Source organism: Papaver somniferum, chromosome 1, assembly GCF_003573695.1.
Source record: "Papaver somniferum cultivar HN1 chromosome 1, ASM357369v1, whole genome shotgun sequence".
NCBI lineage: Eukaryota > Viridiplantae > Streptophyta > Magnoliopsida > Ranunculales > Papaveraceae > Papaver > Papaver somniferum.
The window spans coordinates 40,707,436-40,779,524 of NC_039358.1; the positions used below are offsets into that span (position 1 = coordinate 40,707,436).

Sequence of the window (72,089 nt, forward strand, 5' to 3'; positions counted from 1 at the left end):
CTTGAGATCGATGGAGCAGTCTATTTCCTTGATTATGTGTCCGCGGGGAAGCTGAAGTTATGGGTTTTGAAGGAGGATAAGGAGAAGAAGAATAATCAACATCGAGAATATGAATGGGTAGAGAAATACAATGTTGATGATGCGCCTAGTTTAAGTGGTGTGGAGCGACCCTCATCCATCTTTGGTTACCAACCGGTCCCATCTGCTCGTTATTATGCAATTGTTACAACTCCTACAGTTAAAATCATATTTAGGGCCTGCCATATACCTGATGAGGCACACAGGGAGGGCTTGAAGGAGTTTTGTAGTTACGATATTCAGTTAAGAAGGTCAGCTTCCATCTTTAAGATTAGGGGTACACCTTACCAGTGGCATCTCAACTGCCTAGCCAACTTCTAATCAAACTATGCTGGTATGTATTAAGACCTCCAGTTTCTCAGAAAGTTCTTATGTACACTTAAGGTTTTCCTTTATTTTCCTTGTTTTGTTGGATGATAATTATCGTGATTGTTTAGGTTTGATTTCTGATAGGTGTGTCTGCTCTAGGCTCAAAACAAAGTTTCTACAACAGTTACATACGATAAGCAGTGATGCACAGATTGAACATGTGTAAATTGTATAGACGCTGTGAACTAAATTAGCAGAAGAGTGAATACCTAGCTGAACTTGTGAAGGTACCAGCAAAGCTAAGGCGTGTGGACAATATTTTCACAAATTTATCATTTTTGATGCCAGAATGCATATACAGAACAATGTAGGATCACATTCTGCTTGGATTTCATGTGTTTTTCATGCTAGTAAAGGCAATTACACGCTTTCTTTGTTTGAGTTTTATTTGCCTCAAGGAGTATTTGTACCATCTAATATCTAAAATTAGCTTTGCCTTGGGAAATAAAGGATTTCTTGTTTAGGATTTCAACTTTCAATCTTTTGAGCCACATAGTAGCTTCGTAGACTACGATTTGTTTTCATGTGGGTTGGAATCCATGTGGAGAACATGAGAATGCCCCTGTAGTTATGTGAACATACATATTTGTATAGTACATTCATTAACCAAGAAGTAAATTCATGAGCGACTCCCCCCTCCTTTCTCAATGTTGCAGCAAACACTTGTTCATCCAGTATGTTTTCTACATATATTCATCATGCTGTATGTTTTCTCCATTTAATCTCCATGCATTTTGTTTATAACGAGTGTTGCAAAGTTGGTGTCCACGCTCCCTTTAAGTTTGGAAATCGAAATGCTGGCGTTGGAGTTTTAATAATTGACTTTGTAGGTTGCGTTCTCATAACGATGAGTGTTACCAGGGTCCTATTGCATGCTCCTTTTTAAGTTTGGAAATCGGAACGCTGGTATTGGAATACTAATGATCGACTTTGCAGGTTATGCAGTTGCAGTGTGCAGGCAGTACTATTAGGTTTGATCACTGCAACGCTACGTTATCAAAATCTGGGCGCCTGGAGGTATATAGTGTTAGCAAATACAGGGGACTTGTGAGTCAAGTATCCCAACTATTTCTTTGTTAATCGGTACCTGCTAACTTAGTAAATGAACTTTCAGTTGGAATTTTAGATACATGACTGTAAAATGATCCTAAGATAAATTAGGAGGCTTATCTACTGGCGAAGGAATGTATTAAAAAAGATCTTATGATCCTGTGATTTTGCAGACGAACCTTGCTTGATATTTTTAGTTTGATTATGATTCTGCCCTGTGAGTTTATAGGAGTGATCTACAACATACTGTTGTGAGTTTTAGAGAAACATTTCAACCAGGCAGTAATCTACTTTTTTTTTTGCGTACAAACGCAAATGCACAAACACTATCTGCCACAGGGGCAATCCAGATAGGCAATCCAAAGCTGTCTTACAAAGGCTGAATAACTTGACCAATCGACAACAAAATGGGTTTTCAAGTTTCTGATCAAAACAAAAAAAAAATGAGTTTTTAAGTTTGGTAGAATCTTACGTAGAGGATCGTCACACTCTAAAACTACCTAACTTTGTGCGTAGTTGTATTAAACAAGTGAAAAACTAATTGAAAATTGAATAATTAGATTAGTGACTACTTTATGTTAAGATTAACATAATTAATTGGAAATTAGTGCTCCATAAATCATACTCCATTACATACCCCATCATCATACAACTAGCAATTTTTATATACAAAAGGCCTTCTTATTTCCACCCAAATGGTTACATTTCTAGTTGATAGGCTTGATGCCTCGATTGATCATTGTATACTTGGAATTTGCACTAGTTTGAATGCGATCATATTTCAAATAATACAAGAATCAATTTTTGTACCTCGTCTGGATACAAATGCAGTCCACCAAGAATTTATTTTTGCACGAGTTTAAATTTTTGGGCGGAAATATCCATTTCGTACGCTATAAAAGCAGTTGATCAGCAAGGTAATAGCTTCTTCTTTGAGTGCTTCGTTTAGCACTTCATCATCATCAGTGTGGTTTGTGCTCACTTTATAATGTCTGTCACGACTCATGATCATTCCTATTATTAAGGTTTGATCCCCTTCCCTTGATTGGCCGCAACCGTACGAGGTTTCATGCTCGAACGGCCGAGGTCATATGTTGCAAAGAAGCTATTGATGAATTCAGCTATGGGAAGAAATTTATATGCGTTAGCGATTGATCAATTCAGTTATTAGGCTTCATGAGTAAGAAAACTGTCTTCATATATACATATATGTGTAAACTTTAATCTTTATATCTTGCAAGTTTATGTAAATGACTGATCTATGATTGTTTTTCAGTTATGTTTTCTTTTGTAATTTTAAAGTTTTTGTTTTCTTTTGTAATTGTGAATGGAATATAATAAAGTTTCTGATTATATACTAGTTGAATCATTGTTGACCAAGAAACTGAGCCGGCGACGGGGAAGAGACACTCAAAGTTGTTCCTTTTTGTCAAATTGGCCTTTGGGGACGCAGACGAACCACTTTGATTTTAAAATTGTAGTAGTATCATATTTTTCGATTTGTTTTAGGTGCAAATGGCAATGATTTGGGATAATAAAAAGTGTAACGAGGTTAGGTCCAACAAAAAGACATGGGCGAACCATTAGCGTGCTGCAAAATTATAGATGAGCCGACTGAGTGAAAAAAATCCAGGGAAAAAAATGGTTGTTCAACTGGCTCGGCTCACCAGGCTGAGTTGGAACTGTGGCACATCAACTCGTGATCCTTCCACTGTCGAAAGAGGGAGGTGTTCGTTGCTCTGTGAAACCAGCCTGACGCGGTGCCCTCCGCTATAGTGATCACAGAACCCAAGCCTACGCCCGGACAATGCGATCAACTCCCAACTTGGAGCGGGCGAGTCAATAGTGTGCGCAACAGTGCCTACCAAGTGAAACCCGACCAGTGTTCAACCATCTTAATGTCCCCACTCGGGTTACAAGCTCGCGCGACCAAGCTCGACGTTCATTTCTCAAATCTTGAGATCTAAATATCAAGTATAGTTATCGCTTTTGAGAGATGTGGGACTAAATCCTTCTCCTTTGCACGTTCTTCTTACAGCGCTGGAAAACATCACGCACTATAATGGGCTAATATATTTCAGAGGTTAAGGAAGCCCAACCTAAACAAAAAACAAAAAAAAAGAAAAAGAAAATTAAGAAGAAAAAGAAGATTACATGACCCTTGCTTTCTCATAAATAAAAATCTTCCTTCTGTGAATCCTCCTCTGCAACAGAGCTTGGAGTGAACACTACGAACTCGCTGGATGGCATAGTACTGATTCATGGAATTAACAGTAAAACAGACATCCTGGTATTAGCAGCATTGAGCGGACTGTATGATTAAAAGCCTCCAAATTGCCAACAAAATCTGACTCAGTTTTGAATCCAAGTACCCGTTTTACTTGAAGATGGGTGGAACTTTAATGCCTTGAAACCGAGTTGAACGCTGTTCAGTCTGTAGAGAATTTATATGACCGTAGCTAGGGTTTAGAAACCTTATAAACATAACAGACTTTTCTTGACACACAATTCCCGGTACTTCCATATATATAACAGCTTAGATCGCAGAGACCCAACACGGCATGTTACTTAATCGCCGAAAGCCGAAGTGGTCGGAACTCACTGTTATAGCCTAATTCCGTGCAGTTATAGTAGTCTGCGATGGCAAGGGCCTTCTCTGTATTTCTTACCGGTTTCTCTGAGATATAGTCATAGAGAGATTCCAAAGCCTTGTGGCACCTGAGAGGGATGACACCACATTTTATGTATATGTGACACGTAGCGATCTAAAACCATGTTACAACGAAAGCAAAGAACCGACCTGAAAAGGACTACCCGATATAGACCATTGGATTAACACCGTCTGATAGATAGATGGAGATGGTGGATTCAAGCTTAGATTCAGACGAGATGAGGAGAGGAACCGAAAGTGGACCGGTTCATGAATACGGGGAAATGACTCGAACACCACCCCAACCAGCCGATAAATCACCCATCATCAATGTATACCAACGGTACTAGATTGTTTTAAGCTATTATTAATTGATAATTAATTGATAAATGATTTCAGGTGAATTTTTCTGTTGTGGTTAAAAGCTGAATCAAGTTCTCTTCTTAGAGTTCATGGCTCCACCACAGAGTATTTCCACCAATAAGAATCTTAGGTTTTTCCCACCATTAGGTTTTGGTATTTTCGACCCCACCGGTAGGGAATCTTGAGTTTCTGGCCCCACTCGAGGGCCCAACAACTTTTTTTTTTAATTGGAAATCGAAATTGATTAAGACTTTAAACTGCTACATGACTTATATCCCTTTCCAGTTTTCTTATTAGAAAGTCTGGTGGATGATCATCACATAAAGAACTATTGTTTGTTCTTGACTTTTTAGTTAGAGAGTCAGCTACTTCATCTGCTTCTCTCTTAACATAGCTACAAGACCAACTAGGACAAGTTCTGAGAATAGAAATGCAATCTTGAACCACACTATTTGTGGTCCAATTTATTGAACCAATAACACCATTAATAGCGTTTATTACATTGAGGCAGTCTCCTTCAAGCACCAGATGTTGAATGTCTTCCCTTTAGCCCATCGCAGTGCCTCTAAAGCTGCTACAGTTTCTGCCTACTCTTCATCTATGGCTTTACCGATCCCTCCTTTGGCTTCGACGAAGGAACCTGTAGCAGCACGAATAAGTAGACCAAATCCCATTAGTTATACAACCGAAATGAAGGAAGCATCAAAATTCAGTTTCAAAACAGATTCTTCTGGTGGATGCCATGTAATAGTACCATGTTCTGCAACAACCCTTATTACTGGTAGGATAACAGTTTCACAATCATTAATAAAATCTTTCACAGTATGAATGAAATTGGTGGGATTAAACTGCATTTTGTCAAACACAATTGTACATCTATGTTTCCATATCCACCATAGTACACAACAAATATACCTTATCCTTACCTGCATTGTATTGTCCTAAAAATTATTCGCATTGAATAAATCAGCTAACCATTCTGTAAGGTTAGTATTTGATCTTAAACCTATTAAAGAGTGACCAAGAACAAACCATAACCTTTGAGATATATGACAATCTAATAACAAGTGCTGACAAGTTTCATCATTGGACTTATACATGGGGCAGAGAGGGTCAATGTTATTAACCACCTTATGAAGTTTATCTCTAGTTGCAACACAATTATGTAAGATTCTCCAAATAAAGTGAAGAACTTTAGGAGGTAGTTGAACCTTCCGTAGTTTCTTCCATGGAAATTGTGGCACACCAACAATTTGAATATTTTGAATATAATGAGATTCATGCAATAAAATATTATAAGCAGATTTCACAGTAAACTTACCATCTCTTGTGCCTAACCATCTGAGTTGATCTCTGCCTTGCATGGGAATTCTAATTTTCAAAATTTGATCTACAACATCATTAGTAAACAAGGCTCCTAACATGTTAAAGTTCCAACTTCTAGTATCTTTATCTATAAGTTGAGAAACTTTAGAGATTAAACTAGAAGACATATCACTAGGAACTTTCTTTGCTAAACTAGGAACCCACACATCCTTCCAAATATTGATATAATAGTTCGCTAACCATAAGGCTTGTTCATGAGTCAGGGTATTGCGGTCCGTGAACCAGGTTCGCCAACCCTACTAGACTTGGAACTCAGTTGACCACACTTCATGAACTGGGTTCGCCAATTTATCCAACTCATAAAAATCAGTTCACCACGGTTTGCCAACCGGGTTCGTGAACTGTTCCCAACTGAACTTATGGTTTACGAACTGGGAAAAGGCAGGGGTCTAACAACCACACCCAATATTTCGGTTAGCAATCTATATGGACTAACTCCAATATACTTTTCAAGAGAATCAACAAGACAGTCAGACTCAATCAAGGAAAAGTATATCCAAGAGTTATATTTCTGTTTCTTAATATAATCAGCAAATCAAATAGATAAAAATCCGTGAACCTGATTAATATAACAATTGCCATGTCAAACCAAAATTTAAACGAATAATTTAGGTACCAATTTTAATCTAATCACTCCTTTGCTCTTAAGAAAATAAAAACTGGCACATCTTTGTCTTTGGCTCAATTGATTTTTAGCGCAAATATGATGAGGTCACACATTACAGTGCACATCAACAAAATAAGCATCATAATAATTTAGCATGAGATCAAATCAAAAACTAGGTACTCATTCCTAAAAATATAAGTATTGCACATGTATTCATTCATATATCCAATCAGATTACACAAGGATGTAAGTATGGTATATCAGATGTCTTGGTTGTGTCTTCTTTTCTTGATCTACAAGCTCTGTAGCAGCAACATAATCCCACTGCTAAAAAAACCAATGAACCCATCAAACTTAAGCAGATGATGATAGTTTCCATTCTTCTTTCAATTCAGTTTGTGTGATTTTTTCTTCTCTTTGCATTTCAATAAACTTTGCTGTCTCGACCTTGTATTCTAATCTGGTCTCCTTATGTAACATAAATAACAAACCAAGTTTAATCATATATAGAATAACAAAAGACTTCTAGGAGACTAGGGTTTCAGAGTGTTTTATGAATGTAATTCTGTTTCCGATAATTATTAGGAAACTAGGTATATGATGATGCAGATATGAATTGCTAGCCGCGATGGCTATTTGGAGGGATTGGGACCCGAGTCTATTTTGATAGGAAGTAGCCCAGCGAGAAATGCAGGGTATATAATACGTAAAGCACGTTTCCCGTCCCTGAAGCCTTGGCCTTGCATCTAATATGGGAAATGAGATGTTCATCCCTTTGTGGCCAACTATTGCATGCTGCGGAATCAACATGAAGGCATTCAAAAGACTCGGCTCACCAGGCTGAGTTGGAAATAGGGCAAATAAACTCGTGATCCGTGGGCGAGTCAACGTAGTGTGCGCACCAGTGCCTAACCAGGTGAAACGTCCAACTATCTTAATGTCCCCCACTCGGGTTACATGCTCGCGCGACCGAGCTCGACGTTCATTTCTCAAATCTTAAAGTCTAAATATCAAGTATAGTTTGCATTTTTGAGAGATGTGGGACTAAATTCTTCTCCTCTACACTTGACAGGACTGGAGAACATAACGCTTTGTAATGGGATATATGTGTCGGAGTTAAGAAGCCCAACGCCCCAACCTAAACAAAGGAGAAGGATAACGAAAAACCAAAAAGAAGAAGAAATAGATTACATGACCCTTGCTTGCGTACTTCTCTCTGCAACAGAGCTTGGAGTGAACTCACGACACAGTGTTGTTTCATGGAATAAACAGACATCTTGGAATTATCAGCGGATGCACGCACAGTATTGATTATTATCCGAAAAAGCCTCCAAAGATTTGCCAACAAAATCTGAATTAAACATAATTATACAAGATGCATTACCCGCTTTACTTGAAGGTGGGGTGGACTTCACTGCTTTGAAATCCAATTGACTTATGCTTCATGAATGTGATAGAAAGTTAGGAACCAGTCTGTATTAGTATTGAGAATTTATATATGTTATAGCACAGAAACGTTAAACACAACATACTTTTCTTGACACACAATTCTCGGTATTTCCATATATAACAGCTTAGCTCGCAAGACACAACGTTCCTTAATCGGCGAAATCAGAAGTGGTCGGAACTCACCTGATTTTCGTACAGTTGTAGTAGTCTTTCTGCTAATGGTTCATGAGTATGGCAGTGTATATGTGATGGGTTAGATATTAGCAAAAAGCATGCTTGCTGGGAAGTGGGTGATGGGAATCTTATATATAAACGGAAAAATAGATAGATACCTAGTATACCAAACACTGTTGATAGTCATTTTTCTTCAACCAATATGAAACATGTGGTTCAGCTGATAGATAGTGATAATAACACTTGGAATGTTGATATGCTTCACAGTCTTTTTGATGAGGACACTGTTAACAAGATAATAAATATTACTATATTATGATTCCTATGCATGGTAGTTACCAAATTAGATGGCAACCTATCTCGAATGGAGAGTTTAGTGTTAAAAGTGCTTACAAAGCAATCTTGAATGATACCAATGCTGAGAATGGTTTCATTCCTAATACTTTAGTGAACTGGAAGGTGTTTTGGAAAACAAAACTTCCACAATCTATTCCACATTTTCTGTGGAAATCGATTAGCAACTGTCTACCCTCTAATGATAGGTTGGCTAGATTTTGTCTTAACTTGAGCACACAATGCCCTCACTGTAACAATTTTGATGAATCAATGCAACCGTTATTCGTTGACTGCGAATTTGCCAAAGTTGTTTGGTCTATTGTTAATGTTGATTTTCTTCATGAAATTGCAAATGTAAATGTGCAGGAATGGGTTCCAAATATATTCAAGGTAAGTACTTATCAACATATTAATGCATCTATGTTAAATTGGTATGGGTTTTTTTTTATGGAACATTTGGAAATCCAGGTGTAAAAAAGATTTTGATAATGTTCAGTTGACATACTCACAAGTTGCTCATAATATCCAGATAAATTTTTTCACTTGTTTCAGAATAAACATTACCCACAGTGAGATTGTTACAGATTCAAATGGGAATGCCAAGAAATGGAAAAATCCTGAAATTCACTTTGTTAAAGTTAACTTTGATGCTTTATTTATAGAGTTAATTAAGGATGTTGGAATACGACTGATACTGCGTGATTTTACAGGTGACTGTAATGGATGTAGATGCTGGCACTCAAAAGTTATAGACCCGGAACAAGATGAATCTTTCGTACTCATGGGGGCGATAAATTTGACACAAAGTAAAGGAGTCAGAAAGCTTCATTTAGAAGGAGACTACTCTAATGTTATTAGAGCTATTAATGGTAGTTTGGATTCAACAAAGTGGACAACCAGAAACATTATTTTGGATTGTTTAGAATTATTAGTTGAATTTGAGGATTGGCTTTGCACTTATGTGCATAGAGATGCAAATGTTGCATATTCTCTAACAAAATATGCTAGAAATCTTTCTAGTGAGGAGGAATGGAGTGATCACTTTCCTTCTTGGATTTTTTTACGTCTTCAAGAAGATAAACAATTGTAATTACCTTCTATTCAATATAATTTCCTTTCGTATTAAAAAAAAAGATAAAAAAACACCATCACCTCTTATCCTCCCTTTTTTGATAATGACATTACTACTCTTACATAATTAATGTTAATGATTATGATTAGTATTAATGATAGTCATTATTTAGTAATGTTAATGATTGACTAAGTTAAGTTGTTAGTGTTACGTTAGTTGAAAATAACAGAGTTTTGTGAGAGAGTTGGGGTTTTTGAGAGAGGAAGAACAAGTGAAAAAATACTAGGTTTTTAAGATTTAAGGGATTTTTGTGATTCAAAATGGATGACTTAAATGATCCGGGAGAATCTTCATCTCATAAAGACAATAAAATACACATCAACTATAACAATGATCCAAATTTGGCTTATTTTTTGGGTTATGAGAATGTTTTACTCAAACCCCAACTCAACCTCAACCTGAAACTCAAGATGATGGTTTTTATAAGCCAAATCTAGAGGATGAATACATTGATGGAGAACCTCATGCTAATAATATACAGGTATACTCGTATACGATGTTTAATTTATTTATTTTTAGCTTCAATTCTCCAATAATTTGAATTTTTACAGATTATTTCGGAGTTCAGTTTTGGTTAGGCAGTTCTATGAGAGCCGAACTTTGCGGGGGAAGAACGGTCGGCCAATATATTTAAAGCCGAACTCAAGTGTTTTGAAAATGTCCTAATGGTTCGGCTTATTCGAACTCTTTCAATGGATAGTCGAACTTGTTGTTTATTTTGTGTTATTCTTGTTCGACTTACAGTGTAATGTTTGACTAACATGTTTTCATCCGAATTTGTGGTGTAACTTCAATAAAAACCTAAGTTAGAAGTTCGGCCGTAAATATTCATTCAAAATATTGGTCGAACTACGAAATGCTTAAGGTTCGACTTAAAACATACATTTCGTATGAGACGAACCTAGCTTTACACTAAGACTTTCCAAGGTCCGGCTCTGGTTCCAAATTTTCGAATTAGACGAACCTTCTATTTTTTCTTGTTTTGTTCGTTTGAGTTATCTAACCATGCCGTATTCTTGTAGATCGTAATTGTTGAACTTCTACCAATGCACGATTTAACACTATTTATGAAGAAAATAGAGATCACTTCCAAAATGACTAAGTATGTAACAAATTGAGTGATGTCTTACTCTACATGTTCAAAGTATATATTCCAAAAGTTTACTAAGTATATATGTGACTTTGCATTCCTGTAGATATGGGAAAGTAAACCAGAAGCACAGGATTGGGCTTATGCACATGGATTAGAAATGTTTTTGGTTTTGGGATTTTAGCCGCGTTGAATGTATCGAAACAAAAAACAACAACAATATCTATGTTATAAACGACAGTTTATTTGGTAGATGCCCATTTTAGTGGGACCCCATTACTTGGACACCAAGTATGTAAACTTTATAAATAGAGTCTCAAACCTTTTTAAACATGCACATATGAATAAGAATTCTCTCTCTCTTCCTCTCTATTTTATGTCTTTTGTTCTCCGTCTTCTATATCACAAGACGTTATCACGCACATTGCTCTACCGACTGCACGCTTTAATCACCGAGAAATTATTACGATCGATTTTTCTTTTCGTTTTTATATTTTTTTTTTTAAAATATAATTGATTGTTTTCTTATTTTTGTAAACCCTAATTTTTCCTAATTAAGTTTTAATTTGTTTTTGTTTTTTTTTTCCCGGTGTGGAAGGCATACATATATTTTGTTATTTTGTCTCCTGCTTATAAATAACATGGCTATGATTGCCATCTATGCTGTTGTTACTCTTCATCGTATGATGCATATATATGTTAGATGGATATAGATAATGTGTTTACGTGTTCATGAGTTCTAGTTGGTTCTTATTCTACCACTCATGGCTATTCTCTTCTGTACGCAGCTTAAATATGGGATTGACCCAAAACGGTGTTATAAATCCAACGATCCATTCCGGTTGGACTTAAACTACCTCAGTATACAGACATGAACCTAAAGGTACCAGAAGGATAAGCGATTGAAAGGGGCAGCAGTCAATTATAATACAGTAAAATCTCTAACAGTTTTAGTTGTTGATAGTTTAATTTGAATTTTTCAATCGTTTTATAAATTAAGTTGTGTTTCGCACGGGTGATAAATTTTTATCGAATTTTTTTGATTTCCTTTCTTTTCTAATATTTTCATAGTGAAAGAAAAGAAAAAAGATCGATCGGAAGATGGTTTACAGTTTCTATTCCCCCTAATGAAACTGTAATCACCAAAATCTGGTGTTACCACAATTTATTGTTTTTATGGCAGATACTCACGTGCATGGTTGAAAAATCTACGACCAATTAAATTTGATATCATTGTCCTCCATACAAGGTGTTGGGGTATATATTTAAAAACATAGTTTTGTGATATTATGCCAAAGTTAGAGAGATAGTGCGGTGGTATTATTTTGAGCTCCCACACTATAGGCATGGGTTCAAATCCCACCCCATACATTTCCACTAGGGTATAAATATTATATACTATATACTTATATTACATTAGTCCGGGAGCGGGGTCTTGGGAGGTCTGCTGATCCAGAAACTTATTTTTTGCCGGCATGGGTTCAAATCCCACCCCATACATTTCCACTAGGGTATAAATATTATATACTATATACTTATATTACATTAGTCCGGGAGCGGGGTCTTGGGAGGTCTGCTGATCCAGAAACTTATTTTTTGCCGTTTTTAACTTAAATTTTCAAAATGTATTTTAAGTAATTACTTTATCAATTAATTTTGTTAATTAAGTAATTATATTCTGACCATTTTCTTTGTAACTGGTAAGATAATTTTTTGTGTGCATTAAAGCCTGATTTATTCTCATTAAAAACGTATTGATAATTTTCTGAGTTATAAAAAACAGTTTTTGGAGAAGATGAAAAAATATTGTTTTTGATCTATTGAGTTCTGAGCAAGTGTTAGAAAGAGTAAGAGTTGGTTCGATTTCTCAAGGTGCAGAGAAATCGAACAAGAGAGTTATCAACTATTTTATCCCTGTTGATGGTGGTTTTTGAACAAAGGGTAAAACCGTAAAACCTCACGTATATCATGACGTCACCAGTGGCACTAGCACATTTATTAGAAAATTTAATACGCTTATGTAAAAATCACCAGGGTACCCTTTTTCAAATACTAAATTAGGGTTTCGATGCGCGAAACCCTAAATTCACACATACCGCGCAACCATTACGCAAAAAGCATGGCAAACATGCCAAATGCACGCACCGTGCAATCATCGCGCAGAACATAGCAATTGCACGTATCGTGCAATCACTGCGCAAAAGCATGGCGATCATGCCATTCACACATGTCACGCAACATGCCAAATGCACGTACTGTGCAAACATCGTGCAAAACATAACAATTGCACGTACCGTGCAATCATTTGGAAAACATGCCAAATGCACGCAGCGTGCACTCATCGCACAAAACATAGCAATTGCATGTACCATGCAATCATTGTGCAAAATATGGCAACCATGCCAAAACTACAAATAACGCGCAACCGTTGCACTAAATATGGCAACCACGCCAAACCGCAAAGAAACGCGCAATCATCACGTTAACCATGCCAAAAATCCAAAACGCACCGCCATTGGCACATGACGTGCAACCCTAGCAACCTGGCATGCCAAGTCGTGCAACTTAGGGCCAAAGCCGCCACATGTGCCATTGGCACATGTCGTGCAACCCTTGCAACCTGGCATACCAAGCTGTGCAACCTAGGGCCAAAGCCGCCACACGCGCCATTGGCACATGCCGTGCAACCTGGCATGCCAAGCCGTGCAACCTAGGGCCAAAGCCGCCACGTGCGCCATTGGCACATGCCGTGCAACCCTTGCAACTTGACATGCCAAGACGTGCAACCTAGGGCCAAGGCATACCACACATGCCATTGGCACATGTCGTGCAACACTTGCACTTTGGCATTACCACTTGCACCTGACATGCAACCCAGGGCCAAGGAATATCACACATGCCATGTGCAAATGTCGAGCAACACTTGCACTTTGGCACTTCCACTTGCACCCGACGTGCTACCCAGGACCAAGGCATGCCACACATGCCATTGGCACATGCAGTGCAACTCTTGCACTTTGGCATGCCGCGCCTACATCAAAGGCCATGATTCCTCTTATACAAAATCTCGACCGTCGAAGGTCGCCACTGAGCCGGCAAGTCTCTCAAGCTCAACTTATCAAACACCAGCGACATGCTACATGTTTTCCACGAAAACACTCGAGACATCAAAACGTATGTCACAAACTGGGGGATGCTCATTAGGGTTTTGGTTTGGCGGTCTACAGCGTGCGGCATACATGCCTGTTACAATTAAGTGTAATAAGAATAAAACGGTTAGTAAATGCAGGAAGTAATGGTGAAACACTCTTTCATTATGGAACATCAATTCCATCAAATTCCATCAATACCAGGCGTTACCACCTCTTCCCATTTAACTCATTCGTTTCTTTTCTTACGGGGCCAGAGTACGTTTCACTTGGACTTGTATAAATAGGTTTTACCTATTTACACCAAGACACAAGTTTTTGGTCAGGGAGAAATACAACACTCAAAAAAACAACTCTTGCTAGATTTCTCAAAGATTTCATCTTCTGATACAAGTCAAGTACTACTCTTCGAGAACTGCTCTGGTCTCAACACTCTCTTCGCTTCCCTCCCTAAACCAGCCCTTCTCCTCCTCTTTGTGACCGAAGAAAATCCGGAACGACCATTTCTTGGTTTAGGCCAGATTTGTATAGATTGATCTCTTGAATCTAAAGTACTCATGTGCAATACATTTGTTTAGGGTTTAGATTTTTTTCTCACCCACTCACTGAAATTACCAAAATCAGCAGATACGATTTTCACCCGTAAACAATTGGCGACCACAGTGGGAGATCAATCTCTCAGTTGCAAAGTTGACTTGCGGTTTCCAGCATTTCCTTTCTAGTTCTATTCTTTCAGCGTGGTAGAGCTAAGGTCTGGATCCGCGACAAACTCTGAAAGCACCAATATGGAAACTGCTCCTGGCGCTGATGGTTCTTCCAACGGCACTGCTATATCACTTGCTGAACTTGGCAACACGGAAGGCGCCCCTTCAAGCGTTACACCACCAGTCACCAGAGCCAGGGCCGCCTCCACTCTGAATGCTCCTACGCAATCCTCTAACCAAAGCGGTACGGAAGGTGCTCCTTCAAGCATTACACCACCAGTCACTAGAGCTCGAGTCGCCGCTACTGTCCCTAACGCTTCATCAAGCACGTCACCTCCAACTTCCGTCCGAACAACGTCTACTCCACCACCAGGGCGAGAAACCAGAGGAGGCATACCTTATGTCACCATCTCCGATCTGATGGAGAGACAAGAAGTTCTTGCTAGAGCCCAGACAGAGATGGTTTCGACCCAGAAAAAGGTGCTTGTTTTTCTCAAGGCCCTAACAGAACGGCTGCCACGAGAGTCACGCCAGCCGGGATCAATGACTGACACTCCCAACAACCCTGAGGCCAACACCTCAACACTATGGGAACTGCGCCGACCAGAGTCAATGACAGACACTCCCAATAGCCCTAGGGCCGGCACCTTAGCAGAGCGCACTGACACAGACGAAGAAATTCGTGCTGGAGCCTCGATAGCAAGAAATCATCCGTCCAATGTTGTCACACGAGAAGATTTGGAGTGGCTTCTCCAAACCCTAATAAAAAACAACGAGACGGATACACATCAGCGCCAACCTCCTTACCCAATGGATATCCAAAGAACTCCCGTCCCAAGAGGGTACTTGTCTCCTCAGTTCGCTTTGTATGATGGAACCGATAATGCACGAGAACATATCTCACTATTCCTGGAGGCCTTGGGAGAACACGAGTACAACCACGTTCTCCGCTTAAGGGAGTTTTCGAAATCGCTTACCGGAAGAGCATACACGTGGTACAACAGTATCACACCAAGAAGCATCCGCAATTGGGGTGAAATGGTTACGTCATTCTACAGGAAGTATTTCTTCGTGTCTGAACAAGTCACTCTCTCAGATCTAGGGAGGATGTTCCAACAAAATAACGAGCATCCAAATGAGTTTTTCAAGAGATTCAGGATCCAAGCATTGGACTTCCACGATCCGAATGTGACCGAACAACAATTAGTGAATTCATGCATCAATTGCATGACTCCCATCTACCGCGCCTTACTGGATAACCTACGATTCCAGACGTTCTCCGAACTCCATGAAGCTGCCAAACGATCAGCCACGACAGCTCCGACTTTATTAGAAAGAACCAGACCATCCATAGGTGAAGATATGCGCGAAGTCCGGAGAAGTGCGCGCCTCCTTAACAAGCCGTACAACACTGGGCCCTCCTCTGTAAGCGTAGTGGACGAAAGAGGGAAGAGGAAAGCCCCGATGATGGATCAGCACCCTAAACGCATAGCCCCAGCACGACGGGCAGCTCCACCGCGGAAAGCTGCGACTAAGGCTCTTGAATCTCATCATGAAACAAGAGAGGATGATCTGGACTTCCCGTTTCCAATCGAGGAAGTAATCGAACTTTTAGAAGCATGAGTTCAAGATGATGTCATCAGACTGCCGCCTCTCAGACGCCCACCAACTGAGGCCGAGATGGCAAACCCCAAATACTGCCACTACCACAGGTTCGTCCATCACCCGACTAGCGACTGCAACAAGCTGAAGCACATTTTCAAGGAAAAGGTAGAAGCAGGAGAGCTTCGGCTAGGGAACGAAGGAGTACATAGAAACCCGCTTCCCGTAAGGAATTGCGGAATCTCTGGGGACTCCGTACATGAAACCGTACAGTCCATGATGCAGCACATATGTGAAATCCTCTACTTCTCCAGGGTACAACGCCAAGACATTTTCACGGCCCTCAAGTGCATAGTGTCTGGCAAACAGCTTTTTCCTGCTACAGAAGCCGCACCAAAAGCACAAGTCTTCCCAGAGGATGCTACTGAGAAGCGCAACTGGGGACTGCTAACCACGGTCCATTTGAAGAGCACCGAATTTAGCAACACACTAATCGATGCATCCTCAGAATTGAACGTTGTTACTTTCAATACCCTGAAAGCAGCAGGAATAACAAAGGAAGAGGTTGTCCGTTCTCCATCAATTATCAGGGACCTTGAGGGAAGAAACCTAAACGCACCCGGCTACGTCAATCTCGAAACCAACATAGGAAATACTGCGACACATGGAAGGTTCCACATTGTGAAAGAATTGAGTTACGACATGGTCCTGGGACGCCCTTGGATACTCGACAACAAAACAAAACTAGGAACATCCCCTCTACCCATGACAACGCCCGAAAGGGTATCCAACAAACCAGCCAACCTGTTGTTGTGTCAACAACTTACTGACAGAACTCAATTACCTGGGGAAAGCCTGCCGACGCTGGCTCACGAACTCCGAACCCAAGTAAGTCTGACTGAACAACCCTCTATACAATCAGTCACTCCTCGTCGTAACCCGTCATGGGGACTCGGCGCGATTACCGAGAACGATGTTGTCAAGAGGTGTGAATGAAACACTGGGCCCTTCAAGCGCTTCGCCAAGGACTTGAAAGTTTCCCTCGAAGATGACGAAAGCAGAAACCGAGCAATCGTACAAAAACCAAACCCGTTCCATATCGGAGATATGGTGGTCAGGGCTACCTCATTTCAAGTCGGAAAGATGATAGTGGATATGACGGTTCGAAAGAACCCTCCTGAAGGAAAGGAAGATGAACCATATCTGGTGGCTGACATCCTTTTAGGAGGTTATTGCAAGCTCATCAACACGGACAAATTGGAAGGTGTGGTGGTTCACTCATGATGGCTCGAACCTTTCAGCACCTGAAATGTCATACTGCCTCGCCCTCCGACATCCACTCTCTGACATTTCCTCCAGAAATTTCCCTTTCCACCATTATAATTGTATTCCCCCGAGATAAATGCACCACTTGCATTTTTCCAGCAGGGTTCCAGTTTTTCTATTATTAAGCAATCTTATCTCTCCCCTCTAGTAAAATTTCCGAATCTAAATAAAAAATAAAAAAATTTACCCGTCCAAACCTAATCAGAAATCAGAACCATATCAAGAAGACCATTTTCAATCAACTGGAAGCTCCAGAAAAAATGACACAGAAAGAAAAACAATCCTTTCCGGTAGAAGCCTCCGGTTTATAAGTTTTATTCAATACAAAGCCATAAGAGGTACACTGATCATCAGAATACCAAGTTCAACATGAGTACAAGAAAAAGGGGATTTGCAAGACATCAAAACGACTAGGAAACAAGAAGAAGCAGTAAAAAGAAGAAAATTATTCGCCGGCAGAAGCTCGAGTCCCTGACGCCCCTATCAGAGCTTCTTCAAACACTTTCCCCAGCAATCCCTCGGGCAGCAAAGATTCCATAAGGAATACGTGTCAACAGCAACAACCTTCATGTCCCACCTGGACACCGTCTCAGCAGCGATGATATCCGACCTCTTCCTAGCTTCCGCTCCAGCAGTTGATCCGATGTACGCCACCATGATTCCCCCATCATTACCAGCAAAGTTTTCGCCGTACCTCCCAGAGGTTTTCTCAGCAGCCTTTTGAGGAGGGTTCCCTGACTCATCCATGTCGGAATCCATAGAAGTCTGGGCATTCGCCTGTGCCTCGCATGGGTAGATCAAAGGAATATCCTGGATGATTGCTCTGATTTCGCAAAACAGAGACCCGATCATGTCCAATGATTCCTCATGGGAAGAAGATCGGTCTTTACCAATCCCGGAACATCTCTCCAAAGATCTGGCGGTGCCACCGTTACTAGGAGACGCCATCACGATATCGGGAGAAGAACGAATATTACCTTACCTGCACCAACAAACAACTAGAAATAGGGAGATGACGCAATTTCACCAGCAGTATATATACACAAACCCTAAAAAGGGGAAAGGGAGAGTAACACGCTTTCATGGACGTAATGTTTCCAGATTTTTTTGTAAAAGGGGAAGAATTCTCTGCTAAATCCAGAAGAAAGGCAGTCGGTCCCGCAATAGCCAGCCTCGCCACTTCCAAAACGCACGCACTTTCCTTGCCAGTGCCGGCCTTACCAACGCTCAGCGCTAATCATGCAAGTCCGTGTCGTCCATGCAGTCTGCGCCAGCCACACCTTCCTTATCGGTACTGTCCTTACCAACATTCAACACTGGCCATGCCCTTCAATACCAGCGCTTCCCTTCCAGCGCCAGCATTACCAACACTCAACGCTAGCCACGCCGATACTGTGTCAGCCATGCCTCCCTTGCCAATCAACGCCCGGCCTTGCCAATCCGCGCTTTCCCTTTGCCAACGCCATGCTCTGTCAAGTGGCCCACACCCATTCCAAGCTTATTGGTGCTGACAAGTCCCTTCCATGTCAAGTCTATGCTAGCAGCTCCGCCTCGCGTTCCAAAGCCTGGCCCCAAAAACACCTAGTCATACTGGGATTTTTGCAAAGCTGCCAGATATGAGGATTGTGGATTCTTACTTACATCTCGAAAAAGGTCAGACAAACCTCTTTCACGACTTACTGTCTCAGTTCTATCATCGTCTGTCACCATCTTATGCTTACCTCGCAACAAGGCCCCTGTTCCAAGCTAAACAGGGGACTTAATGTTGATGGTGGTTTTTGAACAAAGGTTAAAACCGTAAAACCTCACGTATAGCATGACGTCACCAGTTACACTAGCAAATTTATTAGAACATTTAACGCGCTTATGTAAAAATCACCATGGTACCCTTTTTCAAATACTAAATTAGGGTTTCGATGCGCGAAACCCTGAATTCACACATACCGCGCAACCATTACGCAAAAAGCATGGAAAACATGCCAAATGCACGCATTGTGCAATCATCGCGCAGAACATAGCAATTGCACGTACCGTGCAATCACTGCACAAAAGCATGGAAATCATGCCACTCACACATGTCATGCAACATGCCAAATGCATGCACCGTGCAAACATCGCGCAAAACATAGCAATTGCACGTACCGTGTAATCATTTGGCAAACATGCCAAATGCACGCACCGTGCACTCATCACACAAAACATAGCAATTGCATGTACCATGCAATCATTGTGCAAAAAATGGAAACCATGCCAAAACTACAAATAACGCGCAACCGTTGCGCTAAATATGGCAACCACGCCAAACCGCCAAAAATCCAAAACGCACCGCCATTGGCACATGCCGTGCAACCCTTGCAACCAGGCATGCCAAGTCATGCAACCTAGGGTCAAAGCCGCCACACGTGCCATTGGCACATGCCGTGCAACCCTTGCAACATGGCATGCCAAGCCGTGCAACCTAGGGCCAAAGCCGCCACACGCGCCATTGGCACATGTCGTGGAAGTGTGCAAGCCGTGCAACCTGGCATGCCAAGCCGTGCAACCTAGGGCCAAAGCCGTCACATGCGCCATTGGCACATGCCGTGCAACCCTTGCAACCTGGCATGCAAAGCCGTGCAACCTAGGGCCAAAGCCGCCACACGCGCCATTGGCACATGTCGTGCAACCCTTGCAACCTGGCATGCCAAGCCGTGCAACCTAGGGCCAAAGCCGCCACGCGCGCCATTAGCACATGCCGTGCAACCCTTGCAACTTGGCATGCCAAGCCGTGCAACTTAGGGCCAAGGCATACCACACATGCCATTGGCACATGTCGTGCAACACTTGCACTTTGGCATTACCACTTGCACCCGACATGCAACCCAGGGCCAAGGCATACCACACATGCCCTTGGCACATGCCGAGCAACACTTGAACTTTGGCACTTCCACTTGCACCCGACATGCTACCCAGGACCAAGGCATGCCACGCATGCCGTGCAACTCTTGCACTTTGGCATGCCGCGCCTACATCAAAGGCCACGATTCCTCTTATACAAAATCTCGACCGTCGAAGGTCGCCACTGAGCCGACAAGTCTCTCAAGCTCAACTTATCAAACACCAGCGACATGCTACATGTTTTCCACGAAAACACTCGAGACATCAAAACGTGTCACAAACTGGGGGATACTCATTAGGGTTTTGGTTTGGAGGTCTACAGCGTGCGGCATACATGCCCGTTTCAAGAAAGTGTAATAAGAATAAAACAGTTAGTAAATGCAAGAAGTAATGGTGAAACGCTCTTTCATTATGGAACAACAATTCCATCAAATTCCATCAATACCAGGCGTTACCACCCCTTCCCATTTAACTCATTCGTTTCTTTTCTTACGGGGCCAGAGTACGTTTCACTTGGACTTGTATAAATAGTTTTTATCTATTTCCACCAAGACACAAGTTTTTGGTTAGGGAGAAATACAACACTCAGAAAAGCAACTCTTGCTAGCTTTCTCAAATCTTTCTTCTTCTGATACAAGTCAAGTACTACTCTTCCAGAACTGCTCTGGTCTCAACACTCTCTTCGCTTCCCTCCCTAAACCATCCCTTCTCCTCCTCTTTGTGACCGAAGCAAATATGGAATGGCCATTTCTTGGTTTAGGCCAGATTTGTATAGATTGATCTCTCGAATCTAAAGTACTCCCGTGTAGTACATTTGTTTAGGGTTTAGATTTGTTTCTCACCCACTCACCGAAATTACCAAAATCAGCAGAGACGATTTTCACCCATAAACAATCCCATAGGGTTTTCGACAAGTTTTGACTGCTAGCACAATCAAGAGGAAGAGTCGCGAAACACCTTAAATATAACGACCTAGTCCGCGACTCAGCTGTTTGAGATTTGTTTTTGTGAATTTTCTATATTGTTTCCAACACAAGGATCATGTGATTTATCTATATGGTTTCTGTTTAGAAGAAACCATTCGTTAACCACAAAGTAGATTGTTAGAGCATAGCTCGATAGACCTCGCATGCGTTGCTATATCAAGCATGTTTGCCAATGTTAGTGATCAAAACTATGAGTCTTAATTTCTATCCTATATAGCTAAGTCTCGAACTAGGATAGAAAAATGTAGTTGGGATCAAGGACTTCATGGCGATTCATCATACAACGACGAAGATCTATACAAGGAACCATGGAACTTCATCAACAAAAAGGTATGTGGAGACTTGAACTTATCTATCACTCAAAAGTCTATCTCTTCTATCTCCTACTTCTTATGAGACAAAAGTCGTATGTTATATAGACTAGATCATACACATTTGATATTCCGAGCCGAGTATATCTCGCCTATCTAATGACACTAGACACCCTCAAGATTCAAATCAGTTCATATCCATATGATCAACAATCATATCAATCAGTGTTTTCTTAAATATGTGAATTCCAATTACCTGTGGGTAAATTTTGTTCTGATATATTTAAGAAAAACAGGATTACAAGCATTTGACAAAAATTTTGATCATGAACAAAAGTGATTTGACGTCACTGTGGTGATAGCCAATCAACTAAAATAATGCCATTATCACATGATGTCGATAACTGCTAAACCTACACTTTACGGTTTGCAAATTCATGCTTGTAATAACATTATGATGATACTGAGATATAACACTCTAGTATCACTGTGGTGATAACTAAAGAGTCCCATAATAATTTTAAGTATAATCCCATAAAATTTAAAGAAAAACAATAATGCGAGAGAAACTATATCATAACGCACAAGCACACACACAAACCATATCATAATGCACACACAAATTTAATGGTGTCAAAAAATGGTTTTGATCATAAAATTTATAATGAAACTCGATAAAAAATCATGTTAGTGTTTCGATAAAGCGTAAGCGTAAGTTAATTTACAATAATTATTGGTTTCATTATTTTAAAATTAATATTGTCTTGTTATCTTAATATTAACTAACACGTATACATGCCCACAAGAAAATATTAATGTTTCCAACTTTTAGTGTCTTAATAACCATTCACGTGCTGAAAATATTATGTTTATCTTCATTTTCTTTGGAGCACTTATTAATTCATTCCATAAAGATATAATCAAACCCAATTTTATTAGATGTGAAAAGTAATGCAATTCCATAAGAACGATTATGTTCACAGAAGGGGAAAACCAAATATATCAAACCCAATTTTATTTTATTATTGCATATGATTAACGGACGATCATGAGTTCTAAACACAAGCTCTAGATGCCAACTATAAGATTTAGTTTTATAGATACTTAATTTAGGATCGTTGAACTTCATGATAATCACACGATAATTATATATAAGAATAGTTTATACGGAATACCTTTTAGCGTTAATCCGTAGTACATCCCGATGATCTCAATAGCAGCGGTAATACCTTGCGGAGGTCATGGTTTCTCCTTCTTCACCTCTTACGTTATGAATAATCAATTCTCCGAACCCAATACCGATGGCTATTGTGTTCCTGTTATAGGTAGAAGAAGGACCAAGTTCCTAGGATTTAATTAATAGCATTATATCTCGACCGTCCATCAAAGAAGAGATATTAATAAATAATCCCAGAAATAGTAACCGACATAAGTTAGCAATTTTCTATAATTAACCAAAATTATTACGTGGCCCAAGGGAATATTTCTATGTGTAGAAATATTTTTACAGTATCCTCTAACATGCGAGAAAAACTAATGTAAATGGTTATAAATGAGTAAATTCAGACCTCGTAGTTGAAGAGCCGCAACTTTTTAGTCCAGGATGCACTTAGAATGTTGGCGTATTCTCGACAGCTCCCCACATATATACCAGAGTTGAGTGAAACCAAGCTTTCGACATAGTTCTCTGCACCATGTATCCTTGCTGAACTGCTTTTCATGGTATCTTGCTTTGTGTCATATAAAACTAACTTTTTCTTGTCCTCTAATAGAAGAATCTTACCATCTCTGAAAGACCAAACTACTCTTAGTGGATTTAGACCGAAAGGTTGTCTAGCTTGAGTCTGGGGAATGATAAAGCGTTTAGTCCAGGATTCGGGAACACCATAATCTTGCATCACCCATATCTCAAGTTGATAACGAGGCTCCCAGACACCGTCAACTACACATAGGGACTCATCCAATACTCCCATCGTCCTAGCAAAACATTAAGTGCTATTTTTCATAAATGCTTTTGGCAAGTGCATTTGCTTAAACTTGTCCTCGCTGAAATCAAAAGAGATGATTGACTCCTGCTGTAGCTCCTTCTCAAGAATCCTGCATCCAGCTAACCAGTGACGAAGTCCATTGACAACCACCCCAGATACGGTATCATATGGGATATACTTTAGAATATGATAAGGCATATTGGTCCGGATGCTTCTCCATGAATCTGACAGTAACGAATATACCTCTGAAACATGAACCTCCTCCTCAGTGGGTGGCAACGTGACAGAACCATCTCGCGAGAATTCACCTTTCAGGAGCTTGTAGTCGTCATTATTACCATCATAACCAAATGAATAAATAGAAGAGGAGCGGTTTGTAAATTTAGTTTGTGAATTGGGTAATATCTTGTATTCTCTAGTTGTTGGGTTCCAGATGACAGGGACCTTCACCAACTCATCAACCATACAAGTTTGGAACATGACGCAAATCAAACCATTACAAGATCCCAACAACTGAATTGAATGAGCCAAGTCTTGGAATGGGAGATCCATCGGAACACCACCACCATTATGCTCGAAAGAAGAAGAATAGAGCGTATCATCATAACTTACGGTGCTAACTAGAGGATAATATGGCTTGGTGCCTTCTTTAATCATAAACATGAACTTAGATTGTGTTTTTCTGTTGTGGATAGTATGCTCGAGATGCTGTTCCGCAAATTTGGGGTTAGAAATTAAGGAAAACCATGTTTTGCAAACGTACCTACAATTAATGATCGATTTCGCAGGTAGCCTTACAAGGATTTCATACATCACATCTTCTGGGAAGAGGATCATGCTTGACATTGTTGTTCGCTGCCTCTCGGTGGTAATAAAATTCGTTAAAATAATAATCTTTCTAAAAAAATCGTTAAAATAATAAAAAAATTAGTCCAACTAAACTTGCAAAGGTTAAATTTTTTCTCGCTAAAATAATAATCTCTCTAAAATAATCTCGGTACCAAAACTATTATTTTAAAGAAGCTTTACTGGACCAGTACCACCCTATTTATATATCTAGAGTAGACCATAAAATATTTTTGACGAAAGCCTGAATATAATAAGAATCGGACACCAAATATAATAAGAATCGGACACCAAGTAATTACCATAAGTAAGAATTTCCAAACATAGCTTCTAACTTACACGCGGTCACACAATATTAATGAATCTGATTGATGCATTTGTAATATAACCCTTGAGCATATGTATATATCATCATACTCATCTTCTCCTTCCACCAAATTATTCAATTGAAAAGGTAAGAATCTAACTCTTTCCATTATAGGTTTGCACATGGCGATTTGAAATTACTTTAAGAGTACTTTGCTAATTAACCTTATGCTATAACAGTTGTTTGTTGTTGTTTACTCTGAAGTGAACCGGATTCAGTTTAAATAACTTGTTAAATTTGGTCACATTCAATGGGCGATACGTGAGAAAGTGGGAAAATGTTTACATGGTTTGGTCATGAGACCCATATAGGAACAACAGTCATCAGAAGGTTTGACTTCTATTGGTTTCAGCGGAAATATCCATTCAAGGTTAAAAATAAACCTGATTATCAATCTCCAATACAAAACTTCAATTTTGACAGGGAGACGGAATATTTATGATTCTGGCTGCCGGTTACAACCTTGATTAATTCCCGCAGGACCGAAGCAGCTTCTACAGTTTCAAGCACACAAAACAAAATGATACATCATGGAGGCCCAGATTTCCGAAAGACTAGCTTAAAAATGAATCCGCTAAAGAGGACCAGGAAACGTCCCATTCTCCAACTGTTCGTTCCACCTCTCAATCTGCAGGGTTTACACACAATTATAAACAAAATAGAGCATAATCGACACAGATTTATGAACATGATGTAAAAATAAATTATCCATTCAGATGGACACAGTGAACGATAATAACGAGCAAACTTGTCACACTCTGGTGCATCCTTTCCTTTGGCTCTTATGCACCTATGGTACTCGATGTAGCGAGTGTAGCAATGGCGTGTTTGGTTAGTGGTAGGAAAACGATAGTCGCAAGGAGCTGTTTTCAAGTCATCAACCTGAAGTGCCAACATGCATAAAGGCTAAATCAGATATTCATCGATATGAACGAATCGTGGAATACATGTTTAGTAGTGGTGGTGGTACTAGTAGAATACGTTGATGATGGATGAGTCATCGGGTGGTTGAGGTGGAGTTTGAGTGATTTCGCCGTATTCATGAACTGGTCTTGGAGCTTGTTGTCCTGTTGCCACTTTATTCACATCTCTTCCTCTCATCGTCTCGTGTGAATCTAAGCTTGAATCCGCCATCTCTGATCTTCCTAGTTACTAAATTTAATTCGTCTATGTGATCTATACAGTTCTATGCTAATTCAAATCTTAAACTAAAAATCTTATGTTTCATTGTAGCCGTGCAAAAGGTTTATATACATGGCAATTGTTTAGATATGTGTCACATACACTTAAATGAGGTGTCATCACTCTCAGATGCCGCATGGCTTCGGAATGATCGCCATAACTATCTCAAAAAAGCAAGAAATTCAGAGAAGGCCCTTACAACTGGAGACTACTACAACTGTACGAAAATCAGGTGAGTTCCGACCACTTCTGATTTCGCCGATTAAGGAACGTTGTGTCTTGCGAGCTAAGCTCTGTTGAATAGAGAAGTACGCAAGCAAGGGTCATGTAATCTATTTCTTCTTCTTTTTGGTTTTTCGTTATCCTTCTCCTTTGTTTAGGTTGGGGTGTTGGGCTTCCTTAACTCCGATACATATAGCCCATTACAAAGCGTTATGTTCTCCAGTCCTGTCAAGTGCAAAGGAGAAGAATTTAGTCCCACATCTCTCAAAAATGCAAACTATACTTGATATTTAGATTTCAAGATTTATCATTAATAAAAATTATTTTCACATTTAATTAATGCAACTCTTAGGTCAACTGAGCTACTAATAATACTATGACAATTCTGAATAAGTCTTTCTTTGACACGAGAGAAAAACTTATTTATAATCAATGCATCGTTTCGTAGTAAAATCTTTGGCAATAAGTCTTGCTTTATACCGTTTAAAATTGCTATTACAGTCTTATTAGGTCAGAAAGACCCAATTTCATACAACTGATTTGTGTCTTTCGAGCAATTAAACAATATCCGAGACTTGACTTCCAACCAATGATTTTTGCTCACATAGCATCAATCCATTAATCAAAATTATTACACATAATATTTGTGAACCTAAAACCGAGTCTTTGCCATTCCATATCAAAATGTAATAAATTCTTGTAAGAAAATCACTGAAACAACATGAATAACTTTCTTTCAATCTCTGTTGAGACCTTCTTAATGCTGGTTCATGTTGTTATCAAAAAATTTCTTTATTGGCATATTATGGAGTATTGGATCAGTAATTTGTAGGCTTTCATTATCTAACATTCTGATAATGAGAAGATTCACAATAACTGTAGAAATCTTAAATAAAGGGATCATTATCATGATTTCTTGAACAGATATATCCACGTACTCCCACTGATTATGCCATCATTAATAAATTTATATTTTCGATTTCAATAAATCCCATACTTCGGTTAGAATATTAAAGGTGATTTAAACTAGGTTTCCAGCCTTTTTAGTCCAAAGTGTGTCTTTGAAACTTCTCTAACGGAAATCTATTTAAATTACACAGTTACAGAAAGAACAAACATTCACAAATGTATAGCCATTATGCATGGTTCATCATGCTTCTAACCATTTTCATAAAAGTATTATTTATCCCTTTGATATACACCATTACGCCAAGGATAAGTTGGCATTGTGTATTGAGAAACAATTCCGAACTTTTGAAGATACTATGCAAAAGATTTAGGATATTATCCTGTTTTGTCATACCTTTCACAATATTCACCACATTTGTCAGACTTTATGATTTTTCACTTTATCTATAATTGCCTCTCAATTTCAATAATAAATATTCGATAAAACATCCATGGATTGAGATTCATAATGCACTCGATAGATCTACATAATAACGCGAAAAATCATTAGGTGATAAATAATTTTATCTTCCAAAAATTGGACCATTAAAAGTCTACAAATAATCATAATCTACAATTAATAAGAACAAAAGCTGAAATTTATAATAGAGATAAATGACAATTAAGCTTACAATAGTTACATACCTTCAATAAGATTCTACTGTGGGTAAAACCTTATCAAGGAACAATGTGAGACATGAAAAACATTAGTACATATTTTACCTTCTCATACACACAACATTATGTTTGTTTAATACCATAACTAGAATCACTTGTGGGAAACTCACGTCCTAAAATGTATTAACAAACTCCAATAATTCTAAATATGTTCAACCTAATATAATGTGAGTTGTAGTCACCTGTGGGTGGCTATTATTTCACATGTATATGAAACATTTAGATAACCTTAATGCTTGTTTAAATTTATGAACCAAAACTACTTGTGAGCAGCATTGTTCTAATAGTTAAATCAAACTAAGAGGACTCAAAATATACAACACTAAAAAGATAAGAATTTAGCATCACTGTGGCGATAACTAAACAAACCAGCAAATATGTAGAATTGCAAATATCACACTAGCTTTTCTTGTGACATTGCATGGTCCTAATCAACGATATGGACATCCTTGATCTGATCATAAAATTAGTCGATTATAAACAATTATGAGTAACCCTAAAACATTAATCATAAACCTTTACTTAAAGGCATGTCATCATACATAAATTGTAAAAATAATTACACCCTTTAATTTAAATGTCCAAACATAATGAACTTTTCGTAAAACAAAATCGAGCATTAATCAAGTCTATAAGTATAATTCAACAATGAAATTTTGTTGAAGAAAAATTCTTTGATGCATCGCTCATTTAAATATGGTACATACTTAAAGATCATGATAAATAACGAATATATGATGAATTAATATGAAAGGTGTTAAATAGTCATTGAATATCATTTTCATAAATATGGAGAAATTTATCAAAAATAAAACCTCAATTTCATAGAGGATGCAATAAGTTTTGGACAACATAATAAAAATATTCATGAAAATATGAAGAAAAAAAAATTCGTAATAGGTTACTCAACTCGATAATGAGTTAATTTATGTAAATTTTCTTTTATGCACTTTTAAGAAATAACGTTTAATCATATGCCAATTATTTAATTACCATAATGTATGATCAGATATTGTACACTTCAATGTTATCTTAAACATGTGAACTCAAATTACCTGTGGGTAATTGTTGTTCTAATACATTTAAGAAAAACAACATTATAAGCACTTGACATAATAACGATTATGACTGGAAAAATTATTTGACATCACTATGGTGATTGCCAAACAACTCAAAAATGCCATAATAACTACTAAACCTTTCCTTTACGGCTTGGCGTATTCGTGCTTACAATAAAATTATTACTATTGCTAAGATAAAACACTCTAGTATCATTGTGGTGATAACTAAAGAATTATGTCCTAAGAATCTTAAGCACAATAATTTTATACGTACAACTAAAATTATCATCAACATTGGGAGAAAAGTGAAACATAATGACACTAGACACCCTCACGATTCAAATCAGTTCATATCCATATGATCAACAATCATATCAATCAGTGTTTTCTTAAATATGTGAACTCCAATTTCCTGTGGGTAAATTTTGTTCTGACATATTTAAGAAAAACAGGATTACAAGCATTTGACAAAATTTTTGATCATGACCAAAAGTGATTAGACGTCACTGTGGTGATAGCCAATCAACTAAAATAATGTCATTATCACATGATGTCGATAACTGCTAAACCTACACTTTACGGTTTGCAAATTCATGCTTGTAATAACATTATGATGATACTGAGATATAACACTCTAGTATCACTGTGGTGATAACTAAAGAGTCCCATAATAATTTTAAGTATAATCCCATAAAATTTAAAGAAAAACAATAATGCGAGAGAAATTATATCATAACGCACAAGCACACACACAAACCATATCATAATGCACACACAAATTTAATGGTGTCAAAAAATGGTTTTGATCATAAAATTTATAATGAAACTCGATAAAAAATCGTGTTAGTGTTTCGATAAAGCGGAAGCGTAAGTTAATTTACAATAAAAATTGGTTTCATTATTTTTAAAATTAATATTGTCTCGTTATCTTAATATTAACTAACACGTATACATGCCCACAAGAAAATATTAATGTTTCCAATTTTTAGTGTCTTAATAACCATTCACGTGATGAAAATATTATGTTTATCTTCATTTGCTTTGGAGCACTTATTAATTCATGCCATAAAGACATAATGCCCAATAAATATTTTCTCATTTATCTCATATCTCTAATTTACCTCTTTTTCACATACAAGACAATTAGAATATATGGACTTTAGTGGAACAATTATGCATGTTTATGACTACATGATGTGGACATTCTTCCATTTCATTTATCATCATTATTACGTTCATTATTACCTCATATGCTCATTATATGCCATTATTTAAAAAATAATATTTTTTAAAATGATTTTCTTTTATTTACATGCCAAAAATAAAACAATTAGGCCAAAAATAAACTCAATAAGCAAGATATATTAACTTATTTTACATGAAATAAAGGGTAGGACATTAGTATTAAATTAAAATATATCTTCCTCCAAAATTAAGTAGGTTATTAATGTTGAAATATATTTTCTTCCAAAATTAAGAAGCTAATATAAAAGTATACAAGAAAATCATAAGTGATAATGGCCACAGGATCTTAAATTTTACAGTATACCATAATTTTTAACCGATTTGATTTTGATGAGATAATAAAAAATCAAACATGAGCATGAAGTGTGACCATGATATGGGTCGAGATAATCAGATGTGAAAAGTAATGCAATTCCATAAGAACGATTATGTTCACAGAAGGGGAAAACCAAATATATCAAACCCAATTTTATTTTATTATTGCATATGATTAACGGACGATCATGAGTTCTAAACACAAGCTCTAGATGCCAACTATATGATTTAGTTTTATAGATACTTAATTTAGGATCGTTGAACTTCATGATAATCACACGATAATTATATACAAGAATAGTTTATACTGAATACCTTTTAGCGTTAATCCGTAGTACATCCCCGATGATCTCAGTAGCAGCGGTAATACCTTGTGGAGGTCATGGTTTCTCCTTCTTCACCTCTTACGTTATGAATAATCAATTCTCCGAACCCAATACCGATGGCTATTGTGTTCCTCTTATAGGTAGAAGGAGGACCAAGTTCCTAGGATTTAATTAATAGCATTATATCTCGACCGTCCATCAAAGAAGAGATATTAATAAATAATCCCAGAAATAGTAACCGACATAAGTTAGCAATATTCTATAATTAACCAAAATTATTACGTGGCCCAAGGGAATATTTCTATGTGTAGAAATATTCTTACAGTATCCTCTAACATGCGAGAAAAACTAATGTAAATGGTTATAAATGAATAAATTCAGACCTCGTAGTTGAAGAGGCGCAACTTTTTAGTCCAGGATGCACTTAGAATGTTGGCGTATTCTCGACAGCTCCCCACATATATACCAGAGTTGAGTGAAGCCAAGCTTTCGACATAGTTCTCTGCACCATGTATCCTTGCTGAACTGCTTGTCATGGTATCTTGCTTTGTGTCATATAAAACTAACTTTTTCTTGTCCTCTAATAGAAGAATCTTACCATCTCTGAAACACCAAACTACTCTTAGTGGATTTAGACCGAAAGGCTGTCTAGCTTGAGTCTGGGGAATGATAAAACGTTTAGTCCAGGATTCGGGAACACCATAATCTTGCATCACCCATATCTCAAGTTGATAACGAGGCTCCCAGACACCGTCAACTACACATAGGCACTCATCCAATACTCCCACCGTCCTAGCAAAACAGTAAGTGCTATTTTTCATAAATTCTTTTGGCAAGTGCATTTGCTTAAACTTGTCCTCGCTGAAATCAAAAGAGATGATTGACTCCTGCTGTAGCTCCTTCTCAAGAATCATGCATCCAGCTAACCAGTGACGAAGTCCATTGATAAGCACCCCAGATACGGTATCATATGGGATATACTTTAGCATATGATAAGGCATATTGGTCCGGATGCTTCTCCATGAATCTGACAGTAACGAATATACCTCTGAAACATGAACCTCCTCCTCAGTGGGTGGCAACGTGACAGAACCATCTCGCGAGAATTCACCTTTCAGGAGCTTGTAGTCGTCATTCTTACCATCATAACCAAATGAATAAATAGAAGAGGAGAGGTTTGTAAATTTAGTTTGTGAATTGGATAATATCTTGTATTCTCTAGTTGTTGGGTTCCAGATGACAGGGACATTCACCAACTCATCAACCATACAAGTTTGGAACATGACGCAAATCAAACCATTACAAGATCCCAAAAACTGAATTGAATGAGCCAAGTCTTGGAATGGGAGATCCATCGGAACACCACCACCATTATGCTCGAAAGAAGAAGAATAGAGCGTATCATCGTAACTTACGGTGCTAACTAGAGGATAATATGGCTTGGTGCCTTCTTTAATCATAAACATGAACTTAGATTGTGTTTTTCTGTTGTGGATAGTATGCTCGAGATGCTGTTCCGCAAATCTGGGGTTAGAAATTAAGGAAAACCATGTTTTGCAAACGTACCTACAATTAAGGATCGATTTCGCAGGTAGCCTTACAAGGATTTCATACATCACATCTTCTGGGAAGAGGATCATGCTTGACATTGTTGTTCGCTGCCTCTCGGTGGTAATAAAATTAGTTAAAATAATAATCTTTCTAAAAAAAATCGTTAAAATAATAAAAAATTTTAGTCCAACTAAACTTGCAAAGGTTAAATTTTTTCTCGCTAAAATAATAATCTCTCTAAAATAATCTCGGTCCCAAAATTATTATTTTAAAGAAGCTTTACTTGACCAGTACCATCCTATTTATATATCTAGAGTAGACCATAAAATATTTTTTACGAAATCCTGAATATAATAAGAATCGGACACCAAATATAATAAGAATCGGACACCGAGTAATTACCATAAATAAGAATTTCCAAACATAGCTTCTAACTTACACGCGGTCACACAATATTAAAACACCATATCAATTTTCCTGAGCGGAATAGGAGGTGGCTTCAGACAAGACTCATGAGTGACGAGTCTACGAAAAATAACGGGAAATGTACACCCCCAGCTTGGTACAGAGGGTGCGCCATCCGGCTAAACCAAAATTCAAAATAATTGAAAGACCATATTACCCTTTTCTATCTTCATAAGTATATACTGCTCCTTTCACTTTCATTCCTCTTTCTGTTCTCTCGTCAGAACTAACTTGGATTACTCCGTCTTCAGCATCTCTCTTAAATTTTGATATGTAGATCAAATTCAAGATGGATATCATTGATGTTAGATAAATAATAAAAACAAATCAATGATAAAATAAATCAATCAAGAATAAATAAATAAATCTACATACCAAAACAATAATGAGACGATGTTTAACGTGGTTCGGTCAACTCGACCTACGTCCACAAGCAACCCCGTAGGGTGAATAATAATATTGATCATCAGAACATTCTGAGATGATTAACAATTACATTGATACTCTCTATCTATAGAGTAAGAATAATTAATATAGGATATTATATTGTTCTCTATAATATATATCCTAATTAACTAGAATATGAATAATAGGAAATTACCTAGATATTTGCCTTGTCTAGAAAACTACCTAAATTACACAAGATCTTTTTATTCTTGGAAACTTAACTGATCTCCGTCGATATTATGTGTTGTTTGATCTCTATCAATCTTCTGATAACTTGAGTCTTGATCACTTCATCTTGACTTTGACTTCAGTTTGAATATTGTATGGTCTTCACTTCACGTGCCATGTATATCACGGCCACTTGACTTAACCTTCACTTCACATGCCTGACTACACAGTTACTTGATTTAGTCTTTACTTCATCATACAGTTTCCTCGGTCCTTTTCTGCACCTCGGATACTTGTTTGTATCTACTATATATTCTAATACCCCCCCTCAAGTTGGACACGCAGAGAAACGTAGTGTGCAACTTGGACAATTGAAGAAAACTTGTGACAAAATCTGTACTTCACCTTCGAACAAGACACTTGATCTTCGGTTGCGGCGCTTGAAAATTGAAACAAACTCAGTAACACTGCAGAATATACGTTTTGACTTCTGTTGAAAATTGTCTTGACTTGGATAAGTTTGGTGAGGGTCCACGGTCCATACACTTATTTTTTTTTTTGAGAATTGGCTCGTTTGGCCACTGGATTTGGTTAGTTAATACTAACCATACGAAAGACTTCATGTTGCATCAACATTGAGAATCGGCTCGCTTGGCCAATGGATTTGGTTAGTTTAATACTAACCATACGAAAGACTTCATGTTGCATCAACATTGAGAAATATTGGTAGGCGTCTAGGAGACTTTTCAAATGAAAAAGATTCTCCTAAAGGAAAATATTGTGCAAAATCGTAATAATTATTATTACTAAAAAATATGATCGAAAATAGGAAATATTTTCGAAAATAAAAGATAAATATTTTATTGAATATCATTTCATGACATAAAGATCTCGCCAAGATTAGCAATTAAAGAAATTTACCACTCTTAGCGTCCTTAAATATAAGGAGAAATTTTACGTGGTTAAGATACAATATAATCTAAAATAAAGATAGAAATATTTTATATTGATTTTCGAAAACACATAAAATATTTTCAAGATAACCCAGAAGCGGGAGATTTTCGTCCTTAAATGTAAGGAGATATTTTTATTCCATAAAAAATACGGTGTGATGTGCAGTAATCCTAAAAATATATCACATATATGAAATTATTTTTAGATGCAATAATCATAAAATATATCGTCAATGCGGAAATACTTTTCGTGAAAGGAAGACATACTTTTGCATAATATCCAGGCAAAATATTTTGGAAAAGAAATATCATTGGATATATTATAAATGAATATCTTTAGGATAGAAAAATACTCTAGAGAGTAAATCAAAATAGGATATACAAAAATAAAATTATTTTCGAAATTGATAGTGAGTTCAGTTTTATACCTTTTGGATAAAAACCAAAACAGAAAGGGAATAGACGATCTCTGATGCGAGATGTAATAAATACACCCAAAATGTACAAAGACTCTTGTTGGGTATGAATGAGTTATCGGTCAACTAAATAAATGTTGACTTTGGAAAGAATGTGATGCAAATACATCATTATCTTTGAAAATAAATTTGAAGAATATATTTGCTCATAATTATCATAGCTAAGAATATATTTGATATACTGTGGTATATTTTAAACAGAAACTTTTCTTGAAACTAACATAAATTTCCATTTTTATATGAGATAATAAATGACAACAATGAACTTTGATATTGAAGACAAACAATCTTCCAAGAACACATGTCATAACGTTAATGAAGTTTTCATTAAGTTGATGATCATCCTCGAACAAATTAGGAATATGCAATTTTGTTTGGACGATAAAAACAAATATAACAAATTCAGAAAAGAACTTTGTTACATATAATTGATCAATTTTTTTTTAATGTTCAGTTTAAAATGAAATTATTATTGAACATTAAAATATGTTACGGAAGCGACTGGATCGAGAGCATCGCTGCTCTGATACCATCTTAAATTTTGATATGTAGATCAAATTCAAGATGGATATCATTGATGTTAGATAAATAATAAAAACAAATCAATGATAAAATAAATCAATCAAGAATAAATAAATCTACATACCAAAACAATAATGGAGACGATGTTTAACGTGGTTCGGTCAACTCGACCTACGTCCACAAGCAACCCCGTAGGGTGAATAATAATATTGATCATCAGAACATTCTGAGATGATTAACAATTACATTTAGACTCTCTATCTATAGAGTAAGAATAATTAATATAGGATATTATATTGTTCTCTATAATATATATCCTAATTAACTAGAATATGAATAATAGGAAATTACCTAGATATTTGACTTGTCTAGAAAACTACCTAAATTACACAAGATCTTTTTATTCTTGGAAACTTAACTGATCTCCGTCGATATTCTGTGTTGTTTGATCTCTATCAATCTTCTGATAACTTGAGTCTTGATCACTTCATCTTGACTTTGACTTCAGTTTGAATATTGTATGGTCTTCACTTCACGTGCCATGTATATCACGGCCACTTGACTTAACCTTCACTTCACGTGCCTGACTACACAGTTACTTGATTTAGTCTTTACTTCATCATACAGTTTCCTCGGTCCTTTTCTGCACCTCGGATACTTGTTTGTATCTACTATATATTCTAATAATCTCACATCACATCGTCGAAAACCATTGAGAGATCTCTTTTCCAGATTTCACCCATAATTTCATTGTTATCCGTCAGGAAGAATAGATCTGGCTGTAAAGGTCAATTTTAGGGTTTTCGATTGAACTTTTTTTCCTTCAATTGGTCTATTTTTTTGTAACGATTTCAAGTCAATTTCGGATTTTATTGACTAGATTCGATTATGGCACAACATCATGAGATAATTGGTCAGTTTGGAGTAACAAACAATGGCACACCAAGAAGAAGAAGAAGAAGTGGAGGAGGAGGAAGAAGAAGCAAATGGAAATGGAAATTCAAATTCAAACACAGCGTCAACAACAGAAGAAAAGAATCACTGATGAAGTTAAACCAGGTGGAGGAGCAGAAGGTTGTAATGATAGTGGTGGGAGGAATCACGAATTTGTGCAGCTGAATTTATGTGCGGAGATGATTTTTGGGCATTTATTGAAGAGTAGTAGTTAGTACGATGCGGAGAAGAAACTAGTGTGGGAGGAATCAGGAAAGTCTGTGCTGAATTTGTTGTCAAGAGGAAGATGTATACACAGGTAATCTCTCAGATTTGTTGCTTTAGCTTGTGCTAAGTTATCGTTCACCACTGTATTATCTTATCCTGCACTACTACCATCAGCTGCCCCGAATGGACTGTTGTTGGCTGCCGAAATAAATCTACCGAAATTTACTTTGGGCAGCCACCCTAATAACTTCTTTTTTAGGCGGGTGTTTCGCACTTTTGAAATATAAGGACTGATCAAACGAAATTGGTCGTTGTGCTTACTTGTTTCTTTTCTTGATCCTAGCAGAGAAAACAGTATCTCTAGGACTTCTGAAACTGCTGCTGGTTATCAAGTTATTAATTTATCTAGGTATTCCACCATTGTATTCCTACTTAGAAGACTGTTCTTGCTTCTAGCTACAACCTCCTTTAACAGAAACCATTGAAAGGTATGTATGATGATGTTTTTGCTGATAAAGATTACTGTTTTTATGATTAAATTGAATTTATCATATGATGATTAAAAGTGGGTTCATCTTATATTTGTTAAATTTTATTGAAAAATCATAGGTTCTTGAACATCTTGGGGATTCTTGGATAAAAATTCCATTCAATTTTTCAAAAACCACATGTTCTTATTTGCAGAATTGCATCTATTGCAATGTTTGTTTAAATTTACTGTTCATAATGGTTAAATTGGTTTTTTAATATGATGATTAACAGAGCCGGTCCGGAGGGGGTGCAGAGTGTGCGACCGCACAGGGCCCGGCTCTGGGGAGGGCCCTTGCATATCCAAGTATACACCACATGTGACCAACCCATTTCTCTTGTTTATTTTCTCCCCAAAAATATGTTTGCAGAGAGAATTTCAAGTCCGTGACATCTATGATCTTTTGAGCTTCCGTACACTTGTTCTTGTTCAACTTTGTATATGTTATAATGACTTATTCTAAACGGAATTAGCAAACAATATCCCAATCTTATTTTATTTTTTTCTTTTCATTATTTCATCCATCTATATTAAATCAAAAATTTTCTAAAATGTTAAATTTCTAATTTTTACCAATATTTTGTGTATCATAAAAACTACACTATCTTAATATACTAGGACATTTTAAACTTCATCGGTTCAAAAACACATTAACAACTAAAACACATTAACAAATACCAATCTTACAACACTTTCTTAATATTACGAAGAATCCACGCATTTTGTATATCATAACTACTGCACTATCTTAATATACCAGGACATTTGAAACTTCATCGGTTCAAAAACACATTAAAAAATATCAATCATACAACACTTTATTAATATTATGAAGAATCCACGCAGTGAGAGAAATTGATTTAATATATTTCGATTTTGAAAATGAAAAGTTGAGTTACAATTCACGGTTTAAATTCTACATATGGGTCATACGCTATAAGGGGAAATTGATTTAATCCTCATTGCAATAATCACTAAATATTTAGAGTTTTTCTTGCATTTTTGTTGTTCTTTTCAGTGAATATTAACCAAGAATTCCTTATTTAATCTTTGTCCTCCGTTGTTTCAAGGTTATCAGGAAAAAAAGTTGACCCTAGAGGCTTTATGATCAATTTCGCACAGGCCCTTCTAGACTCAGGATCGGCTCTGATGATTAAAGTTGATTATTGAACACAAATTGGATGAAAACCATAGTTTCTGGAAGCTTAAAGCTGATTCTTGGACGGGGTATTTTATAGTTTTCAAGATAGGAAATCTGAAATAATTAAACACAATGTAGCACATAGAACTTGATAGTAAGATTAAGTATCTCAAACTCAAAAGAGAAGAGAGAAATTTTTGTAGAGAGAAATTTTTGTCAGGAAGAGGAAAAGGAGTAAAGGGTTTGGGATAAGAGACACAGGAAGGTGTTGCGATAATATCCAGGGTATTACTAAACTAGCAATAAGAAGATTACCAAGAAGAGGTGGAGTGAAACGTATCAGTGGATTGATTTATGAAGAGACTCGTGGTGTTCTTAAGATCTTTCTTGAGAATGTGATTCGTGATGCTATTACTTACAATGAACATGCTAGGAGGAAGACATATACTGCTATGGATGTTGTTTATGCTCTCAAAAGACAAGGAAGAACCCTCTATCGATTTGGGGGTTAGGTTTTATATTATGTTTTGTAAAGAATGCAATTTAGGGTTCCAATTAGTTGATTTGGGTTTCAAATGTACTCGTAAATCCACTGTATGAATGTGAAATGTTTTGAATATTAATGAAATTTGGTAATCTACTTGTTTTTGTTTCAAAACAAAAACATTAAGTATCTCTCAAGTAACTAGTTCTTGTTTAGATTGTTAAGTTGTCTGAATTCCAGTAGAAAATTATGTCTAGTTATCATTCAGCATTACTGATATTAAATTTTTGGTACTTGTCTTGATAGGGTCTTAAATTGATAAAGAATGATGTCCGAGTCTCGATATGAGGACCCTGCAAAGTTTTGTGACCTTGTAAAGCATCCGACGAAGGCCGGAGTATGCATCATGCCTTCTTTTTGTCCATGACTCTGACATTGTGGTGGTGAGCAACGCCATTCCTAAATCTGCGTATCACATACTCGTCCTTGCAAGAGAAGAAGGTTTGCTCAGGCCTAGTGACGTTACTTGCAAACATATCCCCCTCTTAGATAAAATGCGAGAAGTTGGCACAATGATGGTGAAACGGTACTTGAAACTGGAAGGCCATAAGTCTCAAGCAATACGGATGGGTTTTCACTCTATTCCTGGTATGTTACAGCTCCACCTTCATGTCATGACTCAAGATTTTAAGGAAGCTGATTCAAATCACAACTGGAATAAGAACAATACTTCATTCTTTAAAGATGTTGACACTTGCATCAAAGAATTGGAAGAGGACAGACAACTAACGATTCCCGCTGATAAAAGGAAGTTGGAAGCTGACCCATTCTGCTACAGGTGTGAGACCTCGTATGAATCAGTCGATATAATCAGGAAGCATCAAAATATATGCCCATTCCCAGAAAATGTGAAGTCTTTTACTTGGTGAAACTTGTAACTCTACTCTCATTTCGAATCGAGAAAAGGCTGACAAGAAGTATATACCCCTTCATTTAAGGAAAGGCAGCAGGAGCAGCGGCTCGTGGTTGAAGAAGGATGAGTCAGCCAAATATCCAGAGAGCGATAAGACCATGGAATCACAATTTTGGTCCGCCACTAGCTTAGGAGGGATGAGCAGCAGCAGCGAGTCATGGTTAGACACGAAGGAGTCCGCTGCTAACCCGTTTAGGCCCGCTCGTAGCTTAAAGGAGGATAAATACTCAAAGGGAGGATTTTGGGAGGATGAGGAAGAAAAAGACAGAGATAGCAGTAACTCGTGGTTACAGGAAAAGGAGTCCGCTGCTAAACTGTTTAGACCCTCCCCTAGCTTAAAGAATGAGAAGCAGTCAAAGGGTGGATTCTGGGAAGATATCCAAGAGAAGGAGAGAGACAGGAGTAACTCGTGGTTACAGAAAAAGGAGTTTGCTGCCAAACCGGTTTGGCCCGCTCCTAGCTTGAAGGAGGAAAAGCAGTCGAAGGGTGGCTTCTGGGAGATGAGCAAGAGACAGAGAGAGATTGGTCATCTCTGTGGAAGAAGCAGGGAAACTAGATATCATTGTGGCTCCTTCCATTTCTATTTAATGTTCTTTTTATTTTCATTATTAGCTATGGTAAATATTAATCTACTATCACTGATCGGTTTTGTGTCCTTGAAACTGTAAATGTTTGTTCAATCAAGGTTATATGGTTGTCTTCATTGCTTTCAAATGGTTACCATGTTTATTTTGTACTGGTTGTGTTATGCAATTATCTACAGTATTTTCTATGCATAAACTTCACATGCTGCCAATAAACAAGTAAACCCTAACTTGGCCTCAAAAACTTCTGCAGCAGTATTGTGCATTTCAAGTTTCTATTTGTACTGTCCACTAGTGATACCCACCTTCAGTACTAGGGACTGCTTGCTGGGTTTTGAGTGACAATATCAATAGAGAATAAACTTTTTAGTCTGCATATTGTCCTGCTAATTTTCGAGACAAGGGTTATGCAAGAGGAAGGAAGTATGACTAAGGTTATGCAATCTACTACCATGCCCTCTCTGCCCCAGTTGTGAAGTCTTCACACGTGATAACCTTGGGGGAAAAAAAATCCGACCAAGTTATCAAAGAAAATTGCAGGTAGCACTAGAAAAGAGGACGTGGAAGTGTCCTACCAGAAGCTATTTTAAATTACCTGGAGAGTTTGGGGTTTTCACTATCTACCACAACTGATATGCTGACAGAATTCAGGATTTTCACTATCTACAATTCTACAACATCCAATATGTTGACAGAATTCAGAATCACATTTATGAGATTTTAACTATGAAAATGCAGGAAAGAACGATTAGCAGATAAAGACGCCAAATTATCAACAACGAGATGTCTCATACATTCAGTAATTCAGTGAAGAACATTTATCACTGCAGTAGAATCCACATACTAGTCGGGGCTCAAGGACTCCCAAAAATAAACACAATGCTTACAAGGATAAAGATGTTTTAACCCTGAACCAAAATAAGAGCACCAATCTTTTTGTGCATTCCTCTGGCACCTATACAAAAACTTTGAGAAGATTTACCCTACCAAACAGTTTTTCTAGGTAATGGATATCTCAGTTTTCTTTCTCATGCACCAGACTGTTATTGCTCACTTGTTGCAGAGCGGGCCTTTTCGCCACATCCAGCTGTTCCTGATCACACCCAAAACAAAAAAAAAAAGCAGTTCCATAAGAACCTACAATATAGCTTAGCTAACTGCCACAACAATATATATATATATATAACTTTTAAGAACCTTAGAAAGAGCTGAAGATTTGATTACCTTAACAATGGTGTTGTTAGTGTCAGCGAGATTAAGTTGTTTGGCTTTCACCATTTTTCTCAACTGCCCTAAACTTGTGGATTTCAGTTTCCTTTGAACCGTGTTTTCATGTTTGTTCTCTTTTTCTTCCAGTACTACTTTAGTTGCCACCTTAGAAGTACTTCTGATACTGAACTTGCTCATTTCATCAATCTCCTTGTTGTCATCCAAAACCTTGAAACTTCTTGAACTTGTAGCAGCCTTCTTCTTAGTAAACGACATTCGAGGGATCTGCTGAACCTGGTGTACTGATGTATTTCTTTTTATTGGAGTTGCAAGATGCACAGGAATCTGCTTCACAATCAGATCAGTTGCAACATCATCTGAAGTCTCAACCACGTCAGAACCGTCCACATTATCCTCAACTATGTCACCTGAATTTTCCTTCTCGCTCTCCTTAGCAACATCTAAATCGGCTTCTTCACCATTAGAGGTCTCAATATCAGCTGCTACATTAACACATTGGGACATGTCATAGTCCTGCTGAATCTCAAAAGTACAATTTTTGGCTTCCTTAACGTCCATTACTTCCTCCATCAAGTCTTCTTTCATTGCTTGGAAATAAAAGCAATCAGAATCCAAAGATAATTCCTCAAGTTCAGAAACATTGACATCGTATATCTTAGTCTCACATTCGAGTTTATTGGCCACTTCGCAAACATCTGTGTCTTCAAGGATTTCTGTAATCCGAACTGTTGGAGAAGATACGTTGACAGATAGTGTTTCAGCTTCAGAAAGCACAGGAGTTTGCTTCACGAGCAGATCAGTTGCAACAACATCTGAAATCTCAGAACAGTCCTCGTTCTCCTCAACAATGTCACCTGAAATGTCCTTCTCATTCTCCTCAACAATGTCAACTGAAATGTCCTTCTCATTCTCCACAACATTGTCTGAATCTGAAATCACCAATTTTACAAATGAGTCTTCGAGGTTTTCTGTATCTGCAAGTGTTGGAGAAGATCCATCAACAGATGGTGCTTCAACTTCAGAAAGCACAGGAGTCTGCTTCACAATCGGATCCGTTGCAACCACATCTGAAATCTCATCCATGTCAGAACTGTCCTCATTCTCCTCAACAATGTCACCAGAATTGTCCTTCTCATTCCCCTCAACAGCTGAAATCACCAATTTTACATATGAGTCTTCAAGATTTTCCGTATTCGCAAGTGTTGGAAGAGATCCATCAACAGAACTGCCCTCATTCTCCTCAACAGCTGAAATAACCAATTTAACATATGAGTCTTCAAGGTTTTCCGTATTAGCAAGTGTTGGAGAAGATTCATCAATAGATAGTGCTTCACCTTTAGAAATAACAGGAGTCTGCTTCACAATCTGATCAGCTGCAACATCAGAAACTTCATCCACATCACAACTGTCATCATTCTCGCCAACAGTGTCACCTGAACTGTCCTTCTCATTCTCCTCAACAGTGTCTAGCATCACCAATTCTCCTTCTGAATCGTTTTCTTTATCATAGGATGTTTCTTCGTCAGACAACCCATTAACCTGAGCACCACAAATAGCCGCGGGATCGAAATCAGTTGCTACATTAACACCTTGAAACTTGTCACAGTCATCCTCCCGCCAAATCTCCAAAGTACAATTTTCAGCTTCCTGGTTGTTCATTGTTGAGTCTTTTATAGCTTCGAAATAAAAGTGATCAGCATCAAGAGATAATTCCTCAAGTTCAGAAAGGTTAACAGCATACACATCAGTTTCGCATTCGAGTTTACTAGCCACTTCGTAAGCATCTGAGTCTTGAAGGTTTTCCAAAATCTCTGCTATTGGAGAATATTCATCAATAGATAGTACTTCAACCTCAGAAGGCATGAGATAAGTGAGCTCATCTTTATCTGTAGCCTTTGATTCCAAGCCATTCACATCCTTCTCTTCAATGACTTCATTTTCCGTAACTTGATCGTCACATTCCACGGGTTGGGGATTTAAATTCAAATTTTCAGTAGTCTTAGCTCCACTGACCCTATCTATTAGAGATGATTCACTGTAAACATTACCAATGTTTACGCTAGATTCCTCGACAGACATCATAGAAACAACACAGTCTTCGGAAATGCAGCCACCAAAAGCATGAGTACTGCTAGCCTTGCAAAGCTCACCCATCACCAAAGCAATAGAGGGATCTTCAGAAGTAACATTTGAATCACCTGTAATTTCTTCAAAATCTCCTGATTTCTCTAGCATCGACAATTCAGTGAAGACCATAACACTACTTACGTCTCCAGAAGCCACGTCATCTTGTTGTTCCTTTGAAGAATTTCCATTGATTCCTAAAAACACCATCATCATTACATCAGTACATTAAAATAAAGTTAAATATTTGATACAAAAGAAGAGAGTAACTGATCTTAGGTTTACCATCATTCTTCTGCAGAACAACTTCAGTTACTTCAGACTCTAATTTCAGCTCCTCCATGTTCACTTCCTTAGACAACATATCAGGATCCAAAGATAATTCTTCAACTTCATTAGTGTTGGCACCATATAACTCAGTCTCACATTTGCGCTTACCGTCGTCAACATCTGTGTTTTCAAGTCTATCCGTAATCTCCACTATTGGAAAAGATTCATCACCAACTAGCGCTTCACCATCAGTAACCACGACATAAGCAAGCTCATTTTCCACTTTAACCTCCAAGTCCGAAACACCCTTATCTTCATTTTTCTCAAACGGTTGATCTTCACTTTCAATACAGACCTTTGTAATTTCTATGTTCTCCTCAACTAAGTCAGTAGAAACATCAGTAATGTGAGAACTGGATTCCTCGCTACGTATAGTAAATGAAGAACAGTCTTCTGAAATGCACTCGCCTAAAGCGTGAGTAGGGCTAGCCTTGGAAAGCTCGTCTATGATCAAAGCACTAGTCGGATCTTCACAATTAACATTTGAATCAACTGTAATTTCTTTTAAATCTCCAGATCTCTCTACCATCAACAATTCAGTGGAGACCTTTGTAATTTCAGTGACTTCAATTTTTTCCATAGGCTGCTCGTCAGTATCAATGCTTACCTTTGTAGTTTCAGTATTCGCTTCTACTAGAAAGGATTCCTCTGCAGGTATCGTAAAGGCAGAATGGTTTTCTGACACACATTCTCCGAAAACATGAGTAGCACTATCTTTGGGAAGCTCACCCATCATCAATGCAGTAGAGGGTTCTTCAGAAGTAACACTTGACTCAACTGTAATATCTTCAAAATCTCTGGATTCTTCTAGCACCGAAAACTCGCTGGAGACAATGACACTACTTACGCTTCCAGAAGCCACGTCATCTTGTTCTTCCTCTGAAGAATTGCAATTAATTCTTATTAGATCAGGATATTCAAATAAAAGTTAAACATTTTAAACAAAAGAAGAGAATAACTGATAATAGGGTTACCATCATTCTTCTGCAGAACCACGTCAGTTACTTCAGACTCGGATTTCATCTCCTCAGCATTTACTTGTTCCATATCACTCTTCTTAGCTTCTACCTTCTGGACACCCTCAGATTTCTTGAGTTTAGATTTCTTGTGCAATCTGGTGGATTGCCTTGAAATATGAGTAACAACGGGAATCGCCTCCTCCTTCTCATTATCAATTTCCTTGGCCCAGGAAACACTTTTTCCAGAAGCTTCTTTTGGGGAAGTCCTTAGTGCTGAAGTTTTGGGTATAATCTCTTTCACTGAAGCAACTGACTTTTCAAGCAAAGGTGCATGTCTGGTTCTGGCAAGACGAACAGGAATTCTAGGTTCATTATCAACCAAATCAGATTGAGGCTTTATTGCAGTTAATAAGTTTCTGGTGGTTACTGTACTCTCTGGCACAGTCTCTTCAACATCGTCAATCTGATCAAATACAAACCCAGATTAGAACAGGAAAAAAGCTTACACTACTTTGGTGGTCCTTACATAAGAAATGAGAATCAATTTAGTACTGTATCACACAAGGGAACTTCAAATGATTCATATAATTTTTTAAAACATCTTCAGATTATTTAGTCGTGCTAAAGCACTTATTGCTTGGCCTGGCACCGCTGCAATCCTGAAACATAGGCCTTAACTAGCACTACTTTTCAAGAAGCCTAAATCTCCTGCTCTTAAGTAATAACTAACAAATTTGGTAATAATGGTCCTACTATACATCACCCATAAGTTAATACTAAACACTAAATTATTAACCGAAGTCTTAAAGTTAAAACTTGTTATAAGAATTTGAACTACAACTCAACCCCTGCAAGTTTCTCTTAGATACAAAACTTTCAGGTTACTCATTAAGGATGAAACTTTGATAATTATTCTAATGTAGAAAATGCAGTAATACAGATGGAAGAAGAAGAAAAAGAAGAATATTCATCTGCATCCAAATCCGAATATTTACCTATGAAAATAATTTAAATTAAAGAGACAAATTCTGTAAATAGAAGTGAATATGTGGAGACCATAACACAACTTACGTTTCCAGAAGCCAAATCATCTTGTTCATCCTTGGAAGAATTTCCATTAATTCCTGAAAGCACCGTCATTATAAGCTCAGGACATTGAAATAAAAATTAAACATTTAAAACAAAAGGGAATAACTGATAAGTAATAATAGGTTTACCTTCATTATTCAGCAGAACATCATCAGTTACTTCAGACTCTGACTTCATCTCCTCGACATTTACTTTTTCAGTCAACATATCGGCCTTCTTAGCTTCATTTGTTTCTCCTGCCTTCAAGACAGACTCAGATACCTTCAGCATAGATTTCATCTGCAATCTGGTGGATCGCTTTGCAACATGACTAACAACAGGAACCTCCTCCTCCTTCTCGTTATTATTTCCCTTGGCCTTGGAAACAAGTTTTCCTTCAGTTTTGTTTCGGCAAGCTGTTGGTGCTGCAGTTTTGGGTATAATCTCCTCTGAAGCAGATGAGTTTCCAAGCAAACGTGCACGTCTAGATCTGGCAAGACCAACAGGAATTTCAGGTTCATTAACAACCAAATCACATTGGGGTTTTCTTGCAGATAATGGTTTCCTGCTGGTTTCTGGGCTCTCTGGCATAGTTTTTTCAACAACATCAACCTGATCAAATACGAAACTCGATTAGTGCAATGACAAACAAATAGAACAGGGAAAAAAATTTAATTAGTTAAATGGTTCCTATATAATATTTATTATACATGGGAACGTCAAACTATTCATATAATTTTTTCAACACTTCCAGATTCTTTCTTTTGCACCTTGCATCCCTGACAACACAGGCCTAAACTAGCACTACTTCTCAAGAAGCATGAACCTCTGGCTCAGTAATAACTAACGAATTTGGTAATGATGCTGCTGTGTATACGTCATCATTAAGATAATAATGAACACTAAATTATAAGAAATTCTTAAAACTTGTAATAAGAATTTCAACTACAACTTTCAACCTAACTGCAAATTTCTCTTGGGCAAAAAAATTTCAGGTTACTCATACGGGATGAGATTTGATACTTGTTCTGACACAGAAAATGCAGTTGTCTATATCAATGAAGAAGAATACTATTCATCTGCACTCAAATCCAAAAATTTACCTTTGAAAATAAATTTAAAATTAAAGAGACCATATTCAGTAACTAGAAATGAATATCAGACAACCCCAGAAATTCAGTGGAGACCAGAAAAGTGAGAAAACTACTTACACTTCCAGAAGCCACATTATCTTGCGCTTCCTTTGAAGAATTGCCATCAATTCCTGAACACCATCATTATTAGATCAGAATATGCACGTAAAAGTTAAGCGTTTAAAACGAAAGGTAATAGGGTTTACCTTCATTTTTCTGCAGAACAACATCAATTACTTCATACTCTGATTTCATCTCCTCGCCATTTACTTCTTCAGACAATATATCAGTCTTCTTAGCTTCTACCTCCTGGACAGACTCAGATGTCTTGAGCTTAGACTTCTGCTGCAATCTCCGTGATCGCTTTGTAACAGGATTAACAACAACAACCTCCTCCTCCTCCTTCCCATTATTATTTCCCTTGTCCTTGACATTTACTTCTTCAGATAACATATCAGTCTTCTTAGCTTCTACCTCCTGGACAGACTCAGATGTCTTGAGCATAGATTTCTGCTGTAATCTCCGGGATCGCTTTGTAACAGGATTGGCAACAACAACAACCTCCTCCTCCTTCTCATCATTATTTCCCTTGTCCTTGACATTTACTTCTTCAGACAACATATCAGTCTTCTTAGCTTCTACCTCCTGGGCAGACTCAGATGTCTTGAGCTTAGATTTTTGTTGCAATCTCTTGGATTTCGTAACATGATTAACCACAGGAACCTCTTTCTCCATCTCATTATTATTTCCCTTGTCTTTCACATTTACTTCTTCAGACAACATAATATCAGTCTTCTTAGCTTCTACCTCCTGGGAAGACTCGGATATCTCAAGCTTAGATTTTTGTTGCAATCTCCTGGATCGCTTTGCAACATGATTAACAACAGGAACTTCCTTCTCCTCCTCCTCATTATTATTTCCCTTGTCTTTGACATTTAGTTCTTCAGACAACACACCAATCTTCTTAGCTTCTACCTCCTGGGAAGACTCAGATATCTTGAGTATAGATTCCTGGTGCAATTTTGTAGATCGCCTTGTATTGACAACAGGAACCTCCTCCTCCTTCACCTCCTCTTTATTATTCTCCTTGGCCTTGGAAACAACTTTTCCTTGAATTTTCTTTCGGCAAGCCGTCGGTGCTGATGTTTTGGCTAAAATCTCCTCAACTGACTTTTCACGCAAAGGTGCTCGTCTAGATCTAGCACCGCCAACAGGAATTCTAGGTTCACTATCATCAATCAGATCAATTTGTGGTTTTACGGGCCTCTCCGTCACAGTTTCTTCAACCTCATCAACCTAATTAAATACGAAACCTAGATTAGTGCAACTACAAACTTAAACAACAGGGGGGGAAAAGCTTTTAAGAAACACTAAATTATATTCAACCCTAACTGCAGACACAAAATTTTCAAGGTTAATCATATTGGATGAGATCTGATGCAGGGACCAAATTTTCAAAAAAAAAAAAATCAAGGTTAATCATATAGAGACTAAATTTTCAGAAGTTTTCAAGGTCAATCATGTAGAGCCCAAATTTTCAGAAGTTTTCAAGGCTGAGTGACCAATCCAGTAAGCAAAAAGGATTATCAAGTAGAGAGCCCCAGAAATTAGTCAATTAAAAACCTAACTAGAGCAGTAATTAAGCAAATAAAGGAAAAAAAAAAAACAGCCATCGTTAAGATGATAGTAACTGAAAAATAGAGCAAATATTAGGGGAAAATAACAACCAGTGTGATAATATACGTAGATCCGTCAACGTAAGAGTATATAGAACAAAATTGGAGGAGAAAATTAGAGAAACGAAAGGGGATTTTACCAAATTAAGAGCAGAAAGGGCATCCGCCATGGCTGAATTAGTCATGTTCGCTGGAATATGATGTTTCTTACAAAGAGATTGAAGTTCTTTCCTCTTCATACTGTGATAATCCATGGCATTCGGAAAAAACAGAAACAGTTTTTCTAGATCGGTTTGAAATGTTTTTCTGACAGAAAGAAATTCTTTTGGGTAAGAAGAGAAGAGTGACCGTTTGAGTGGCGCGTGGTTGAGAATATTTTTATAGATTTTTCAAAATTCAAATTCTAGATAGATCTAACTTATTATTGGGAACTGGGACCATAAATAAAGATTGTTATCCGTGTTTTTGAATTCAAGCATGAGATTCGTTGCCACGTGGTCTTAGTCAAGGATTTTTATCATTCATTTAATCGGATTGCGACCTCGTGGTCTAAATAAGGATTTCTGTCCGTGGATTCAGTAATGTTTGTCATTGAGATTTGCAGCTTTTTAGCACGGACTAGGGACTAGTGGGTGCATTCACAGCTATTATTGGGGCGCCACATTTTAATAGAGGGGCGTCACCTAATAGGGCAAAAACGGGGTATTCATAAATAATTTCAGAAATCTCTTATCTAAAATAATTTTAGAATAACTAAACAACCCTTATTTAAATAGATTAGCTAGTATTAGATAGATTGGATTAATGATATTGATTTGTAGTTAGAGATGGAAAATTGGGGTTAGTGTTTTAGGTTTTTGGAGGGAAGAAAAAATAGATTTGTTTTTTTGAAAATCCCTAGATATTGATTTACTCAAATAAAACGATTGATTTCAGTGAGAAAAAAAACGGATTTTTTTCCTTTTCATACAGGTTTACGTTGAGAAAATTGAAGAAAATTGGGAAAAATGCAGGTTGAGAAAAGACCAGCTACGGCCAGGTGATGATAAGAAAAAGCAACCGTAGATATGTTACGGCCAGATTTGGTTGTTATTAAGAAGAAAAAAAACCCAACCGTAGGTTTTTGTTACGGCCAAATTTATTTGGTTGGTGATAAAAAAAATCCAATTATATATCTATTACGGCCAGGTTTGTCCGGTTTATAACCAACGGTAGCTTTTGTTTCCCCGAACTTAAAGTTAGGTAAGTAAAATATCTCCTCCTTATCCAAAACGTGTTTAGTTAGATGATTAAAGATATGTCAGTTTATTTAGACAAAATTAGAGAATTTTTCTCACATGAACGAGTAATAAAAAAAAAAAATTTAGTTTAAGATTTATTACGGTTAGGTTTTAGGGAGTCGAATCCTACCGTAGATATATTTACGGTTTACAAACTTAACCGTAATAACTAAAATTTTAATATTTACGCTTAGGAGTTCTTAGTTTCCTAACCGTAGGGAATATGTAACCCTAATTTTTCCATATTTGAACCAATTTGATCATAATATCCTACGGTTAGGAGTTCTTGGTTGTGGTTGATTTTAGTTTATAGATTTTGATTTTAGATGGAGGGTAACTTAGACATTTTCTTATTGCATCAAGATATCCCATAACCAAATTTCTAGTCACTAGGAATCCATGTAAAGCCCCTTTATTTGAATGTGACGCCCCAATAATAGCCTTCTTTTTTTCCGTCGCTGGAAAAGATTTCATGGAAAAAAATACTAGGTTTACGGACCACGGTCCGATTAAAATCCCGCCCTAAACAATACATGTGACCCAAGACAGGGCTTACCCCTTGTTGGGATCTTTTGCGAGAGCATAAGTTGGTAGGTGCAGCACTTCTGAGTGGAGTGCGAATTCGTGCACACTCCTTAACGAGTGTGTATTTCACATTTCGATCTCTATTCTTGATTAAATTTAGGGAGTTATGTAATGAGGGTCGTGATTCTAAAAATGAAGGGTAACGAGATCATCAGTTAAATAATCAACCAATCAAAAGAATATGTGAAATATACACTCGTTAGAGGAGTATGAACAGATTTGGACTCCTTCTCAGTGTAAGGTGGATCAATGAGAAACTCGTAACAAATTCTGCAGACGATACAATAAGAATGCACATAACAGGATCATTATAACATTAAATTGGTCCATATTAACAAATTTATAACCCTTTTGATATCAGGGGAGGAACTACAACCAGGCTTGACCTGATTTGAGTCACCCTCTAAATCCCAAACCACCTTTTTCTTCATTTCAGTGGAGGTATTAAATTAGGTCTAAACTAATAGGCTTAAGCCAACCCTCTACAAATGGGCCAGCCCAAAAGCCACCCCTACATTTTTTTTGGAACTACTTAGCAGAATTTGGCTCACGAGCTCACCGGCCTTATAGTGATGCCTTTTGGGTTATCATGTTAAATTTTGGGACATGCTATAAATATTTGGTCTCATGCCATATTTATAATCACATGGAAAATTTTAGACAACAAAATAAATTTTGAATAATTTAGTGTGTTTCATATCGCATTATAGATAAAGTTATTTGTATATTTTTTTTTTATTTTTGCAAATAAAGATGGAATATAATGTCAAACCAAAGCCGAGTACGGAAAGAAATAAGAAACATAAACAAAGAGAAAAAAACGAGAATGGTGTCATGCTATCACAAGAAACAAATTATGTATTATGAGCATCAGATAACAAACTTACATTACTAATACCTATTATAGTAGCGTTGTTACTTTCATTTTTACTATTAACTTTATTTAACAAAATAACCTGATCAAAAAAAATAAGGTATGCTATCTTTCCGACTACTAAAAAGAGGTGATTTTCTTGCTTCCACAGCAGGTTTGTCAGTTACATAATTATCAGTTTTCTCAGTGAACTTAAAAGCTAAAAAGTTGTTGTAGTCTTTCAAAATCTTCACAGTTTCCTTCACTATTGTTTGATTTTGATAATCCATCATAGTAAATTATAAATCTTCACATGTTTCTTCTTCTCCTCTCTCTCTCTCTCTTTCCTATCTTTTCTCTCTGAAACTTTCCAAAACAGTGCTTGATTTCCCGAATTTCTTCATGATTTTCCTTAATTTGTTTGGTACGATCTGATATTTCAGATCTGCCAGACATATCAGAATCTTATGTAAATTATAAATAAATAAACCATCACTCTCTTAAGTGATTTAGGTTTTAGTTTGTTTCAATAATCAATCATCAATGGCATGTAGTTCTTGTCATTTAGATGTTTTCTCATCGCTAATGGTTTATATTGGCCATTTAGTTATTTTCTTATCTGTATTAACAGCGATATTTGATATATTCTGCAACAATTTGTTCAAGTGTGGTCATATATTCAAGTATATTTTAGGAGATACTTCATTCAAACATGGTGTGAATCCTTTTATACAAGATCAGTGGTTGTTGGTTGTAACTACAATTTTATGGGCGATTTTCTTCTTCCTAATGGAGAATCAGAGTTTGAAGACTCACAAGTCATGGGAGATTTTCTTCTTTTTAATAGAGAATCAGAGTTGGAAGACTCACAAATCAAAATCAAAATGGTTGAATTTAATTTCAAAAATCATTTGTCGTAATTCCAAGAGGAATTACATACAATTAGTATGTATAGTGTACTCTAGTTCCTTTGTAATAGGAATTTTCATCATCACTTGTACTAGTATTTTTTGTTTGAATCTGATGTACGAATTGTTTACAGTTTATTAATCAAAAGTTCGATTTATTTTTCCTTCAAAAAAAAAAGATAAGCCATCATAGTATATTTCGCTTAAATGAACCTCGCAATTCTTTCACAATCACCTTCCATCTAGAAATTCTTAATTTCGTTATCTCTTGCCCATCAAGCACCCTGAAGAAGAGCTAAAGCTTTTGTTGTTGTTTTATTGCACATGAATCTTTGAATATTCCTAACTTAACTCCTTTTCCATCTCCTGCATCATTTCTCAGAATTAGTCCACGGCCATCATTAAGAGTTGGAGAGATCCAAGAAGCATTATAAAAATTCATGTTAGGTGAATTCCATGGAGAGTTATGTTTCAAATTAGCCACATTACAACTTAATAGTCCGTTCGATTGGGAGAATTGGAAACCTAAGAATTCAATTATGGGGGTAATCCAATTCCAAGAATTGGATTCCAAGGAATGCAATTCAAATCCTAAAAATTCATGTTCGGTTGAGGTAATTCAATTATCTTTGTTTTTACCCCGGAATCCAATTCCATTGCACTATTGTACCCATGCAATGGAATTCTACTGTTTTGGAGGGAATTGGATTCCTATGAATCAAAATTCTTAATTACAAAAAGTCCATTTGCACCGTTTGGTTCCAGGAATTGGGTACATTCCCTAGGGATTGGATTCCCCGGAATCCAATTCCTTGAAACGGACATGCTGTAAATTCTGGTAAAAAATTTCAGAATGATTGCACCAGAAATTCAGATATCTCTAAATAGAGATAGAAATATGAATTGAAGAAGTTGACTTTTCTTGAAAATTTTCGGTGCATCTTTCCTTCTACATGAACCGGCGCTTAGTTGCACATATCTCAGCCATATTTTGAATTCTTGCATACCACAAATCATAATGTTGTTTGAAAGTAATATTGGCTATACTAATGCTAACCCCACTAGTTAAAGGTGGAAACATCCATATTGATTTAGCAAACCAACATTCAAAAAGCAAGGGATCCAAATTCAATGTTATTGTTGAAGAAATGTATTTGTTATCTATTGTAGGTATATAACACCTTAATCTGTATGATAGGAAATTCATCATTTAAACATTTCCACACAAAAAAGTTTGTTTCGTTAAGGTAATCCTGTTTCCAAAATTTATCTTTTTCTTTATCACAAGTATGGATTCCACTTAATTAATCCATCATACAAAGATTTCACAGTAAAAATATCATTCTTAGCTAACTTTCATCTAGGTTTATCATGGTCTAAGGTATCATTCAGATCTGTGAATAAGTTGATATTCAAATTGATTGAGCAATTGTATGGGCTGTCGTAGGCTCAACAAATTAATAAATATATTTCCCACTAATTAACTGGTAATATAGTGGTAGTAAGAGATCATTCTCACAGAGTTGTGTAATTGATAGGTTATTTGTATTAGCAAAATAAAGTAAATCACAAAGAGGGGGTTTTGGTTGTGAGATAAATAAAGAGACAATAAGAAAAAAGGGATGATTAAAGAATCCTTTGTCGTTACCAAGCGTTAACAGGATTAGAATACTTATCTATTGTTCATAAGAACCATTCATCACCAACCGTAGAATAACAGCTAGCTCAGTGTTATCCCGAAAACTCCTTTTACCACGGATACAGAAGATCTCCAATATCAGATTTTATTCAACCGAACCACCAAGTAGTAGCTCACTCAAGGTGTAATCCAATCAAACGCTTTAAGCTTTGTGAATTAGGTTAATCCAAGTAGTTAAACTCTTAGCTCAAGTTTTACTTGCTGGTGTTTTATTCACATACGATTGCTCCACAGAATCCCTCTGTAAGGTATCGCGATTTCTACTTGTGTAGAGAGTTAATCGACGATTACTTATCTCATAACTTCTACTAGCAATAGAACAATCAATTGACTAATCTAGTATGCATCCCAAATCAATATAAGAATCGCTCATAAACCATAGATATGGTAAAGACAAACGATGATGATTAAAACCTTAAATAGACTTGTATTATTAATAAAGCTCCAAGCTTAGAACATTGAATTGATCCTTAATCAACAAAGGTTTAGTTTCTCATGATTACACAATTACCCGGTTTCCCTCTAAAGGGGTAAACCCTAAAATATTAATGAAGAACAAAAGTATAATATGAGATGATATTCGATCATATGTGAAAGGCCTAATACCTATTTTTATAGGTTTACATTGCTTGGCCATCAAGTATTAAATTCGGTTCAAAAACCCGACCCAAAAATACGAAATAAGGGCGCAACTGTGAGTTTAGGCCTTCACAAGTATGCATACCCGTTTTTATACTTGTTAAGTATACGTGCCGGTATGCGTACCTCAAATTCCAGCAGAAATTTTCGGAACTTAAGTATGCGTACCCGTTTGCATACTTTACCGTCTTCGCTATTCGATAAAAGTTTGTTTTGGCCACAACATATTCGTCCGAATTCGGAATGACCTCATGCTTTTTGCATTCTTTTTATCTTTCAATTCTCTTCAAGATGATGATGAGAAATTCTTAATTTGAATGAGTTATGATCGGTGTTTGTCCCTTCTCTTGATTTTGAGCGTTTTGCTTCTTTTCGTCGCATTTCTTCCACTTCTCTTGGACTTGGGCACTTGGATACTTTGAATACTTCGCTTCATAGCTCTGTTCAGCACTTTGTAGCTCTTTTTTTGGATGATTCACCTATTAGAGGCAAATAAGAGAAAAATGTAATAATAATATGAAAATATGCAAGAATAATAGTTAAAGCAAGTATGGAATGGACACTAAAATCATATGAATTATGCACTTATCAGCAATAATATAAGGAAAATAAACAATGATTAAGTCTTTGTTCCACTTATTCATATATGGGTTAATCAAATCTGATACAAGTGTTAGCATGTTGTTATTTCCAGAACAAAGTTGATCTAGAGTAGTGTCTAGATCAGGTATTTGTTGGTCAATCCATATGTACATGGACTTTATACCCCCTACTTCCAAACAAATAAATTTATGAATCAACTTTACTCCCTGCAAAACAAACTTCCATATTCTTCTCTATGAATCTCATGGAGAGTTCGATCCTGGCTCAGGATGAACGCTAGCGGCATGCTTAACACATGCAAATCGGACGGGAAGTGGTGTTTCCAGTGGCGGACGGGTGAGTAACGCGTAAGAACCTTCCCTTGGGAGGGGAACAACAGCTGGAAACGACTGTTAATACCTCGCGGCTGAGGAGCAAAAGGAGGAATCCTCCCAAGGAGGTGCTCGTGTCTGATTAGCTAGTTGGTGAGGCAATAGATTACCAAGGAGATGATCAGCCACACTGGGACTGAGACACGACCCAGACTCCTACGGGAGGCAGCAGTGGGGAATTTTACGCGATGGGTGGAAGCCTGACAGAGCAATGTCGCGTGGAGGTAGAAGGCCCACGGGTCATGAACTTCTTTTCTCGGAGAAGAAGCAACGACAATATCTGGGAATAAGTATCGTTTAACTCTGTGCCAGCAGACGCGGTAAGACATAGGATGCAAGCGACATCCGAAATGATTGGGAGTAAAGCGTCTGTAGGTGGATTTTCAAGTCCGCTGTCAAATCCCAGGGCACAGCCTTGGACAGGCGGTGGAATCTACCAAGCTAAAGTACGGTAGGGGTAGAGGGAATTTCCGGTGGAGTGGTGAAATGCGTAGAGATCGGAAAAAACACCAAAGGTGAAAGCACTTTGTTGGGCCGAGACTTAAACTGAGAGACAAAATCTAGGGGAGCGAATGGGATTAGATACCCCAGTAGTCCTAGCCGTAAACGATGGATACTAGGCGTTGTGCGTATCGACCCGTCGTTAGTTTTTTTTTCCAATTTTTGAAATATTTTTCTTTAAACAGTTTCCCCACCAAGAATTAGGTTGAGCAATAATTTTCCAAGCAATTCTACCAATCATTGACTGATTTATTTTGTCATCTTTCTTAAACCCATGCCACCCATGCCTATAGGTTAGCGTAGAAATTTCCAAGATTTTTCTAAATTGAGTTAGCCTCCTTTCCCCACCATAAATCTCTCTAAATTGAATTGATTTTGCTTGTTATTTTCTTTGGGAGTGTGAATCATCACATATGCTAAACATGCAGGTACGACAGAACTGATTTGTTAAGAATCAGCTGACTAGGATGGTTGAGTGTTTTATTCCAACCTTTCACCATTTCCTCCATCTTGATGACAATAATCAAAAGCTTTCATTTTTGATTTATCATTAATAAGAGGGGCACCAAAATAAGAATCTTTAGTATCACTTTTTCTTTTTCTTTTTCTTTTTTAGCAACCTAGACATCATTTTTTTAGGTGAATTTTTTTATTAAAAAATAAATCTCTAACTTGTCAATATTGACCCGAAAACAAACCAAGTTCATGCAGAACATTCAATAAGTTTTTACGACTCTGCGGATTTGCCTTTGTAAAAATAAGGTAGTCATCCGCGAAAAAAAGGTTAGACATGTAATAGTATTTTTTACTTATTTTTATTCCTTGAAATCCTTTAGATTTTTTCTTTGCATTAACAAAGTGGATAACAAATAGATAGGGGGATAGTGGATCTCCCTATCCAATCCCTCTAGATGATTTGAAAAAATTTCATGCATTTTCACTTAACAACACAACTATAAAAGCTGTAGATATACATTGTCTAATTAGTTCACACCAATCTTTATAAAACCCAGATTTTCCATTGTCTTAATTAAAAAATCCCATCTGACCTTGTCGAAAACTTTGGACATGTTAATTTTAACTCTTAACCCCATAAAAAAATCTTATGATTCATAATATATATTAATTCATGTACCACAACGATATTATCATAACGTATCTATTAGACAAGAAAACTGGATTGAAAAGGTGAGATCAATTTATCAAGTAAAATTTTAATCTTATTTTCCAAAAGTTTTGAAATCACATTATAAAGAATGTTGCACAAACCAATTGGTCATGTATCAGATGGTGTTTTTAGATATTTGATTTTAGGTATTAAGAACATAAAATTTACATTAAAGCATGGATTCAATTTATTTGTTGACCATATATCATGTTAGAGCACTGCTCGGTCGAAATCGCAAGCATTGGTATCTCAAGCTTGTTTGTCAAGTTTAGTTGACTATAAGTCTTGATTTTTAGTCTACTTATAGCTACGTTTCGGATTAGGATAAAACGTGTAGTTGAGCTTTAGACTTCACGGCGTTCATCAATCGAAGACGAAGAACTACTAAGGGGAGTTTGTGGAACTTCATCAACAAAAGGTATGTGGAGACTTGAACTCATATATCACTCAGAAGTCTATACTATTTTGTCTCCTATTGAGATAAAGTCGCATAGCTATATAGACTTTACATTATATATACACATTTGATATTTCGAGCTGAGTTTAATTCGCTTATATTTTTCTCGAAATATGTGTTGGAAAGCTTTTTCCTTTAACCACGTTCATCATTATTCTTGACGAAATTCAAAAGATGATCATGTGAAAATCACCTGGTAACATCTTACATGATTTGTGTGAAACAATCATTTGATGTAGGTTCAGAATGTTTCGTATTGATAATTCGATCACTTAAAAATTGATTATAAGCTTATAGTTTGTGTAAGACAGCTATTGTCATCTTCTAAGAAGGTTTCAATGATTGAAATGGGAGTTAAGAGCTAAAACCCATGTCTGGATACATTACAGTTTGTGTACTTAGTGTACGAGCTGTTTTGAAGGAATTTAGGACCGGAAGTTTACATACCCGTTCGTAAACTTATCCAATTGTTTAAGTCAGGGTACTTAAGTTTGCATACCCGTTCGCAAACTGATTTAACTGTTGAAGTCCGGGAACCAAGTTTGCATACCCGTTCGCAAACGGTTTCAACTGAGTTCGGTCCGGAGCTAAAGTTTGCGTACCCGTTTGCAAACTGTCAGCTTGTGACCAATGTCTGTAACTTAAGTCTGAGTACCCATTTGCAAACTTAAGTGGTTCAAGTTCTAAAATCGGTTAAGTGTGATTTCATACTCATGAACAAACACGTTTATAAATTACGAAATGCAATCTTTGCAAACTGTGGCAAAAATATGTTCATGAACTGATTCTTTTGAATCAATCCGATTTTGCTTTAATTATGTCTTGTATACTTCTATGAGAATATAAACAATTTGTTAGAGCATTGCTCGGTCAAACTCGCATGCGTTGCTATCTCAAGCATGTTTTTCAATGTTAGTACTATAAGTCTTGAATTCTAGTCTACTATAGCTAAGGTCTCGGACTAGGATAGAAAGTGTAGTTGAGCTCAAGAACTCCATTGTAATCATCATACAAGACGAAGGACTACTCAAGGAACCGGTGGATCTTCATCGACTAAAAGGTATGTGGAGACTTGAACTTATCTATCATTAAAAAGTCTATTTATCTCCTATCTTGAGACAAAAGTCGTTTTGCTATATAGACTTAGATTATATACATTTACTATTTTGAGCCGAGTTTATCTCGCCTATCTATTTCTCGAAATATGTGTTGGTAAGCTTTCGTTTTAGCCAAGTTCATCTTTACCTAGTGACGAAAGTCATGACAAGTTTCAATCACTTTGAAAATTGCTTACTTTGACGAAAAATAGTTTGTGAATAACAACTATAGAATATCAACGTCCTCTAAGAATGTTTGAATGATTGAAATGAGAGTTTAGATTATATAACCATTGGAGGATATAAGCATTATTGTGGAAACACATATATGTATAAGTCCTTATTCCTTGAACCGAAGTTTGCGAACTTTGTTGATCAAGAGAACCAGAATGGTGGCGTGAGCCAAGTCCGCGAACTGGCGGAAGTTCTCGACCCGAGAAATTCTGCTGGAGTTTGTGAACTCCGTACGGGAACTTAAGTCCGCGAACTTGAGTAGGTTATATCTAAAAACGATGTTTGTGAACTTATTCTTATATAAACTAAGGAATGCCCATTGCAAACCGTGGCTATATAGTTCATGAACCGATTCGAGTGAATCAAATCATTTTTGCTTCAATTGTGTCTTGTGTAGTTACATAATATTTCCTTGCAATTGAACAACTCTCTAACTAGTTCATTTGAGTCACTTGAACTAGTTATGGTGATGAAGAATATGGTTGATATGAAAGTGATCATATGGCTAACCATTTGGTTGACTATTATTGAACCAACAAATGTACAAGTTTGGGTACGGCTAAACAAGCCTAGAAACGTGCATTTCATTTGTGTGTAACAAGCTAGTTTTCGATCTAACGGTTGAAATATTTTAGCTTGAATCTAATCAGGTTTTCATCTAACGGTGAGTATTGAATGCTTTGTTACCAAGCTAACATTGATTGCAAACCCTGACTTGAAAAACTATATAAGGGAGAACTCTAGCAACTGGGAAACCTAATCCCCACACCTTCTGTGTGATACTAGTTGTGCTAAGCTAGAGTCGATTCTCCTTTAACCTTTGGTTTCTTCTTCTAAACCAGGTTAACGATTTAAATACTTCATTGGGATTGTGAAGCCATACCTATACTACTTTCTTGTAGTTGTGTGATCTGATCTTGCTGTTTTTATCGTACGAGTACAATTGTAATAATTGTCTTGAGATTGATATCTCCGATAGGCAAGATATAAAAGAAATCACAAACACTTCGTCTCATCGTTTGTGATTCCGCAATATCTTTTTTCGCTGTGTCGATTAAGATTATTGTGAGGTGATTGATAATACTAGGCTGTTCTTCGAGAATATAAGTCTGGTTTATCAATTGGTTCATGCTCACCTTGATTTATCAAAAGACGGAACAAAACTCGTAGGTATATTTGTGGGAGGCGGATTTATCTATTATCGTATACTTTTCTGTGTGATACATATTTGTTTATTAAAGTCTTCGACTTTGGGTCGTAGCAACTCTTAGTTGTGGGTGAGATCAGCTAAGGGATCCAGTACGTAGCATCCTGCTGGGATCAGAGACGTAGGAGCATAACTTTACCTTGGATCAGTGTGAGATTGATTGGGGTTCAACTACAGTACAGACCGAAGTTAATTTGGAGCAGGCTAGTGTCTGTAGCGGCTTAATACAGTGTGTGTTCAAACTGGACTAGGTCCCGGGGGTTTTCTGCATTTGCGGTTTCCTCGTTAACAAAATTCTGGTGTCTGTGTTGTTTCTTTTCCGCATTATATTTTGTTATATAATTGAAATATCACAGGTTGTGCGTTTTTCAATCAATTAGAATATCCGACCTTTTGGTTGTTGATTTAAATTGATTGACACTTGGATATTGGTCTTTGGTACCATCCAAGTTATCTCTCTAGTATTTGATAAAGACTCGTAGATTTATATTTACTTGAGTATATATCAAATCGAGAAATTGAGATATAAATTCTTTGATATACCTTTTATCTAGATTGAGTCTGACTGTCTAGTTGATTCTCTAGAAAGTATATTGAAGTTTGTCCATACAGATTACTAAGCGAAATATTGGGTGTGGTTGTTGTACCCCCACTTTTTCAATTGGTATCAGAGCAGGCAAACACGTTTAAGACCTTACAAGTCCGTGTTTGTAGCGATCTGACTTTATGGACGAGTCTATCTCTAATAACGTACCAGTTCAGAAATTACCAGATGATTCTAAAAGCTTGGATTCACCTGAGAGAACTGTCACATCTAAGTCAATATCTAAACATTCTCTTGATGTAAAAACTGTTTATTGGGAAACTCTCCTAGAAGAACAGTTGGATGAACTTTCTGATGAAGGTGATTCAGATATTTATAGAGATGTTGATGAGGAAGTCTCATAGTATGTTAAGTTTTTGGATTCGTGGAATATGAAGAAGATTACAACTTCTCTTGTCTCACCTCTTCTGACTCCTCTCTGTCGAGAAAACAAGAAATTGAAAAGATGTTACGCATGTGTTTATTTTTCGAATCCTTCTAACGAATTGATCCTCAAGGATTATGAGGAAAACCTACGTATAAAGTTACTTGAATGTGATAATCTTTATCAAAAGTACTTCTTGTTGGAAGAGAAACTTGCAGAATCTGAAGCAAGGTTTAACTCTCAACAAATTAGTTTTGATGACAGAGAAAGTGCTTGTCTCGCTCGAGAAAAACTCCTTGAGGATGATTTAGCTGCTGCTCTTGATAAAATCAAGATGTTGGAAGATGACTTGAAAAAGTTCAATGCTAGTTCAAGCAAATTAACCACTATGCTAGGAGAAAGTAAAAATCATCGTGATACACGAGGATTGGGCTATAAGGGAATAGATGCTCCAAGTATTAGCAAAGAGGTAAAATTTGTCAAGGCTAGTGATTTTTCTCAACAAAAGGTTTCCACTGATGGCAAAAGTGAAATACCTTCACCGGTAGTTAAGGCTCGAAAGAAAAAGTATATCAACCTCCAAAGTCAGCACATACAGATCGAGGTAAGAACATTCCTTATGTTTGCCACTGTTGCGAAAATAAAGGTCACATGGAAAGGAGATGTCGTTTCCGTATAAGGATTGAGACACTTCATGATGTTCTTGTTTGGGCATCACAAGAAGTTGTGAAACCAAGATCATACGTTAAGACTAATCCTCTTAACGTTACAGGTTGTAACTGTACAACCTTTAGGCAAAAGAATCAGTGCTGTGATAAGCCTAGATTTTCCTATAAATGTCATACGAATCCTTTTCACAATCGTAATGGTTATCAAAAGGATAACTTCGTAAAGACGAATATAAGATGTGATGCTCCCAATTGGAGAAAGACTAACTTGCAAAACAATAGTCAATCCAATTCTCTTCCGAAAAATCTTGAAGAGAATAATGGGAAGAAGGTTTCAGTCATTCCTAAACGCACTCAAAAGTGGATACCAAAGAAAGTCAATGATGTTTTGAGTGTGAAAAGCAATGATCTCCCAGAAAGTTCCATGACTATGGAGAAAGCAGTATCCATGATGCTGGAACTTAAAGAGTTCTTTGGGAAGATGGATTTGGATGTGAAAGGTTCTAAAAGCGATCTCTTTCATGATAATCCAAAAGTCACTTGTGGTGAGAAAGACATTGTTCACCTCAACACAACTTGAGTGTTTTTTAAGTGCACCCTCACCAAGGAATGCCCTGTTATGTATACGGTGAGGGAAGAACGAATTAAATTGGGGCGCACAGATTATGTTTGGTAAGGCTGTAGAATTCAATTGGATCCATCTAAAAATGTATGTTTATAAACTTGAGCAAGATTTGTACTTTTATTTTCTTAGAGAACTTATAATGATTCACATACCTTTCTTATTGTTCTTTTCTACCGAACTTGATCTGTGTTTAAGGTTCTTAAATGTTTAGGTTTGAAAATAATAGTTCAGGATGTTTGGACTACATGGTACACATACCAGGTATGCATAACCAGGGACGGAGCTAGAAATTTTATACAGGGAAATAATCTAAAAAAAAAAATTTAAGGGGGGCGAAATAATAGATTTGTTTTAAAATAATAGAATTCATAAGGGACTTTTAATAGATTTCAAAAGTTTTAGGGGAGGCGGGAGCCACCCTTGGCTTCTACATAGCTCCGTCCATGTGCATAACATCATTTAAAATCAAAATCCAGGGGTTTAGGTACGCATACCCGTTTGCATACTGCTCTAGGATACGAAAATTCGTTTGCAAACCCGTATGCATACTTGACATCGATATTCGGTAAATTTATTTTGGCCGTAACTTCTTCGTCCGAACTCGGAATGACCTCATTATTTTTGCATTCTCTTCCTCTTTGAATTATCTTCAAAATGGTGATGAGAAATCCTAAATGTGAATGTGTTGAGGTTGGTCTTTGTCCCGTATCTTGTTTTTGAGTGTTTTGCTTCGTTTCGTCGCACTTGTTCTACTGGACTTGGGCACTTGGATTCTTGGAGTAATTCTCTTCTAATCTCTTTTGTAGATTTTACAAGAATGATGTTAGTGAATCACAAAGAAGGAAATTCAAGAATGGGAAGTAGTACGCACTGCTATGGGATTCTTGAATGTTCACAATCATCTTATGTGAACTATGATGCATTGTCTTTAATGACTTTGTATGTTCTTCTTTGTTAAGAAAATCTTTTTATTCGATTTTGGTAACCACTCTTGGTGTAAATCCGTGCGAAAAAGATTGATTCTACCTCTAAGGACAAAGATTGATTTTTGCAGTGTTAATCTTTATGGTTTTATATATTGCAATATGTTATGGGATATGTGTGTTTGCGTCCGTGAACTATGATTGTCCCATACCTTGTCAAAAATAAAGTCTTTCGTATGTCGATATGCATGTATTGATAAAAGAATGAATAGACTTTTGACAAATACAAAAGTTAAGCCTATTATGTCAGTTTTTGATGGAAGATAGGTTAAAATCTTTTGTTTGCAAGGATTATGTCTATTGAATATCGTTATGCGAATAGAGATAGAAAATAGAATGAATCCTTGTGTATTACACAGTATTGATCTTCCCTGATCTATATTTTATGTATTACCGTGAGGCTCCATAAGTTCACTTATGTCTCCCACAGATAGACCCTAGGTTTTGTTCCATCTTAAGATATAAAATCAAGGTGAACATGAACCAATTGATAATCCGGTCTTATATTCCCGAATAACAGCCTAGATTAATCAATCACCTCTTTCTCAACCGTTAGATCGAAAACTTAGCTTGTCACACACACTTGGGTAAACGTTTACTGGGTTCGTGAAAACCATGCCCAAACGTGTACGTTCATGTTGGTTCAACATAGTAACCCAAAAGGTCAACCATTTGAGCATTTCATATTAACCTTGTTCTTCTTCACCATAACTAGTTCAATTGACTCAAATGAACTAGTTAGAGAGTTGTTCAATTGTTATGAGATCTTATGTAACTACACAAGACATAATTGAAACAAAGATGATTCGATTCGATTGAATTGTCTTATGAACATTATAGTCATGGTTTGCATAAAGCATTCCTTAGTAATTTAACGTTTCTTGTTCAGAGCACATCTTTAGATCATAACCTCTTAAGTTCACAAACAAGTTCGCGGACTTAAGTTAATTGGTTGAGTTTTCCAAACTCAGCAGAAATTCTCGGTTCGAGAACTTCCGCCAGTTCGCGGACTAAGCACACAAACGAGTTTGAAAAATCCAGCAGAAATTCTCGGTCGAGAACTTCCGACAGTTCGTGTACTGGGTTCGCGGACTTGGCAATCCAATTCCACAATCCTCCCGATTTCTCTTGATCAACAAAGTTCGAAAACTTCGGTTCAAGGAATACATGGTTATGTAATCTAAACTCTCATTTCAATCATTGAGACATTCTCAGAGGACGCTATGTAGCCGTTATTCACAGACCGATTCACGTCCGAGCAATTCTCAAAGTGATTGAACTTTCATGACTTTCGTAATTAGGTGAAGATAAACTTGATCAAAGAAAAACGCTTTACCAACACACGATTTTGAGATAAAAGATAAGCAATGAATGATCAGTTCAAAATGTCAAGTGTGTATGATCTAGTCTATATAACATACGACTTTTGTCTCATAAGAAGTAGGAGATAGAATAGATATACTTTTGAGTGATAGATAAGTTCAAGTCTCCACATACCTTTTTGTTGACGAAGTTCCACGGTTCTTTGTATAAATCTTCGTCGTTGTATGATGAATCGCCATGAAGTCCTTGAGCTTAACTACACTTTTCCTATCCTAGTCCGAGACTTAGCTATGTAGGCTAGAAATCAAGACTCATAGTTTTGATCACTAACATTGACAAACATGCTTGAGATAGCAACGCATGCGAGGTTGACCGAGCTATGCTCTAACAATCTCCCCCTTTGTCAATTTTAATGACAAAACTATTAATGCATATGGAATACAAAAAAGATAAACTTTAGTGGCTCCTATTCCATAGTCTAATCTTCAACGTTCCCTGAAATCTTCGTCCTTCCAAGTACTCCAATGATCCCAAAGGTTGTAAGTTTAGCATCACCGTTGTTGAAGATCCGTAGCTATAACAATGAGAGAAATCGAGATTCTCGATCATTATTAATATACAGTGTCATAGTACTATTATGTAACATCAAAGTCCAATTGTATCACGACTTTAACAATAATACGTGATATGTATCACTCCCCCTTAGTCAATACTCCATCTCGATCATGGAAACCACTCCCCCTTACACAATGATCCAAAAACCATATGTATTTGTAGTGTGAACTACAATATTTCTCCCCCTTTTTGTCAATAAAATTGGCAAAGGTACAAGAATGGGATCATAATGAAATTTCCACAAGAGACATTTCATAGACTAAAAGAAAAAATATATACCAACTTAATTTAGATGCAATCATAAATCCGAAGCTAAATGCATTCATCAAGGAGTTTTAAGATGCAAGATAACCCCTATAAAATTCCACAGCCGCACTCCCCGCAAGATATTACCATTAAGTACAAGTTCAAAAGAACTCTCTCCCATTTGATGTCATTCCCGAAAGAACAACAAGAGCGACCTTAATTTCGAAAGAAAAGAAGGATTTTTTATTGGATACCAAAAACCATGAGAATGATTTTATATATACAAAACTCAACCAAATTAACCATAAGTAAACCCATGATTAATTTAATTGGAATACGCAACTAAATCAAACCACAAAAGTGATCAATTTAATTGAAGGTGCTCAACATAAGTAAACTTACGGAGCTACGACTAAGGTAATCATACGGAGACGACTAACTTAATCGTTCACATACTCAATATAAGGATAACCTTACGGAATATGCGACTATATTAACCAATAGAACATGATTAGTATAGCCGTTCATATACTCAACACAAGAATTTGTGGAATATATGAAAACTCAACTAGACTAATTACAAGAGAACATATAATTAATCCAATTGGAATACCAATAACCAAACTAATCACCGAAGTAATCAATTCAATTATTTTGGGCTCAACATAAGAAAACTTATGGAACCCCGACTAAGTTCATCATAGAAAATGACAACCTTAACCATACATGTACTCAACATAACAAAGAAAACTTATGGAATACAAACTAAATAACCAAACTAATTGATTAAATTAGTTCATAATGCTCAACATATAGCATCTTATGGAACAACCATCAAGCCAATAAGAAGAATCGACTTAGTTGTATCGTGCTCAACATAATACACACAATGGAGCCTTCACGGTAAAACATAATAAAATGGATCAATGAAGATCAATATCGTGGATAACATACAAGGATCTATTCTATTTTCCATCACAACGATATAATAGACCTTATCCTTGTCAAACAAAAGATTTTATCCTATTTTCCATCAAATACATGACTGCATAGGCATATTCAAAAGTCCATTCGTCCTTTCATCAATACGAATACTATTCATGAACGACTTTACTTTTGACCGCAATATGGGACCTTCAAGTTCACGGACGCAAACAATACATATCCCATAAAAATATTGCAATATATCAAACCATTAAAATACTGCAATAACATCATCCTCCAAATATTTTTAGAATTTAATACCAATAAACCTAAAAAATAACATAAGAATATGAAAACAAACATAGCTATGTGTAGTCACAATCATCGCTATTCAAAGCACTAGTTATTCTTCCAACTAATCCAAAAAGAAGACATACTAGGCAACTAAAACTTAGTTTTTCTTGATGATTTCATACCTCTGAAACGGTCCATCAAAGTAGGAGTCACTGATATCCTTGACCTTGTTGACCGTAGAGACACCATGTTCAAAAGTTAGAACGTTAACTTTTCGATCAATAGTGCGAGCATAATGACGAGCCTTTGCACAGTCAAGGATAACTTTCTTCTGATTTCTGATCAAGATATTCTAAGTATCAAGGATTTTCGCTTGTCCATCAATAAGCTGGTTTATCTGCAATTGAAGGTTAGCCAGTTCGTTCTTAACTTCATTCTGAACACGAATCAGATCCTTAACAGATTCACCAATCCAAGTGTTATACTCTTTTCTTTCAAGAATCTTCTTCCGTATAAACTCTTGACCAGAATCACATCCTTTGAGATCATCCTCAACCATAGGGTTAATTTCTTCTTTGGGAACAGTTTCCATCGAGCTCCTTTAACAAGGGATATACAACCTAGAGAAAATATAGCACAATACTTGAGCATCTCTCAAATCCTCATCCTTGTATCTCTCAAGTTAGACACAAGGATATAACATTCTGTTGCTAGGTAGCAAAGGGAGACATAGTCTCACCATAGGTTCTGAGAGAGTAGCTGTAATTTCCTCTAGGATATCTTTTCTCAGCACTTCTTGTCCTTTCACTGCAGCTTTCAGGAAAAAGAATGTGTCTCGCAGTTCTTCTGGGAATCACAGGAGAGAAACCTTTCTGATAACAAAATGTAGGACCTCTAGAAATAGGCTCTAGGGGATTTTCCATAATTTGTCTCCACACACTAGACTTAGATTTATCATATTCGTTCTTATAAGCACATGACATACCTTCACAAGAGTTTACAAATGTCCTGTAATGATTTCTAGGAGAGAGATCACCTTTATAAGATGTCTGGTTTCCTGTGAAAGGGACCTTCATTGTAGTAGTCGTCCTACTATTTACTCCATTGACAATATAAATAAGCAACTTGTGAAGTTCAGAAACACGTTTCTTTCTAGCAAAACAATGGATATCATAGTGATTTCCTTTTCCACAGAAGGTACATATTCGTGAAGGAGAAGTAACAACAGGTACTTGTTTAAACTTCATAGCCACCGGAGAAGATTGTAAGTTGTGAAAACTTTTCTTGACACCATCTTCATCAACAGAGTTTTCCTTTTCCAAGGATTTGCAATGTTCCTGGGCTACGACAAGAGATGCTTCAAGTTTCTCCTTCTCAACACGAAGTCTGTCTAGATCAGATGAATGTGTCTTGATCAAACCTTTTTCTTTAATTGAGCCTTCTTTAATCATCTTTTCAAGATCACAAAACTTTTCATGCTGTAGATTCTTTTCTTGAAGAAGTTTCTCAATTTCCTTGGAGAAAGGCCCTATAATGTTATAGAGTACCTGTTCACGATCAATAGACTTTTCAAATTCATCAATGAGTGAGATCCATTTCAGCTTTAGCCATTATGTCCAATGTCTCATTGGAGGAAGAATGGTCGACATAAGATGAGACATTATTCTTACCTCGGGATTAGGAAGAATCATCTAAGGAGTGACCCTTTGAGGTATTTCCGAGACGCTTGACAAAGTTGACAGCTTTATGAGGCATTTTGGTATGCGTATGAGATTCAGTCCACAGAGTCAGATCGCTACAAACACAGACTGATGAGGTCTTAGCGTGTTTGCCTACTCTGATACCAATTGAAAAAGCGGGGGTCTAACAACACCACCCAATATTTCACTTAGCAATCTGTATGGACAAACTCCAATATACTTTTTATGAGAATCAACTAGACAGTCAGACTCAATCAATAAAAAGATATATCAAAGAGATTATATCTCAATCTCTCGATTTGATCTTTACTCAAGCAAATAGAAATCTGTGAGTCTTTATCAAAGAGAGATAACTTGGACGGTACCAAAGACCAATGTCCAAGGATCAATCAATATCAATCAACAACCAAAGGTTGGATTTCCAATTGATGATCACGAACGCACAACCTGTATTATTTTAATTATATAAAATATACTGCGGAAAAGAAATAACACAGACACCAGAAATTTTGTTAATGAGGAAACCGAAAATGCAGAAAAACCCCAGGACCTAGTCCAGATAGAATACACACTGTATTAAGCCGCTACAGACACTGTATTAAGCCGCTACAGACACTATCCTACTCTGATACAAGGTACAGACACTAGCCTACTATGATACACACTGTATACAGTGTCTGTAGCGGCTTAATACAGTGTTTGTTCAAACTGGACTAGGTCCCGGGGTTTTTCTGCATTTGCGGTTTCCTCGTTAACAAAATTCTGGTGTCTGTGTTATTTCTTTTCCGCATTATATTTTGTTATATAATTGAAATATCACAAGTTGTGCGTTGTTCAATCAATTAGAATATCCGACCTTTTGGTTGTTGATTTAAATTGATTGACACTTGGATATTGGTCTTTGGCACCATCCAAGTTATCTCTCTAGTATTTGATAAAGACTCGCAGATTTCTATTTGCTTGAGTATATATCAAATCGAGAGATTGAGATATAAACTCTTTGATATACTTTTTATCTAGACTGAGTATAACTGTCTAGTTGATTCTCTAGAAAGTATATTGAAGTTTTTCCATATATATTGCTAAGCGAAATATTGGGTGTGGTTGTTGTAAGCCCACTATTTCACAATTGAACAACTGTATGGGTAACACAATTAGATTCATTTGATTATAAATTGATCTAGAAGTGTTAAGATGAACAAGGTTAAGAGAAAAGTGTTCATATGGATGTTGATGGTGGTTTTTAGCTTAGGGTTAAAATCGTAAAACCTTACATCTGACATGACGTCACTATGACCACTAGCGCATTTATTGAATCAATCAGCATGCCTACGTAAAGGGTACCTTTTTTTATACATGTGTCATGTTCCACGGCAGAACCCTTAGTATTGACCGACATCTTCTTCGTACATACCAAACCCTAATTCTCACGCCACCGTGCCAATGGAAAACCATGCCATCCACGTCTCCGCGCCAAGGCATGCCAACCATTCCAGCCGCACCACCGTGCCAATGGCAAACCATGACGGCCACGTCTCCGTGCCAAGGCATGCCGACCATGCCAGCCGCACCACTGTGCCAATGGCAAACCATGCCAGCCACGTCTCCGCACCAAGGCATGCCGACCATGCCAGTCACACCACTGTGCCGATGACAAACCATGCCAGCCACATCTCCGCGCCAAGGCATGCCGACCATGCCAACCGCACCACTGTGCCAATGGCAAACCATGCCAGCCATGTCTACCGCGCCAAGGCATGCCGACCATGCCAGCCGCACCACTGTGCCGATGACAAACCATGCCAGCCACATCTTCGCGCCAAGGCATGCCGACCATGCCATTCGCACCACTGTGCCAATGGAAAACCATGCCAGCCACGTCTACCGCGCCAAGGCACGCTAACCATGCCAGCCACACCACTATGGCAATGACGCTAACCATGCCAGCCACATCTCCGTGCCAAGGCATGCCGATCATGCCCGCCGCACCACTGTGCCAATGGAAAATCATTCCAACCACGTCTACCGCGCCAAGGCATGCCAACCATGCTAGCCGCACCATGCGCCAATGGCATGCCAAACCCTTGGCCCCACCATGCCAAGCCAACCGCACCTTGCCTTGGCCCCAACCATGCTAGCCGCACCATGCGCCAATGGCATGCCGAACCCTTGGCCCCACCATGCCAATACAACCGCACCTTGCCTTGGCCCCACCATGCCAAGACGTCCGCGCCCTTTGCCTTGGCCCCACCATGCCGGCCTTCCCTATGCGGCTACCGAAACGAAGGCGTGCGACGATCAAAGACCACCCTTCAATCCCAGATGCAAATCTTAGTCGTCCAAGGTCGTCAAACCGCGCCAAGGCATAAGGAAGGTCGGCATGGTATGGCGCGGCAAGGTGCATGGTAACCTTTGGCCCAAAACCCTAGTTTTGGCCACGCCAAACCGCGCCAAGGCATGCCATGCCAATGTGCCAATGGCATGCCAACCACCTTGCCGCGCCATACCATGCCGGCCTTCCCTATGCGGCTACCAAAACAAAGGCGTGCGACGACCAACGGCCACCCTTCAATCCTAGATGCAAATCCTAGCCGTCCAAGGTCTCCAAACAACGCATGGTAACCTTTGGCCCAAAACCCTAGTTTTGGCCACGCCAAACCGCGCCAAGGCATGCCATGCCACATGTGCCAATGGCATGGAAACCACCTTGTCGCGTCATACCATGCCGGCCTTCCCTATGCGGCTACCAAAACGAAGGAGTGCGACGATCAACGGCCACCCTTCAATCCTAGATGCAAATCCTAGCCGTCCAAGGTCGCCAAACAACGCATGGTAACCTTTTGCCCAAAACCCTAGTTTTGGCCACGCCAAACCGCGCCAAGGCATGCCATGCCACATGTGCCAATGGCATTCCAACCACCTTGTCGCGCCATACCATTCCGGCCTTCCCTATGCGGCTACCAAAATGAAGGGCCTGCAACAATCAACGACCACTCTTTCATCTAAGGTGCAGATCTTAGCCGTCCAAGGTTACCAGCTAACGCATGGCAACCTTTGGCCCTAGTTTGGTCGCACCTAAACAAAGCCAAAACCCTAACTTTTGGCAGCGCCTAAACTAGGCCATATTAAAGCCATACTGATCATGCTTTCATGTCACTGGCTACCAAACGAAGGGTTGCAATAATCAACGACTACCTTTCCTCTTAAGATGCAAAATCTCGACCGTCGAAGGTCACCACCGAGCCGGCAAGTATCCCAAGCTCAACTTGATAGACAACAATAATGTGCTACATGTTTTCCATGAAAACACTCGAGACATCAACGCATGTCACAAACTGGGGGATGCTCAT

General features: G+C 37.5%; 5 protein-coding genes and 1 long non-coding RNA gene across 9 annotated transcripts in view; 2 read left to right on the forward strand and 4 right to left on the reverse strand.

Moving 5' to 3' along the window:
* LOC113284078 overlaps window positions 1-1,706 on the forward strand; it is a 2,785-nt gene extending 1,079 nt beyond the window's left edge. Inside the window, exons 1-3 of one of the 2 annotated variants that reach the window (XR_003327904.1) lie at window positions 1-412; window positions 532-674; window positions 1,384-1,706. The exon at window positions 1-412 is cut by the window's left edge and continues 1,079 nt beyond it. This is a non-coding gene — a long non-coding RNA (uncharacterized LOC113284078). Of the gene's footprint in view, window positions 413-531; window positions 1,096-1,383 lie in introns of those variants that run through there. The other variant, XR_003327903.1, reaches the window with a different exon arrangement.
* A 21,921-nt stretch (window positions 1,707-23,627) lies between these two features.
* LOC113291470 (F-box/kelch-repeat protein At3g06240-like) lies at window positions 23,628-24,473 on the reverse strand. The gene has a single exon (XM_026541019.1). The coding sequence runs from the start codon at window positions 24,471-24,473 to the stop codon at window positions 23,628-23,630; it is 846 nt and encodes a 281-aa protein (XP_026396804.1).
* Window positions 24,474-25,414: 941 nt separating this feature from the next.
* On the reverse strand, window positions 25,415-25,974 carry LOC113328066 (cytochrome c oxidase subunit 6b-3-like). Its single transcript, XM_026575161.1, has 3 exons — window positions 25,822-25,974; window positions 25,550-25,722; window positions 25,415-25,469 (listed from the first exon to the last, which is right to left on the reverse strand). Exons 1-3 carry the CDS (start codon window positions 25,972-25,974, stop codon window positions 25,415-25,417), a joined length of 381 nt encoding a protein of 126 aa, XP_026430946.1.
* A 5,220-nt stretch (window positions 25,975-31,194) lies between these two features.
* LOC113291539 (F-box/kelch-repeat protein At3g06240-like) lies at window positions 31,195-32,283 on the reverse strand. Its single transcript, XM_026541087.1, has one exon. The coding sequence runs from the start codon at window positions 32,281-32,283 to the stop codon at window positions 31,195-31,197; it is 1,089 nt and encodes a 362-aa protein (XP_026396872.1).
* A 6,985-nt stretch (window positions 32,284-39,268) lies between these two features.
* Window positions 39,269-39,643, forward strand: LOC113291612 (aprataxin-like). Its single transcript, XM_026541145.1, has one exon. The coding sequence runs from the start codon at window positions 39,269-39,271 to the stop codon at window positions 39,641-39,643; it is 375 nt and encodes a 124-aa protein (XP_026396930.1).
* Window positions 39,644-41,019: 1,376 nt separating this feature from the next.
* On the reverse strand, window positions 41,020-49,150 carry LOC113284087. Of its 3 annotated transcripts, XM_026533503.1 has the most exons (10): window positions 48,932-49,150; window positions 47,322-48,411; window positions 47,194-47,246; window positions 46,132-46,594; window positions 45,986-46,038; window positions 44,930-45,377; window positions 43,911-44,834; window positions 42,836-43,822; window positions 41,496-42,748; window positions 41,020-41,364 (listed from the first exon to the last, which is right to left on the reverse strand). In XM_026533503.1, the coding sequence occupies exons 1-10, from the start codon at window positions 49,043-49,045 to the stop codon at window positions 41,287-41,289; spliced, it is 5,463 nt and encodes a 1,820-aa protein (XP_026389288.1). In that variant the 5' UTR covers window positions 49,046-49,150; the 3' UTR covers window positions 41,020-41,286. The 3 variants fall into 3 exon arrangements, with proteins under 3 accessions (XP_026389288.1, XP_026389279.1, XP_026389271.1); XM_026533494.1 differs by having other exon boundaries at window positions 41,020-41,358; window positions 41,496-43,822; XM_026533486.1 differs by having other exon boundaries at window positions 41,496-43,822.
* Window positions 49,151-72,089: the final 22,939 nt, after the last annotated feature.

Coding starts and splice junctions, on each gene's coding strand:
- LOC113284087 (XM_026533486.1), bottom strand. CDS start 49,045: ATGGATTATCACAGTATGAAGAGGAAAGAACTTCAATCTCTTTGTAAG. Junction 44,835..44,929: donor GGTTCTGCAGAAGAATGATG/GTAACCCTATTA, acceptor GCAATTCTTCAG/AGGAAGAACAAGATGACGTG. Junction 43,823..43,910: donor TGTTCTGCAGAAGAATGATG/GTAAACCTAAGA, acceptor TGGTGTTTTTAG/GAATCAATGGAAATTCTTCA.
- LOC113328066 (XM_026575161.1), bottom strand. CDS start 25,974: ATGGCGGATTCAAGCTTAGATTCACACGAGACGATGAGAGGAAGAGAT. Junction 25,723..25,821: donor ATGACTCATCCATCATCAAC/GTATTCTACTAG, acceptor TTGGCACTTCAG/GTTGATGACTTGAAAACAGC. Junction 25,470..25,549: donor TCACTGTGTCCATCTGAATG/GATAATTTATTT, acceptor GTAAACCCTGCA/GATTGAGAGGTGGAACGAAC.
- LOC113291470 (XM_026541019.1), bottom strand. CDS start 24,473: ATGTCAAGCATGATCCTCTTCCCAGAAGATGTGATGTATGAAATCCTT.
- LOC113291539 (XM_026541087.1), bottom strand. CDS start 32,283: ATGTTTATGATTAAAGAAGGCACCAAGCCATATTATCCTCTAGTTAGC.
- LOC113291612 (XM_026541145.1), top strand. CDS start 39,269: ATGCGAGAAGTTGGCACAATGATGGTGAAACGGTACTTGAAACTGGAA.